Source organism: Pituophis catenifer, unplaced genomic scaffold (genome assembly GCF_029215685.1).
Source record: "Pituophis catenifer annectens isolate HBS135680 unplaced genomic scaffold, rPitCat1.0.hap2 SCAF_4, whole genome shotgun sequence".
In the NCBI taxonomy this organism is placed as follows: domain Eukaryota; kingdom Metazoa; phylum Chordata; class Lepidosauria; order Squamata; family Colubridae; genus Pituophis; species Pituophis catenifer.
Genome location: NW_027256884.1, coordinates 108,604,252 through 108,676,340, shown reverse-complemented (window position 1 = coordinate 108,676,340; position 72,089 = coordinate 108,604,252). Strand labels below are relative to the sequence as shown.

Sequence of the window (72,089 nt, the reverse complement as noted above, 5' to 3'; positions counted from 1 at the left end):
ATCCTAAGTGGCAGTAATTTAAGAGAATGTAGCAATCCAGATTTTATTCAGTACTAGGCCTTCCTTCCTTCCTTCCTTCCTTCCTCTCTATATTTTACAACCAAATGTGTTTGTGTGTATTCATTTTTAATATGTAAAAAACTTTGCTTTGGGCATCTCTACCGTTAGCTAGCATGATATACATACTTGTCAACACTTGCTGGACATTACAGAGATGTGCTAACGTGATGGAGAATAGCTCTGAGTGCAATCAGTTTTAGTCACTGAATGACAGCATTTTGCCTTTTGCCTTGAGTTACAGGTAGTTCTCTATCTAAAACTAATTGATCCCACAATTTCAGTTGTACACAGGGGTGAAATGCTCCCGGTTCAGACCGGATTGCCGGATTCGATATTGATGGAGGCGGGTGGTTTAGAGAACCGGTAGCAAAAATCCCTGCCCCCCCCCATGCCCAGCTGAGCCACGCGATCATCAGAGGCTTTTTTTTAAAAAAAAATTAAAGCATTTTTTCTACAACCTCTTCGGCAGAAAAAATGCTTTTAAAAGTTAAAAAAAAAGCCTCTGCTAATCGTGCGGCTCGGTTGGGATCATCAGAGGCTTTTAAAAGCATTTTTTAAATAACCTCTTTGACTGAAGAGGTTGTAGAAAAAATGTTTTTAAAAGAAAAAAACCTCTGCCGATCAGGCAACTCAGCTGGGATTGTCAGAGGCTTTTAAAAGCATTTTTTCTACAACCTCTTCAGCCGAAGAGGTTGTAGAAAAAATGCTTTTAAAAGCCTCTGACGATCCCAACTGAGCAGCACGATTATCAGAGGCTTTTGGCTGGCAGGGTGCTGCAGGAGGCATCCGTCCCACCCTTCCTGCCACACACACCCCACCGGCCCGCGGAAGAGAACTACAATGCTGATCCGGCCCTTGAAGAAATCCAGTTTGACACCCCTGCTCTAAAAGAATGCAAATGACCAGCTGTCTGCAAGGAATATAAATCTTTCCATTCCCCATCATCCAATCAGAGCTGAAGAAGCTTCTTAGATGAGAAGTAAAATGTCTTCAGAGAAAAACAAGAAAGTCCAGTTGCCTCTTGAAAAAGAACCTTTGGGACAAGTGAATTCACTGTTTGCTGGGAGGAGATTTTTGCAGGAAACTGGAAGTAAATGCCAGATTTTGGCAAAAACATTATAATTCACAGTCATGTGACAGTGGGGCATTACGAATAGCCATAAATGCAGGCCAGTTGCCAATCACCCAAAATACAGTCCTGTGACCACGGAGGAGCTGGCCATCAGAACTTCAAATCCTGGTCATAAGTCCCACTGTAGGAATCTGTTGCAACTTGAACTGGTTGCTAAGCAACCCATCATAAGCCGAAGGCTACTTGTGTTTTCTTCTAGTCTATCTGTCGATAATGGGGAGATTTAGTAACTGCGTTGCTTCTAGAATCTATATGTCCATTCTATCCATTCCCAAACCATAAAGAACTTGAAAGGCAGGATTAGCATCTTGAATTACACCCAGAAACAGCCTCGCTACCAATGAACTCATGTAGCAGCGGTGTGACATGGCAGGACCATGGTAGGCCAGTACATGGTTTGCTGCATACTTGAGCAGTTGAATGAATCAAAGACCTTCCTCGGCAAAATCTGGTTCCCAGACAGGTTTTAACTGGTGTCTCAAGTGAAGTGGGACCCAGGCATCCCCTGGCCTCGGCCTCCACCTGTTGCTTGAGCCAGAGCCCCGAATCCAAATAATCAATCTCTTCTTTGGAGGGGTATAGGGTACAATCCCATCAATAATCAAGGATGGTACAAAACTGAGTTCAGAATAATTTTTTAATACCCTGTTTTCCCCCAAAATAAGACATCCCCTGATAATAAGCCCAATTGGGCTTTTGAGCACATGGCAACAAGGCCAAGCGCTTATTTCAGGGTTCAAGAAAATATAAGACAGGGGAAACATGGTATATTAACAAATATTCCATCTTGCTGGAGTTTGAATTGAAGTTTGTTATTTCCCATCATGACCCAGACAGCTTCCAGGCATCAGAATTTCCATTGCATCTCCTATTGCAACCAAGCAGTGGTGGGATTCAAAAACTTTTACTACCGGTTCTGTGGACATGGCTTGGTGGGTGTGGCAGGGGAAGGTTAATGCAAAATCCTCATTTCCTCCTGATCAGCTGGGATTCGGGAGGTAGAGAATAGATGGGGGCGGGGCCAGTCAGAATTTTTACTACCGGTTCTCCGAACTACTCAAAATTTCCGCTACCAGTTCCCCAGAACCTGTCAGAACCTGCTAAAACCCACCTTTGCAACCAGGCAGGGATATATCAGATTGATGATACTTCACCACAAATCAACAGATGACTTCTCCAGTGGTGTCGTTTAGATATTAAACAGGATAAAGAAAAGGGGGAAAGCTCTAGCATATTTCATAACAGAGAATCCAAGGGCCGAACTTTTCTCCCTCTTTCTGCAATCATCATTCAGGAACCCTCCAGTCTCAACTATTAAGAGGGCTCACAAGGATACTACGGTCAACGGGATCGTTAGCCATTAGGAAAGCTAGGAAGAAAAATTAAGATTATGTTCCTTTCATTCCAGTTAGGCTGACTAATGCTATTTCCTTCTCATATCCAGGTCTGAAACCAGATTGCTATGTATTTATATAATCTGTTTCCTCCAGATTCCTCTCTGTCATTGCAGTCTCACCATTTGCTCAACTTTTTCCAAGAAGAGGAGGTTGTACATAGGATAATAGTTATTTGTATCTCTTGGTTCCTGGCCTGGTTTTTTGAGGACCGGGCAGCCTAGAATATTTTTTTAAGACTGCTAAGAAGTAATCAAAGAAACATTGATTATAGTCAGGACACAGTCCCTTCCCTAGCTTCCACCAGCCAGCTGGAGCAGGGATCCACTCCACAGGTGGCAAAGCTGTGATTACAGAGATCTCTGTCCATTTCCTCAAGATTCATGAGCAAAACAACAGCAGCAGCAGCCAGGGAAGTTCCCCAGGTCTCATCTTTGTCATCTCACTTCTAACTCAAAGCAAATGAAAACGATTTTATCCATGAGATGCTACATTTCAATCACAATTTACACTAACAGATTCTTCTTCAGCCTGTTTTTGGGACACCTTTCATAGTAAATCTGGTTGAGGTGCCTCAGATGCAATGAGGATGGATAAGTGATTCCACCAGCACTGTCCTGACCATCACAATATACACTTGAATTTGAGCTGGCATCAATGGCTGGTCGGTCACAGTTGCTTCTAATTTTTTTTTCAGCATTGATCTGGGCATCTGTTCACCTATTTCATTTTCAGGAATTCCTTGGAGTTCAAAGAGCTGCATAGGATCAGCGGGTGTGGAGAAATTGCTTAGAGGCAATTCTGCTCCGTGTCCTATTAGCTTCTGTGTTCCAGAAGTGTGCAAGGAAATCAACAGCACTACTCTCCAGATTGTTGAGGGAAATGTTTGAAAATTCTCCAGATGTATACAGTGCTTATGGTTTGGCCATTTAGCACAACTTCACAAGCATAGCCTTACATCTATTTACCTAAAGAATTGTGCTTTTCACAACAGCTGGGGTGGGTGTGGGTTTCATATCCTTGTTTAAATAGTAATATTAAAAATACAGGTAGACCTCAGCTTAACAACTACAATTGAGCCCAAAATTTATGTTGCTAAGTGAGAAATTTGTTAAGTGAATTTTGTTTGCCCCATTTGTTAAATGAATCACCGCAGTTGTTAAATTAGTAATATTTATTTATTTTATTTTATTTTATTTTGAATTTGTATACCGCCCTTCTCCCTGAGGACTCAGGGCGGTGAACAGCCAAGTAAAAACATCAAATACAAATATTAAAATACAGTTAAAATATACATATATAAATTTGGCCCTGTTAATTAAAAACAATAAACAAAACACTTAAAAACACTTAAAAAATTATGATTGTTTAAGTGAATCTGGTTTCCTCATTGACTTTGCTTGTGAGAAGGCCACGAAAAGACCGCAGGACACTGCAACTGTCATAAATGTGAGTAAGTTGTCAAGCATCCTAATGTAAATCTCACATGACCATGGGGATACTGCAATGGTCATAAGTGTGAAAAATGATCATACTCATAAGTCACTTTTTTCAGTGCAGTTGTAACTTTGAATGGTCACTAAATGAATTGTTGTAAGTCGAGGACTAACTGTAAGTACCCCCTGGTCATTTTTTCCCATTCTTCCTTTTAACAGTTATCAAAAGTACCGATAATTTCCTTCCTGCTCTTCCTCCCAAAGGCAAGGGTGCATTTTGGGTGGCCTAGCTCTTTCATAGAAGTCCCAATGTTTCTGAATGGCACTAAGATCAAATATCCTTGGATCCACCCCCCGGTCAACATCACACCCAGCATGAAACCAGGAACCAGTCAACATCTCACCCAGCATGAAACCAGAGCATTCCACATGAATCACTTAGTAAGACTGTGAAATGCAACAGCTCCAGCCAGCCAGACGTCTTTGTGTTAGATAAATATGTCATGGTGAGACAAAAGATCTGTGAAGACTCTAACTACCTTTCATCCTTACTGGAAGATGGTTTCATCATACAGAAACAGGAAGTGGGTGATCATCATGTCTTATCCAGGCGAGTAGCTTAGGGCCAAGTGTGACACTACTGTATTCGTTTTAATGAAAAATAGCAGAAGGAAGCTGCAAACATAAGAACATGAAAACATGCCTCCTTACAGCATGGGAGGCTATTTGTTCATCTAATTCATAGCTGTGCAATGAAATTTCATTTTAATGTATGCCAATTAGTGTACATTCAAAGTGACAATAAAGTGATTCTAAGTCTAAGGTAGGCAAAATCCATAGGCTGGAGGCAATGGTGGGATTCAAATAATTTAACAACCGGTTCTCTACCCTAATGATTGGCTGGGTGGGTGTGGCCAGGGGGTGTGACAGGCAGCATTCGGCCTCCGGCACCCCCTGGGAGCAAAAGCGGGCCATGGGGGTGCCCCCCTGTCCCTTTTGGGGCCTAGGAGGCCTCCCTGCACTTACCTGGGAGCCAAAATGGGCCGTGTGGGGACTCCTGGAAGGGGCGGGGTAGGAAGGGGTGGGGCCAGCAAGCAATTTAACTACCAATTCAGCCCGAACTGACTGAATCCCACCACTGGCTGGAGGCCACAATTTATTCCCTTGATTAGCTGAAAAGCTGTTTGGGTAATGTATGGACAAGAGTGGAGAATAGAATAGAATAGAATAGAATAGAATAGAATAGAATAGAATAGAATAGAATAGAATAGAATAGAATAGAATAGAATTTTTTATTGGCCAAGTGTGATTGGATACACAAGGAATTTGTCTTGGTGCATATGCTCTCAATGTACATACAAGAAAAGAATGAGGAAAAAAAGCTTCTAACAGGCAACTCAATTTTCACCCTTTAGAAAGACCTGAAAATGGACCAAAATTGGGTCACTGAAATTTATTAGCCAATTTGTCAACCTTGGATGGTGCAATTTTGGAAACTGGAATGGGGGAAAGGTTAAGAGTGGGAATGAAAATATTTCATCCTAGGTTTATCTTGAACAGTGAATGTTAATTGGGTCAAACCAAGCAGAATATGGAGTTGACAGTAGATGGATTCTACTCAAGCCTTGTGACCACATATATAATTTATGTTCTAGATATTGCACACATCTGCTTGAATCACTACATCTTTTTTTAAACGGATGGATAAAAAAGGTGAAGAAACACTGGTCTAAAAGGTTGTTAGAACATCAAAGCACTTAGATGTTCTAACAACCTTTTAGACACCTTGGCAATTTTTAAATATGTGGATTTCAGTTTCCAGAGTTCCTAACCAGACTTGAGCACTAGAGTGAAGGACAAAGAGGGGTCACATTTTAACTCTTTCTACATTCTCCTGCCTTCCGCATCCCGTTGTGGGATGGGGAAGAAGGTCATGGGATATTGAAGAGTTGGGTCATTAGATTTTCACTTCGAAGCAGAATAATATGCTTCTGCATATTATGGGAGGAATTTTAAGAGAAACATGTCACATTGAGGAAGAAAAGATACATACAGAATGTGTAAAGTCACAACATGTTAAGCTGTAAACCTGATGAAGAAAACACAATGGTTGTGTGGCCACATAACAGGACAGATCTTCCAAAATGAACTGTTTTACGGCTTACCATGATGACTTGGCACATGAAAAACAATGGCTGCATTCTCGCAGTTGATGTGAGCTACATACTACTCATCATTTCAGTTTTAGCCAAATGTTGTGAAAATTACAGTTCTAATAGCAATTTTGAATCATATTGTTCTTGGATCAAATCAGTTTATCTTTGTACATTGCCAGTGGCACAGTTACGGTAATTCAATCTTAACGAAGTGTCCTTTTATCGCAATGAAATTGTCCCCTCAGCTCAGCTCAACGTATCCTAAAAATCTATCTTCTTTTTGAAATGAAGTAGAACCTCTATCTGGACAACAATGCTGTCCAGACCACAACTTCTAAAATATGCTAGGACACATTGATTTGGACATACTATATCATTTTCACTTAAGTTGATTTAAGGAAATCAGATGTAATTCTTAGCATTATGAAATATGTCCACAATTGCCTGGATTTCTTAATCATTCATTTACTGATGATCCAAGCATGACAGTCATACTTCCTTTTCAAGTCACTGAGTTGGTGACCATCACTATCTCTTGTGGTAGAGAACATGATAATTAAATGCCATGTGCTCTATGAAAAATGGTTTCCTTTTATCCAAAGAATGACTCACTAGAATACAACAATAAAGAATTTAGAAGGGGAAACCCATAACACAACTTTCTATGAAGTAACTGTCAGTTGGCAAAACAATGAGTGACTTACCGGTATTTAAGATTAAATAAAGGCTCTAAAATAGTTCTAAAATTGCCAGTGTAGTATTTTACTCTTGGTGTAATTATGTGATTTTATAAAAAGAAAGGAAAAAAAGAAAAAAGAACAGGAAACAAGACTCTAGATATACAAAGTATGAGAAAATCAAGGTATTCAACGGCTGATTTTTGGAAATGGGGGAGGAGTAAGTAAAATCTTAGTCTAATACAAGGTGAGAATATATTTTCAGTGCAATGCTAGAAGCAAGTCTCTGTTCTCCAGATTTTTGCTACCATGTGCTCTATGCCTTTTTTGGCTTATTAAGTGACTTGTTTTACAACTTTCTGTGTGAAGTCATCTTAAAGTATACTGTAAGTATGATCCTCACTGCATCTCTTCACCAGTACAAGGCGTTTGTGGCAGGGCAAGGTAAGTAGAATAGGGACAATGTGCTATGGAAGGCGATGGCCCCATCCAACATATGGTTCAGTATTTGAAACAATTTGATGGATTGATATATTTAATTCATAGCAATGATTCTAATTCAATTGCAACCTCAAGAATTGTATTGCACTGTGAGCCATCCAGAATCAGTTTGGAATCAGGCAATGCCTAAATTGAATGAATGAATGAATGAATGAATGAAAATTATTGTTTATTGTTGTTGGGTTTGTTTCCCTGAATAATCTTGTTCATAACTCATTGCCTTTAATGGAGAAAAAAACAGAGAAAGAGACTCATTGATACAGGAAGCTCTGAGAAGGAAATAGGATGGGAAGCAGTGAAGCTCAAGTAAACATTTTTCCCTGAGCTTCTCATGTTTTACTCAAAAAAAGTCTTTTTGTTAAATGATGATGACGATGGTAGAGATGATGATAGTAATAGTAGTGGTGGTGAAGTAGTCATGAAAAGTTGTTGGTGATAAGACCGAATTAATATAAATAAGCAGGAAATAAAACAGTTCTCATGCACCATCACAGAGTGAAAGAAAGAAGCAACCCAATAGATTTATTAGAAGAGGCATGCTGCAGACCTTGTCAATCATGGAATTTTCGCTGCTGGGGTCCAGGAGAAAAGACTTTTCTGCTGTGGCTCCTGTCCTTTGGAACATTATGACTCCTGGGTTGAGATTTGTATTCACCTATGGATCTTCTGAAAGGGCTTGAATACATGGTTCTGCCTACTGTCTTGAGGCCCTAATGGGGGAATGGCATTCTGGCTAAGGAGTCTCCAACCTTGGCAACTTTAAGCATGGAGGACTTCAACTCCCAGAATTACCCAGCCAGCAAAGCTGGGTGTTGAAGTTCTCCAGGCTTAAAATTGCTAAGGTTGGAGACCCCTGGATTAGACAACATCCCAACTCCTCCCCATGCACACTTTGCTCCTGTCCTCCCATCTGGCCAGCTTAATTTTAGCTGAATTTTAAATTTAAGATGTATTTTGTAGCGTTTTAATGTTTTATATGGCTTTTTAAAAATCGAATGATTGTAAGCTGCCTAGAGTCACTTTTGGAAAAATGGATGGCATATAAATTTAATAAAGAAATAAAATGTGACTATGCCGTTGTACTTGGTTACCACAGTCTGGCAACAAAACCTAATTTATCTTCCAATGTAACCTTTCTCACCAGTGGTGGAATTCAAATTTTTTTACTGCCGGCTCTCTGGGCGTGGCTTGATGGGCATGGTGTGGCTTGGTGGGCATGACTTGGTGGGCATGGCAGGGGAAGGATACTGCAAAATCTCCATTCCCACTCCACTCCAGGGGAAGGATACTGCAAAATCTCCATTCCCACCCCACTCTGGGGCCAGCCAGAGGTGATATTTGCTGGTTCTCTGAACTACTCAAAATTTCCACTACCAGTTCTCCAGAACCTGTCTGAACCTGCTGAATAGCACCCTTGTTTCTCACCAATTCCCCTTTCAGTTGGCTTGCCCTTAAACAATCACACCTCCCCATAGTCAAAACTATCCCAGTGGTTGAAGGGTTATGGGTTTCCAATCTAAAAACATATGGAAGAGGACAGATTGAAGGAGGTTGCAGGGTAAACCTACTCCCACCCCAGCCTCAAAGATTAACAACACTTGCTTTCTGCACACTATATCATGAATGAATCTAAGGCAATTAGCAGCTTTCTACAGTTGCAGCTGTACAAGCCCCAGCTGGGATGATAAACTGCAGCTCCTTAGTTGATTTCCCAAACAAGCGATGGCGCACAGAGAGCATTTTGGGTGGTCATGGAGTTTATTCAAGCTGGGGGGGGGGAAGTGTGAGTGATATCAACTATGAGAAGAAAATAATGAGTGTAATTTTCAACTGACAGTTTCCTGATCTCTTTCTCTTAAAAAAAAAAATAGAAGCATACTGCGTTATTGCTGTGGAAGCTGGATAATCACAGGCAGTGTTATGGCATATATAAAAGATTACAACAAATAAAGTTAGGCTGATTGTAAACAAGTGGCTGCTTTATTAATCAAGGGGATTTTGGTAGGGGTAGAATAGCAGATTTGGAATTACTGCTTAATTGGAAGATGATGACAAACGCACTAAAATTTTAAAATGTGCAATTAACTGTGTGCTGTGGCTCTGCTTCTTCTTATTAAACATCATTAGTAATTTGCTTCATTCTTTGAGTGGAAGGATTTTTAATTATGTTTACAAAATCTCCTGGCTGTTCTATGGAAAGCTTTAAGATGACAATTTTAATTGATAGCAATTTGATTTCCCCTTTCATTCTTGACCTAGTATTTTCATTCTTCCTTTTCTCTGTGCTGATACAGTACTACAAATTTTGTTCAACTAACCAATTTTTTTAAAAAAACTCTCCATGTGGGTTTATATTTAACAAATTATTGACACTTTCTATGAAGTATTTCTAGGTTGCCTGGAGCAAAATCCATTTAAGGGAATCTCATTTTCAAATTCTTCCTGTAACCACCCTTATAGCATCTCAAGCCTTCCTCAAAACCCTTTCTAGACCATGGAAATTAATCTCTTGACTTCAGTAAGCTATGAGTCAGATCTCAATGGAAGGGGGAGGAATACATTGCCTTTACAATCTTGTTTCTGTTTTTTTTTTTACTTTTAGTTTTCTTAGAAATCATTCTGTCCTGTCCTGTCCTGTCCTGTCTGCTGCTTCTTTTTCACTGAAATAATTATTCAGATTTTTTTTTATTATTATTTAACTTGCTCTCAACCCAAACATTACTATATTTTTTCTCCCAACGAGGTTGAAAATTACTTTCTACTGCTTGCACAATTTTTAAACAATGGAAGAAACCATAATACAGGTAGTTCTCGACTTATGACCCCAATTGAGCCCAAAATTTCTGTTATTAAGTGAGATTTGCCCCATTTTACAACTTTTCTTGCCACAGTTGTTAAGTGAGTAACCCAGTTGTTAAGTGAATCCGGCTTCTCCATTGACTTTGCTTATCAGAAGGTCACAAAAGGGGATCACATGAAGCCTGGGACCAGTGGTGGGATTCAGCCAGTTCGCACCTATTCGGGAGAACCAGTTGTTGGAAGAAATCTTCTTTTGTTTTTTTTTTCACTTTACAGGGCTAATCCTGTATAGAAGGCAGGAAGGAAACATTCTCGTGTTGTTTCTAGCCTAATCTTAATTGCCCTGCTTACAGAAACTGCCTCCCTGGTTAACCCTTATTACATTGTAACAGCTAAGGTGAAGCGTCCATCGACGTGAGTGACGTTGAGTTGGGCATGCCCACACGGTCACATGACCGAGCCATGCTTATAAAACTGGTCATTAGGGCAGAGAACTGGTTGTTAAATTATTTGAATCCCACCACTGCCTGGGACACAGCAAAAGTCATAAATATGAACCAGTTGCCAAGCATCTGTATTTTGCTCACATGATCATGGGGATGCTGTAAAGGTTGTAACCAGTGGTGGGTTCCTCCCGGTTCGGTCCGGTTCGGCAGAGCCGGTAGCGGTGACGATATGACGTCACCGAACTGGTTCTCCCCCCCCGCCCTCCCACCCCCCCACCCCCCCACATTATTCTTACCTTTTATTTGGTTCCACCCCCAATCTATTGCTGCCTCCTGAGTCCCAGCTGATGACTAGAGGGAAAAAAACTGTTTAAATTCTTGCCACGGGGCTTCAAAGGGCCGTCCTACAGCTGATCAGTGTTAAAAGCAAACAAATGAGTCGGGTCGTAAGTGCGAGGACTGATCGTAAGTGCGAGGACTGGTCGTAAGTGCGAGGACCTTCCAGAAATGACTCTGACCAGCTAGCCACGCCCACCTAGTCACATGACCTCCAAGCCACACCCACAAAATAAGCCACACCCACAGAACCGGTAGTAAAAAAATTTAGAACCCACCCTTGGTTGTAACTATATAAAACGGTCATAAATCACATTTTAAAAATGCTATTATAACTTTGAATGGTCACTAAACAAACTGTTGTAAATCAAGGACTACCTGTATTCCTAAGAGAAGAATGATTGGGGAATAACCCATCTGTTTACCTTTCCAGACTTTTAAAAATAAACTTTTCCAAACTCCAAGCAGAGTCTCACTACTTTGAAAAAAAAAGAGTTTGACCTCTCTCACGTAATGTCACTTGCAAAAATGGCTTTAACACAATGCACAAACTGGTTGTTGCCCTACTGAAGTAATATGTTGTGCCAAATTGGGAAATGATATAGCCAATGTGTATGTTGTAGTCCAACACCTACAAATTCCCTGATTGGAAGGGAAGTGAGCCTACCACCCTTCCTAAAGCTAATGAGCCAAATGTCTCTGGGCAATTCACAAAAGGTGGCATTTTTCCTCTTGTGGTTCTCCACAATTGAAACTGGCAGACTGCTCCCTAATCTGTCACTTTCTTTAAGCCAAGGGTTGGACATAGCCAATTGGTGCAGGGGAAGAAAGTTACTCCAAAGTTTTAACTCTGATAGGTACCCAGACAAGTCCCGGCAGTTTTCTTGGTATTTTTTTTTCTTTTTTGAAGTAGTTTGCTATTTCCCGCTTCCTAGGGTTGAAATTGAGGGACTGGTCCAAGGCAGTGGTGGGTTTCAAAAAATTTTACTACCAGTTCTGTGGGTGTGGCTTGGTGAGCGTGGCTTGGTGGGCGTGGCAGGGGAAGGATACTGTAAACTCTCCATTCCCTCCCCACTCCAGGGGAAGGTTACTGCAAAATCCCCATTTCCTCCCGATTAGCTGGGACTTGGGAGGCAGAGAATAGATGGGGGTGGGGCCAGTCAGAGGTGGCATTTACCAGTTCTCCGAACTACTCAAAATTTCCGCTACGGGTTCTCCAGAACTGGTCAGAACCTGCTGAAACCCACCTCTGGTCCAAGGTCACCTAGCTGGCTTTGTGTCTAAAATCACCTTCTGGTTTATTTCTTTAACCACTGCACCAAATTGTCTCTCAATCTGATCTCTGCATTGTATTTTAATATTACTGGTCCTCCTGTCATTAACAATAAATATATAATTCACAGCAACTTTTGGAAGGGATCCGGAACCGTACTTAAGGCTGTACACGTCTGAGTTAGAGGCAGTGATGGGAGTCATCAACCAGGCATAGGGCCAGGAATCAAATGAAGCCATGCAATCCAGTATTAGAGGTATCTCACTAAATAAATCAGAAGCAACAATAAATATGGATTTAGGCTGGGGCTTACTGACCTAAAGCATTTGGTGAATTCATTGGCTTTGTTTGCACATTATATTAAATTAGGAACAAATTATTTATGACTTCCTAAAATGTTTGACTTCAACAGCTATCGTAAGGTATAATTGGCTTCAATTAGATAAGTCACATTTCCATAGTTAATGCCCTCTTTAAATGCTGCTGGTTTCCTGAAAGTGGGAAGATTAAATCTCTTTGCTCTGTTGGATGATTTGCCTCAAATGAATTGTAGTCCTTCAGCGGAGATGACCTATTTTGCTTCAGCTGCTTCATACAGAGTGGAAAAGAAAATTATCCAGATTCAATGTTTTTATTAAAATGCAAATTGACAGATTAAATCAAATTAGTTTTCCCGTATTTGATTTATGTTCTCATTTCCATAAACGATATAAAATGTGAATTGTGCATGCCCTCAGACCAACATTTGGCCTGGATACTGGATATTGGGAGTGTCCACAAGAAAGTAAAAAATAAAAAATAAAAAAATTCAACACTCTTTTTGCTGCTACCGGTTCTCCAGAACTGGTCAGAACCTGTAGAAACCCACCTCCGATGCTTGCACTGCATACCAGAAAATGCCAAGCACGGCAATATTTGGTCACTGTCTAGTGAAGAGAAGGACCAGGGGAGACATGATAGCAATGTTCCAATATTTGAGAGGCTGCCACAGAGAGAAAGGGGTCAAGCTATTTTCCAAAGCACCTGAAGGCCAGACAAGGAATAATGGATGGAAACTGACCAAGGAGAGATTCAACCTAGAAATGAGGAGGAACTTTCTGACAGTGAGAACAATCAACCAATGGAACAGAAGTTGCCTTCGGAAGTTGTGGGAGCTTCATCACTTGAGGCTTTCAAGAAAAGACTGGACTGCCATTTGTCAGAAATTGTGAAGGGTCTCCTGCTTGAGCGGCGGGAGGGGTTGGACTAGATGACCTATAAGGTCCCTTCCAACTCTGTTAATCTGTCTATCTGTTAGGTGGCTCCAGAAACTATAAAAGGATTGGTGGCCAGATGTTTCTAGAGTCTGAGGAGCACTTTGGCAGCTGTGCATTGGCTCTTTGCCTGACACACTGAGCTTGTCTATTTATTTATTAAATTTATATGCCATCCTGTTACACCTCTCTGAGTGGCTTACAGCATAATAAAAAGATAATGCAAAATAATTAAAAATGAGGGAAGATGAAATAAATATTATAAACCAAGAGAACAGATTACATGAGGTTGCAGATCTTCTCCGTACCCTGTCAGCCAATCCCAACATTGAGGGTCCCTTTTGGAGCCCAGGTTAGCTGTCAGAGCCAGGTTTTAAAGGCTCTTCTGGAAGGCCAGGAGTGTGGGAGACAACCTCACCTCCAAGGTGGGGGGAGAATATTCCAGAGGCTGGGGGCCAAAACAGAAAAGGTTCTATTCCTAGACCCTCTAGATCAGTGGTTCTCAACCTTTCACAGGGGTCGCCTAAGACCATCGGAAAACACATATTTTCAATGGTCTTTGGAATAATGTTATACATGAGGAACTGTATTAAAGAGTCACGACATTAGGAAGATTGAGACCCACTGCTCTAGCTGAAATTCTTTGGCAGACAGGATCTGAAGTAGACTTGTTCTAATGAAACAAGTGGGATAGGCCAATCCCTTTGGGGCCATTTTTTTTTTTTTTTTTGCCCTCATCTCTTTTTTACTTCCTCCCCAATCTGAGCTCCCTCCCCAATCTTCCTTCAGCCACATGCAAATTTTTCAGCAGGGAGGAAATCTTACCATAATCTATGTTTCTTTATCCAAACTAAGAAAAAATACTTGTAAATGAGAAAGAAGCCATGGCTAAGTCTTGGGTTTAAATTTAGCATGCAGCAAGTTAGACGAAATGTAGACCTTTTCTAAAAAGTCTGTTTTATAAACACTTCTGTCATGTTGTTTAGAAGATCGCTTTAAATCAAGTGTTGGGCAAAACTGCTGCTTATGATCATAAGAGTGAATAAGTTTGGCATTTTTCCATTTGGGAGAAAAATGAGTATGGCATCCAGACAAAAACTCGATTAAATTGTTTAGTCATCATTGCAAGTGTGAGGAGTCAACTCATCTCTGTAAATTGTTTGCTGTCTTTCTGGAAAATTCTTTGCACAGCATGGTGTCTGTTTTATCTAAATGATGTCTCAGCTCATGGCTTGCTTATATTATCAGAAGCAATTGAGCTTCTTTCATAGTTTACATTATAATGACATTGGCACGCACCAATAGATGTAACTCTCCAAAATATAGGCAGGAAGACTTGTGGGTGGTTATTGAAGGTCAAAGGACAGAGCTAATGTGTAATAATGTTACTGGAATGAGTTGAACTGAAAATTTCAGCTTGAAATTTTAGGAGCAAAGTAAAAAGTAGAAAGGTATTTTTACTGATGAGAATGGAGGCTCCATGAAAAATGGGGGTTGCCCACCCCTGTCCTGAATTTAGGTCGGGGTGAAATCCAGTAGGTTCTGACAGGTTCTGGGGAACCGGTAGCGGAAATTTTGAGTAGTTCGGAGAACCGAGAGCCGAGGTGGCGCAGTGGTTAGAGTGCAGTACTGCAGCTACTTCAGCTGACCCCTAGTTCAGCAGATCAGCGGATCAAATCTCACCAGCTCAAGGTTGAGTCAGCCTTCCATCCTTCCGAGGTGGGTAAAATGAGGACCCAGATTGTTAGGGGGCAATATGCTATTTAGTATATTGTCTTTGGTGTAAGCCGCCCAGAGTCCTCGGAGAGTGGGCGGCATAGAAATATGACTAATAAAATGAATAAAATAAAATAAACCGGCAAATACCACCTCTGGCTGGCCCTAGAGTGGGGTGGGAATGGAGATTTTGCAATATCCTTCCCCCAGGAGTGGGGTGGGAATGGAGATTTTGCAGTATCCTTCCCCTGCCATGCCCACCAAGCCACACCCACCAAGCCACACCATGCGCACCAAGCCACGCCCACAGAACCGGTAGTAAAAAAAAAATTGGATTTCACCACTGATTTAGGTAGTAGTACTTTGTCAGTCTGCTGAGCTACTGAGCTTCATTTTGGCTGGCAAAGTGCCAGCGAGGCCTGTGTAAGTCTAAACGGAGCTGCAGAGGGGCGCGTGTGGCTGAGAGGCTGGAGAGGAGACAGCTTGCTATATCTTCGCGTGGTAAGTGACCCGGTGCAGCAGGGGGGAAAACAATTATGGGGAGCATGACATATTTCATTGGGTCAGGAAGCCTTGTGTGGTCTTAAACAGGTGGCCTGTTCCATCACTAGGCCCCCCCATGGTCTTCGATTAGAATAGATGGAGGGAGACAGGTGGTCTTTCATTTGGAGAGGGAGAAAGAGAGAGAGAAAGAGAGAGAGAGAAAGAGAGCGAGAGCGAGAAAAGAATGGAGAGATTCACTGTAGATACTTATATGCATATTATACTGAAATGATGACAATAGTAATGTTCAATGAATGATAAAAATCAAAATGTTCTAAAGTTCAAAAATAAGCCAAAAATTAAAAACCAACATCAAGTGTATTTGATAACTGTATTTGGATTACTCCCACTGATCTTATTATTCAGCAGAAATTCTAATGCAAGTCTCAATCATTTTCTTGTATACTCGAAAGCATTTGTCCTTGTATTTTAAGATACGAGGAAACTTGGTTTGCTTAACTTTGACTTAACATGTTGTGTGATCCAGCCAATTGTGATCAAGCAAATGTGCAAGAGTGTTCTTATGAAATGCTCAACTACATTTAGTAAGACTGTGCAGCTCTTTAGATTCAAATGGTGGTGGTGATTCACAGAATGAATGGGTACATACGGTACATAACAGTTGTTAGGAATACCTTAACGAAAGGCATTTTTTCAGGGATTGCAACAGTACTGGTACAGATTGTCTTGGTTTAGCAACTGCCTCAGACGGCAACCATTTGCAGTTACAGTGGTGATGAAAATGTAAATTTACCACCAAGGCCCACATTTATGACCTTCGTAGCATCTCTTCCTGAGTCACATGTTCAACATTACAGTCAGTTGGTTCACATATTGCCCTATACCCCGTGGTTCCCCCCCCCCTCTTTTTCCTGTCAGGATGAAGAAATTGCTTAAACAAGGTATCACTTTGTGAGCTAAAGGCAATTTAATAAGCTCAGCTCAGTGACCTTAATTACAGTTTTTGATTAGAATCCTCCAGCCAGGTCCCAGGTGTTGCCTGAAATTGACAAGACCCTAAACAGTTTCATATTAAAAGTTTTTAATTATTCTTAAGCAGCTCATGAAGGTTCTACTAGGCAACCAGCTGATCCTAACGGATTTGATGTGTATCCAATGTGTATGTGGCTGCTACTAAACTCTTGCAATAATTTCTTCTCCAATAAATGTAACATCAATTCTCTTCTTGCTAAGTATTCCAAGGGACTGAGATTCCGAAGGGTAGGAGAGTGGGGAAGAAGGACTATAAGATTTGCTCTTTTAGCAGGTATCCTCATGAAACAAGTTCCAGAAACCTTCCCTGTTTGGAGTTAAATCCTCCTGATGCTGTAACGCAAGGGGAAGTAAAATCATATATAGTCATGTGATTTTTCACTTAGATATCACATATCATCAACAACCGAGTTGCTGGTTCCAATCCCTAATCAAGGATAGATGATTCTGCCTAACCCAAACAGATTCTTCCTGACCAATCCTAATGAACAGAGTGCCTCCTGGTTCCCACCTAATGAGAAGTATGGTAGGAGGGGACTTAAAAATAGGATCTACACCTCTCAGGTGAGGATAACTCCCATTTTAATGGCCATTCAGAAGCTAGTAAAGAAGCTAGTTGATTTTCCAAAGCACAAAGGGCATCATGGAGAAAGGATTTAAGGAGATTATGGAAAAAATGGAAAATACTATACAAGGGATGTTGAGTAAAGATGTAGATGCCCAGAAAAGGGAGGAGCCAACAGAAGGAATGGAGGAAAAGATAGAACCAAAGAACCAGCGAACAAAAGAAGAAGACAAGGAGGAGATAATAATAAAAATAACAGTGATTGATGAATTAAACCAGGGGAAAAATATTTTAAGAGAGTTGCAAAGAAAATTGGGAATACAGGAAGATACTCTTGAACGGGAGATAGGGGTTGGGTAGGTACTTTGGAAGCTAGGCAGTGGAAGAGGGTAGAAATGGGAGAATTACTTAAATTGTACAGTATAGTCAAGAAGTAGATGCAGACAGAGATAAAGATCCAAGAGAGGAATATGGGAGGCAAGTCAAAAAAGCATAGCAACTAAAGTATTGAAGTGGGCAAGAGACAATGGTTAGAAAGGAAAGGGTTTCTTTTTTCTTTGATGTTTTGATTTGCTTTTCCTTTTCTCTTTGTTTCCCTTCTTTTTTAGAATGGTGGCATGATTAGAAGTTAGGTAGAAATAAGAGAAGGGGGAAATATTTGTATATACATACCTTTATATGATGGAGTAAAAGTAACAATAAAATGGGAAAGCTAGAGATTGAATGATGGTATTAAGTATGTTTTAATAATATTGTGATTAGCATTGTAATAACATATTGAAACACTGAGCAATTAAATAAAGAATATACTTTAAACTATATGGATGTATGATGAATGTAATAATTGGAATATTTTTAATTAATGAAGGGGACTTTAATAACTGGAATATTCTTAATTACATATTTGGAATTTAAATAAGAAAAGAAAGTTGAAATGATATTGGATTATGAATTAATTAGATATAATTAACTGGTTTTTATAAAAATGTTGAAGTGTATTATTTGGAACAGTTGATAAAGAAAAAAATATTTGAGATTGGAACAAGAGATTCTAAGAAAATAATTAGGAATTGTATAATGTTGTTTGAGTTAAAATTTAGGGGTACAGGAGTTACATTGATACTTAATTGATTTTTTACTGAATATGTTTAACTAATTAGTGAAATTATGATAAATGGATTATTTTTAAAATAAGAAATAAGAATACAAATAATTGATGAAGTAATAGAATGGTAATAATGAATTATTTAAGTCAATATGAAGAAATGCCAAAATGTAGGGATGTTTAAGAATTGAAAATAAGACCCAGATATAAGAAGTTTAATATATTAAATTGTAGTAGTCGGTACATTTGGGTTAAGATATATATTTAATTGTATCATTTGGAATAGCTGATAAAAGAATCATTGGTGATTTTAAGAAAATAATTGGGGATTGTAATATTTATTTATTATTTATTTATTTATTAAATTTATATACCGCCCTATTCCTAAGGGACTCAGGGCGGTGAACAGCGAACGATAAAAATACATGTAATACAAACGTTAATAATAAAAAAAACCAATTAAAATATACTAAACATTCTGGTCCTAGATAATTCAAGACATCCCAGTTTAAAATAAAATCAAAAAGCAATATAAAGGGAAAGTTAGGCCAGGCCGGCCTGCTGAAACAGGAATGTTTTGAGGGCACGGCGGAAAGTGCGCAGATCCGGAATCTTCTGTATCTCTGGGGGGAGCTCGTTCCAGATGGTGGGTGCCCTCACAGAAAAGGCTCTCCCCCTGGGGGCCGCCAGTCGACATTGTTTGGCTGACGGCACCCTGAGAAGCCCCTCTCTATGGGAGCGTACTGGGCGGTGAGAGGCTATTGGTGGCAGAAGGCGGTCTCGTAAGTACCCCGGTCCTAAGCCATGGAGCGCTCTAAAGGTGGTAACTAAGACCTTGAAGCGCACCCGGAAGACCACAGGGAGCCAGTGCAGCTCGCGCAGGAGGGGAGCCACATGGGAGCGCCATGCTGCTCCCATAACTACCCGCGCGGCCGCATTCTGGACCAGCTGGAGCCTCCGGGTGCTCCTCAAGGGGAGCCCCATGTAGAGAGCATTACAGTAGTCCAGGCGTGAAGTGACGAGGGCATGAGTGACCGTTTTTAACGAGTCCCGATCCAGAAAGGGACGCAACTGGCGAATCAGGCGAACCTGATAAAAAGACCTCCCGGCCACAGCCGTCAAGTGTTCTTCTAAAGACAGCCGTGAGTCCAAGAGGACGCCTAAGTTGCGAACCCTCTCCGTGGGGGGCAATGACTCATCCCCAATAGTCAGTGATGGCACCAATTGACTATATCGGGACGTCGGAAACCACAGCCACTCGGTCTTGGATGGGTTGAGCCTGAGTCTGTTCCTCCCCATCCAGATGCGTACAGCCTCCAGGCACTGGGACATCACTTTAAGGGCATCATTGGGGTGGTCCGGGGTGGAGATGTATAGCTGAGTATCATCAGCATACTGATGATACTTCACCCCAAAACCATGGATGATCTCACCCAGCGGCTTCACATAAATGTTGAACAGAAGGGGTGAGAGAACCGACCCCTGCGGCACCCCACATACAAGGGGCCTCGGGGTCGACCTCTGCCCCCCTGTCAACACAGACTGCGACCGATCAGAGAGAAAGGAGGAGAACCACCGCAACACGGTGCCCCCCACCCCTAACTCTTCCAACCGGTGCAGCATGATACCATGGTCGATGGTATCAAAAGCTGCTGAGAGGTCTAATAGGACCAGGATAGAGGAGCAACCCCTGTCCCGGGCCCTCCAGAGATCATCTACCAATGCGACCAATGCCGTTTCCGTGCTGTATCCAGGCCTGAAGCCCGACTGGAACGGATCTAGATAAGCCGATTCATCCAAGTACTGAGGAAGCTGTCGCGCTACCACACTCTCAACAACCTTCGCAACGAAGCGAAGGTTGGAGACTGGACGGTAATTAGCCAACACTGCTGGGTCCAGGGAAGGCTTCTTGAGGAGAGGCCTCACCACCGCCTCCTTCAAGGCGGCAGGGAAGACACCCTCTCTCAAGGAAGCATTTATAATCCCCTGGAGCCAACCTCGTGTAACCTCCCGAGAGGCCAGCACCAGCCAGGAGGGACACGGGTCCAATAAACATGTGGCCGCGCTTAGTCTGCCCAGTATCTTGTCCACGTTTTCCGGAGTCACAGAATCAAACTCTTCCCAGGTAATATTCTCAAGAATATTATTATATGTTATTTTATATATAAAAATATGTTATGTGAATTTAAATTTAGGAGTTCAAATTTTAAGGAGGGAAAAGAAAAATTGAACTATAATAGGATGAGAAGTTAAGATGAAGGGTAATATTGGTTTCTTAAAATTAGAATAAATGCTATGAGAAAAATTGAACATATAAAATTGTGTTAAAGATGAACAAAAATCTGTATAAATTTAAGACTGGGCCAATATTCTGTTCAGAAAAGATGTATGTTTGTGTGTGTGTTTAAAAAAATAAAAAAAAAACTTTACAAAAAAAAAGAATATACTTTAATGTAAACATGTGTATTACTATCAGAATTATATAGATTTGATGATTGTAAAAATATGATTAGAATGATTTTGTATAATAATATTGGGATTGGGATTAGAATTATGTATTGAAATATAAAATTATGAATGATTGAATCTTAATACAAAGAGTGAAATATGGGAGGTAAGTTAAAAATTAACAGGATTCAAAGCACCAAAGTGGGCAAGAGATGTTGGATAGAAAGAAAACACCTTTTAATAAAAGGGTGACATGATTAGAAGTTAGAAGATAGAAATAAGAGAAAGGGGGAATAGTAGTGTATACATTTTTCCATAATAAAATAAAAGCAATAACAAGACGGAAGCTTAGAAATTGAATGGCATTATTATGATGTATGATCAAATGATATGGTGAGTGGCATTAGATCAATATATAAAAACATGGAATAATTAATGATAAACTACAGCTTAATATAAATGTGTATTATTAGAAATAAATTGGTTTAATGTAATAACTATGATTAATTTTACTAGTTTTATTTGTATTAGAATATATGATAACCAGGTGCCACAGTTCACGCATTGATATGTATATGTAAAAAAAAAAAAAGAAGCTAGTAAATCATGGCTATTCTAAAACTTAATGGCCTTAATTAGAAGGAAATAATTGATGCCTAGATGAGTAAATATTGTCAATTATATTTCTATAAATTTATTATCGCATTGGATTGTTGCTATTGCCCTTTTGAATGGCACAGAATCTTTTAAGGCATGGGTGTCAAACTTGTCGTGTCACATGACATTTCACATTTTTCCCCATTCATGGAGCTGGGGTGGACGTGGCCTGCATGTGACACATCTGGCCTGTGACTGCGTTTGAACCCCGCTTTAAGGCAATGTAAACATTTCACATGTAAATTATGAATAAATAAAAGGCATCTATTTTAAGGTATGTCTGTTAAAGTCCTACATGGGTGTCAGTGTTCCAAATGTTTCCATTTGAATGTGACATACTACAGAGTTTTATAATTTAAAATTACTTGGACAAACTGTAGCAGACCTTCATCTTGAATTCTCTATGGATTGAGCAGAAACTCCTACTTTCATTTTAGATTAACCATCAAGGTATCTAATATCAAAAAAATACATGTAACTAATTTTAAACATGTCTGATGAAACTTGTGTGAGTCACACACAGCATTTTAAACTGAAATTGTTGAATCATTCCAAAATTAGTTAACCATCTTCTGATTTCCAGCAAGGAAACAGCTGAGCATATTGTTAAGAGATAAGCAATTTGTGTGATATTTAGGATAAAAAAAGAGCCAGTTTGGTGCAGGGATTAAGGCTAGAAACTGGTAGACTCTGAGTTATAGTCCTGCCTAGGGCATGAGACTAGCTGGGTGATCTTGGGCCAGTCTCTCTCTCTCTCTCTCTCTCTGCCTTAGATAGAAGACAATGAAAACCACTTCTGAAATCTTGCCTAGGAAACTCACCAGGAGTCAAGACAACCCTCAAGAGGCGCAGTGGCTCAGTGGTTTAATGACAGTGGAGATGACCTCAGTTCTGATGGCAGAGTGTCACAGCTTCTGTATATCTAACAGTTCAAAAGCATGTTCTTCTATGCAAGTAGATAGATAGGTACCACATTGGTGGGGAGATGAGCTGGTGCTCTGTGCAGGCAATCAGATTCCTAGCAGCTCTGAACCTTCCCAGTTGCAATGCCCATGTGTGAGGCAGTTCTGAGAGGGAAGGGGGCTTTGGGTGATGCTGCAGAAAGAGCCGCTGGACTTTCTCTCCGGTGCAAAGCCAGCTCGCCCTCCTGTGGCGCACCTTGGGAAGCATGCAAACGTGTCCTATAACAGGGCTGGTGCTTTGGCAAGCCAAACTACTACTCTGCAACAGCATTATGGTCTCCCGACTATTGTAACAATGCCATATGCTAACCACGACAACACAAGTCCACAGCATGGCCAATATTTAGGGATTATGGTTGTTATATTCCAAAATGTGTAGAAAGCAATAAATTATACTGTTTCCAACCAGACAAAGACAGTAACCCCGAATTCAAGTTTTATGCAGTCATAACATCCATAAATAATCCAAACAATATGTACTTTTATATAAATTCCTTTTAAAAATGAATATTCATTCTCCTCAAGAGTTCTTACAGAAGTCTTTGTAATAGTGGAATTCCCCCCAGCAAGATGATAGAATAAATGAAACAAAGCTTTACATGTTTTAATAAAAAAATCTTTACAATTTAACATGATTTTTTTCACATTAGTTAAATAAGACAACCTACATTAAAAATCTGTTCAGTTTGATGATGTTAAATTCCTGAGCTAAATTGTATAGGTAAACTGAATGCATTAATTATAGCAGCAGACAAAAACAGTTTCATACTAACACTGCCAGCAAAACAAAACTATGATGAAAAGGAAGGAGTGCCAAAATATGAAGGCACAATTGATCTAACTGGAAATATGCATTTAGCTTTATTTCATCAAATTACATTCAGCCACTGTCACTCAGACAACATAACAATGATGTAGTGATCCCTTGCTTTCAGGATCAAAATAACCAAATTTAGAATATTATTTTTCTTAATTTTAAAATTTTAGTGGGTAAAACCTTCACAAGACTTTTGGGAGTTTTCAACTATCCATACCCATTGCATTCACAGAAACTGAGATATCCTGAAGCTATTTTACATTTTAATTAACCCTACAATGAAGACCAAAATTACATATTTGCCCTCCTGGTTCTATTCAGCATGGGCAATCCTGGCCTATATTGCAGTCAGAGTGTTTAAAAGAAAAGAAAAACTGGTACAGTGGGCTACCTATACCATCTTAGCAATGATAAAACAGAAAATCTGTTTTTATACCATCAGAGACACTTCAAATTCTTTAAATAACACACATGAAACATATAGCAAAAGACATTGGCTCCTTATTAAAGAAGCAAATTCCATACTTTCCCCTGGTTAGTTTAGGTTTTGAAAGTATATTTTCTGAGAAATTTTGTAGATGAACAATGTAAAAGAGTATTTAAATCCAATAAAATCTAATATACAAATCTAGGTTCCAAAAATTGTGGAAATATAAAACACAGAAACTCTAGAAGTTGCAGTAACACATAAATAAAAATAAAATTATAATTATAAATCAAGTTCTTCCCCCATAGAAAGTTTAAAACTCAAAACTGTTCCCATAAAGGTACTTATTACTGTAATGTAAGCTTCTTACAAGAAGCAAAACACATTTGACTTCTTGGTTCCAGTCACAAAACCATATGCTAAAATTTATTCTGGCCAAGAAAGCAACTGTTAGGCTAATTCTCTATTTATGTGTGCAAAAAAATCTAGAAACTGAATATAGGTAAAATCAAGATCAAGAATCATGTGCATTTTTAGTAATACCAAATAAATTAATGTGCCAAATTTATATTGCTTTGTTGCACTTGCATTCGATGCAACACTGACAAGAAATCAAAGATGCCAAAGATTATGAAAATATATCCACAAAATTGGACTTTTGATCACGTCTGTTAGATACAATTTGCTTGATGGGAAATTCTTACAAGAGTAGCTGATCTGTTTCTCCAGTGGATTTGTGATGCATCAGCCTTGTCCTTATGACCCCTGAGCAAATTCATGGAGCACAATATGAAGATTTTTGAAAGCCTCTCTGAATAACTGGGTTTGTCGCAGCGCAAACCGCATTATTGTTCTTTTGTCTCTGCTTTTACTGTCTTCTAATGAAGCCGTTTTCATGTTATTCAGAAAAGTGAGGCAGGAAGTAACTTTTTGCCTAGATACATTCAGTCCCGGGACTGATAGAAGAGAATATAACCAGATTCTGAGTTTTTTGAAATGTCTGATGTCAACCCGTAGAAATCTTCAATAGCTTGGGCATCTATTTTCTGAAACAAAATAGAGGTGTATACATTTCTCAAAAACAATAATGTGTAATTTTGTAGCAAAACTATGACTCTAGCACCAGCATATTAAAAATAATTTGTCACTTGCAGCAACAGAAATATTTATTGAGAAAAACATGCATAATTATCAATTTTTTTAAGTAAATAACAGATCTATATCAAGAGCAACAAATTAAGTTGCTCCCAAATATTTCTAGTTTTGATTATCTAAAACCAAACAGCAAAAACATACAGCCAACACATTATGCAAGCAATGAACCATAACAATTCTTACCTCTACAATGTCATCATCAAAGAGCAGCCAAAAATCATGACTCTTTACAATAGCAATATAGTGTCCTCTGTTAGGTCCACTGTGAAAAGAAAGCAATTAATGCTATGTCATCTTCAAATTCAATATTATGTGGGTGAGGGGTTACATAAAATGATACTACAGAGAATCTTTGGTTAGCTATACAGCTTTTTTCTTAAAAAAACCAATATAACCTTTTTTGAAGATTTTTCTAAAGAAAAAAATGTGGCTCCATCCTGCTGGAATATTCTATCACTGGAGATAAAAATGGTTCTCACCCATTTAGACTTCTGGAAGGGTATCAAAACTTGCCTTTACTGGTTGGCCCGGACCCCCAAGGGGGACGCTCACTACTGGAGATGGCTGACAGGGTAAGAATATCTTATCCCCGTCCATCTCTTGATTCTGGTTCCAGTATGGTTTGAAAATCATAATCTGTGTAATTTTAATGTTTTAATATCTTAATTATTATTTTTTTTACTTATCTTGTAATTTATAAGCTACCCAAAATTACCGTATAGGTTAGATGGGCTGCATTCCTTGTGTGTCCAATCACACTTGGCCAATAAAGAATTCTAATCTAATCTAATCTAAAAAATGGGCTGCATAAAAATTTAATGAATAAATAAAGAAGTAACAACAAATATTTTTCTTGTTATGGAAGGTATAGAAAATTATACATCCAAACAATGACAGTTAATATCTTTTAAAATGCAACTTTCAGACAAAAAGTGATACTCAAATGAAGGCAATTAAAAGGGTCACTCATAAAAGCCCTTGAAATAATGAGAATTAAAATTATCTATTAATATTTAGATTATTAAAAAATGAAAAATACAACTTTTGTCCTGCAATGTCACTCGTATGTTAAGAGGTTATAAGGCTGTTAAAAGTAACATTTAGTGTAGTTTCAGTCATTATAGTTGTGATCATTAGACCAGGATTCAACATCATTAGATAAGAAACTCATGCTTCTCTTGCCCTGCTACACTCACCTCCATTTTAACTTCCCCTACCCATTTATCACCCTCCCCATGTCCGTCCTCTGGGCCATCCTGCACTCTACCACCTCCAGTTGACCATCACCTTCTCTTTTCTTCAGTTGCCAAGTTGCATCAGGCCTGGCTTTTTGCAAGGTGGCTGCAGGCCATGCAAGGCCTCGGAAAGGCCCTACGCAGCTGTCTTGCTCATGACAGGCCAGGCTGAATGCATCTCATTAGCAATAGGAGAAAGAACCCAATGAAGGTCAGCTGGGGGAAGGAGAGGCCACAGATACAGGGAGAGGTGGGTAGCAGGGGGAGTATTGCACAGAGTGGCATGCGCAGCAGTGTATGAGGTGGCAGAGTGCAAGATGATGAGGGTGCAAGGAGAACCAAAGAGCGATGAGGGTGGCAGGGGTATTGTAATCCAGGACAGTGACGGCAGAGAACATAGGGCACTAGGGCAGCTCAGAGCAGGACAGCCAAAAGGGCAGAGATGGGGAGGGGAGATGTGTGTTGTTAAGTGAGGACTATTGTATAAAAGGGGAGGGACACGGTGGCTCATTGGTTAAAATGCTGAGCTTGTCGATCGAAAGGTCGGCAGTTTAGCGGTTCAAATCCCTAGTGCCGCGTAACAGGGTGAGCTCCCATTACTTGTCCCAGCTTCTGCCAACTTAGCAGTTCGAAAGCACATAAAAAATGCAAGTAGAAAAATAGGGACCACCTTTGGTGGGAAGGTAACAGCGTTCTGTGCGCCTTTGGCGTTTAGTCATGCCGGCCACATTACCACAGAGACGTCTTCAGAAAGCACTGGTACTTTGGCTTTGAAACGGAGATGAGCACCATCCCCTAGAGTCGGGAACGACTAGCACGTATGTGCGAGGGGAACCTTTACCTTTTATTATATAAAAATGCTGCTCTACTCTACCTTAACAGCATGAATACTGCTTACTATTACTTTGAAGAGAAAATTTTTGAAGAAGAAATACAATTGGTTGCTATATCATAGGCAACCACCTATTACCATTCCATATTACCCAGACATACGGTAAATAAATCTGTATCACTCAGATAAGAATAAGGCGTGAGTTAAAAGGATAGAGTTACATGGATGCATTTCCTTATCTCATTTATACACCTAGCACTAATGTCACTTTACATATGTAATAAATTTCAAACTTTTAAGTTTAGGACTTTTAGCATATATACATACATAGCACTATTTTCCAATAAGTCAACAAAAACAGATTGTAATATATTTTATTACCTTCCACAGTGAACTACCACTGCCACAAGATCATACATTCTGTCAGGATTTGTGGCATCACCAGACGTATTAAACAGCCGAAGTTCTAAAGGAAATACTACCCTATAGGAGAGTTTTGTATATCGATGTAGCTGGTCCATGTATTTAAATCTTTTCAGATGGAGAGCAAGAATCATGGGCAGCTTTTTTACTTTCATTCTGAAACAAAATTAAACTGATCACCATATTTAATTAGATTTCAAAATCTATTTTGCTACCTGTCTGCAAAGTCACAAAAAATTAATAGAATTGTTATCAATTTATCTCAATATTACCAGTTGCTGAAAGTTTAAACAAGGCAATTACATAATGCAAAAACTCAAAATATGCAGTTAATTTATATTCCTATATATTGGTAATATTCAAAATAAATGCATATGGTACCTTTTGTGTGCTTCCTGTTTACTGCGACATTCTTCACAATAATATTTATATTCACTGCACAAGGTTTCTGTATTGCTAAAACCCCTAAAATGGGAATTTTAAAAAAAATGAATAATTTTTGAATAAATTATATTTAAAGTCCAACTACTATTACTCACTGAAATATTTTTCATACTGAAATGTATATGGCATATTTGAAACATATGCACTAAGTAGATAAGTGTTCAAGTTCAATTAAGGAAGAATATAAAAAGTGTTATGAAGTCTATTAATCTAAAACTGGTTTAATAAAACCATTTTACTTAATCTTAAATTTATATGCTTATGAGGACAGAATCAGAGATAAGTTATTGCTCATACCTTAAACAATGTGTGATTGAAGTGTTTTGTTCCACATCAACAGAAAGATCTAAAAAATCTTCATCTTTGCTGCTTATCTGCATGTTAAAAATAATTGTATAATTATCCATTTATATATATTTTTGAAAGACCTTAAAACTACAAATAGATGAACTAGCTTAAAGCAATAATGGTAATTAATAATGGTAATGAAACTTTTAACAAAATTCACTCTTCTTAGAGAAAGAATGCTATTATTTTCATCTCTCCATTTGTTAATATTCCACTACTGAAAGCACAGTAAATGCCATATAATTTCAGGGATTTTCTCTTGATTTATCCTTTTACACTGAAAGAAACCGATTCACTTCTCTTGGCAATTCAGTGGTATCTCAGTACTTATCGGTTCTGGGAGGCACAATAAGTACCAAAAACAATGAGTGCCAAACAATTTTTTCCCATAAGGAATAATATTTCCATACTCACTTTTTCTATATGTCATGTTACCTAACTTTTTTTATATTAAAAATTTAGATTACGTTACTATAAAAAAATCTTTGCACACAAATAAACATCTGTGGTACCATTCTATTAAGTCAGGCTATGAAAAAAAGTTTATTGAAATCACACACAACTCAAATTCGTATCAATATTTTATACTCAGCTTTTGATCCACGGCCAAAACCAATATTTTGTTTTTATATATTATTCGATCAGGCAGGGAAGGTATAATGTGGACTCTCTCAGCCAAAGAATTCTGACTGGCAGGATCCAGGAAGAGAGACTTGTCTCCTGTTGCCTTTGGGCAGACATTCTCCCTGCCCAGAGGTCAGGTGGGCCTCCTCTCTCTTGGCCTTTTAGAAGGTTGTGAAAACATGGCTCTGAGGCCTTGCTTTGGGCGCACAGAGGAATACATAACCATGGGGCTGGTTAGCATCCCGAAAGCCCTCTCCCCCTTTTAATTAAATTTTAACTTTGAATTTTAATCAGTCTTGGCTCTTTCTAAATTTATATACTGTTTTAATATTTTATTTGTACATCACCCAGAGTCCGTCTGCAAGGGAGATGGCCAGTTTCAAAATTTGATGAATAAATATTGAAAATTAAGACAGATTTGTAGAAGATGCTTACAGTTTCACAGGTGAGACACCTTGTTTCATTGGTTAATGTTCCCTGGAAGATTTCATGAACCCATGTTGGATCTGGGGAATTATTGTTTTCGCTGTCGATGCTGCCATTAGGTAGACGACCATTCTGTTTCTCCTGTTTTTTCTCCTCTTGCAAAATATCTGCCACTGTATTCAGCAAATAGTTCAAAAATTCATGTGCATCTTGCTGCATATAATTGTCAAACAGCTCTATAAAAAAAATTGATACGTTTAATCTACTTCTTGGATAGATACTGTAAGTACATTTAAAAAGCAATTGCTGGGAACAATGTCAGAAAGCTTTACACACATCCTGCCAAACCAACTTTCTATACCATAGAGCTCTCATATAAAGCAGAATGTTGAGCTATCTAAGCTTTGAGATTGAATTTTGTTCAATATTCCAACCAAAATCTCCCAACTTTACTTCATACATTTAGTGTGATCCAAAACACCCTAAAACCAACTGCAACAGGATGGAACGTATATTCTAGACTCCAATACTTTATATTATTTCAGGCGTGTTATTGGAACTTGGTTCTATATATACTTAAACTTTCAAAAATGGGAGAGGGGTGTTCCTTTTTATCCCTGGCGTCTTTCTAGGAGCATACTGAAGAAGACTGAGAATATTTTTCAAACAACAGAAAAGGATCTCTGCCGTACACAAGCCTTCCACCCAATAGTAGATATGATCTATTATTTAATATGATGCTGGGAAAAGATGTAGCTGCTTTAAAGAGCTACAGATAGATGCTTTCTTGGATTGAGTGCTCAAAGGACTTGCTAGAAGCCAATCCAAAACAATGCACAGCTCCAATGCCTATGAGAATAGTAATTTTTTCAGCAATTGCCTGATGTTTTGCTCCTCACAACTGCTTAATAATTACACCTGTAATTCACCTATGGGCTTGTCTTAACTAAGTAGACATTGAATCAAATTAATAAAATGGTATCCTTTAGGAATAAACAGGTGGTGTACCCCAAGATATAAATGATTTGTTCAAAGGTTGGTCAAATGAAATAGTCATGAGTTCCTTATTCCATGCAAAACATCTTCACAATGCAATTGTATTTGAGGAGCAACAATAAACCAAAGAGACAAATAGGTCTCCAACTGGTCGCTTGTAAAAAAAAAAGTTTGCATCCTAACAGAACTGAAGAATTTCACTAAAGGAGAAAGTTGCAAATGTATAAAATAAATAAGCATGGTATCTTTCTGAATCAGTTTAACAAATGTTCAATTCCAGTTGTACAGTTATTTTTAGAAGTTGGAGAATTTATGCTTCTGTTATTGGCAATATATTGTTTCATTTTCTCCCTCCTTGTTAATAATATTTGTGTGAAGCTGAGGGAAAGGTCATCTGAAGATCGGCAAGCTAAAAACACAGTTTCACTTCATTTTCATTTCAGTTAGAATAAACTGAATAAGTGCCTGGAATTAGTAGATAACAGAAGTTCTTTGAATGAATTATCCCATTGTTGTGAATGATAATGTCTCACTTGTATTGGATAGAGTACCTAGTCTAGTGTGCTAGCTGTGCATTCTTGAGTAAGGGAGAGAGCAACCTATATCTGTGAGCAATTATTTTCAATAAGTTATTCAGAGGCCTATTGTGATTGCTTTTTACTAATAGGAAAAATCTTCAGTATCTACAAATCCATTTCTAAACTCTATTCAAAACACTGGTGTTTACAGTAAATCATAACAACTTTAGCTTCCTTAGGGATTTTCAACGTCATCTTCTGTGTTACCATTTAGACACCAAGTTAAGACTGGTTTTGTTTACCAGAATGTTTTTATTATATTAGTTGTGCTAATCAAATTCAATTATTTTGTAGTCTTATCAAAATTTTACTGACTGCTATTTTACTAAAACTGTGTCTTCAGGCATTTTCAACCTTTCTTCAATCAGATGCTATCAAGCATTATCTTATTTGTTTAAAATAAATGTGTTGTAAGGAAGATTGGATTTAGAAAGAAAAGTATAGGACTTTTATGACAAAACTTTAAAGGTTTGGATTATGAAGATAAGTCCAAGTAAGAATACTGGGAACAAATCAATGAATAATGGAGAGAAAATGCCCATTTTATGGTTAAATTAGTTAAAGGCAAAGTCTTCACAATGACAAAATAAAACTTTACCATTCTCTTTTCGTAGTCTTGTTATGAACTTTTTAGGAGGTATCACTCCAACTTTCTTCTTCTGGGTGGCTATACTGTGGAAGAGATCAGCTAAGCAGGTGAGAAGACTCTCTTTTTTTCTGGGCTGACTCTTGTATGCCAAGACTTTCTCTCGAAATGGTCGACAAAAATAAAGTGCCTGAAGAACTGAATTACAGTAGCATGTATTTCCAAACTAGAAAACAAATTGTCAATTAAGTTAGACTAAGTAAGCAAATGGCATGCAGACAGAAATTTGTTAAAGCATATTATGAATTTTTACTTTCCTTAAGGATTCTCCAATTGACTTAATAGAAATTATACTGTTCTGAAAAGCATTACCTTAGCATATAAATTAGAGTTACAGTTATGGATAATTTGTGACCTGTATCAAGATTAAATACATTAAGCATTGTTCATTACATTGAATTCATTAAAATTAATTTTAAAACATTATAGTCACTTTTATTATTATTTTCTCAAAACTATCAATCTCTAATGTACTGGCAAACCATTTTTCAACAACTTTCTTATTTTACATTATTAATTCCACTTTTTTCTAAGCAAGCAAAACATGAAACTTACATTTACTAAACCAAAATAATGTTCATTGACTGGGAATTGTTCTGGACCAATTTCTTTCTCTAAGGCTGAGGCATTAGCGCCCTAAGAGGAAAAAAATAGTATTTAGGAGCAATTGTTAAATTATTTTCTGGCACAGTTTGATTATATAAGTTAAGTAGTTTATTGAAGAAAGAACTAAATAAATTGTGGGAAGCAATAATAATGGTATAATTTGTAACATTTTGTAAGATATAAAATTTCAAGCAAATTTGATTAATAAATAATAGAGTTCATGGTATACCAAAAAGGAAATTAGACTGGCGTGGCCATTGTTCCCAGCTTAACTTTTCCTATAATACTAATACAAACACATAAATTGTTAATATTAGTTATAGTATAAAGAATATTTATCCATGTAATTAGCTTTTGTGTGTATATAGGTAGATGAATCTTCTACCAGGCATCTATAATTATGGTTAATGTTACTATTGTAAACTGATTATTTTTCCAATCAGCTATATACCTAACATTAATAGACTACATGCTTTTCTAAAATTAAAAAAAAACCAAAATATATTATAGAGCTGAAAGATAAAAATCAGAACCCAAAGGTAACAAACACTAGAAAAAATTTTTGGAACTATATTTAGTACATAATGGAACTGATATGGATAACATAATTTATACCACAAGGTATTTTCACTTATACATGTATAAAGAAAAATGAAAATACAAATTGTCAATTAATATGAATTTTTAGATTAAATAAATAAGAATCCAAAAGGTAATGTTTACATTAATAAAAATATTTCAAATTGTTATGTTTTGAACTCCCCCCCCCTAATAACGTGTGTTTGCACACATGTATCATTCTTGCACTAATGTTTCTGGATAGAACGTATGATATCAGGCTATCTCTAAAAAAGAAATATTTTTCTAAAGTTATTTCTGAAATTTCTTGCCGCAGTTGTTAAGTGAATGACTGCAGTTGTTTCTTTAGTAACATGGTTCTTAAGTGACTCCTGCTTCCCCATTGACTTTGTTTGTCAGAAGGCTACAAAAGGTGATCACACCAGGGCACTGCAATCATCATAAATATGAGTAAATTGCCAAGCGTCTCAATTTTGATGACATGACCATGGGGATGCTCGAGTATGAAACACAATCATAAGTGACTTTTTTTCAGTGCTGTTGTAACTTTCACTAAATTTAAGTCGAGGACTACTTGTATTAGAAGAATAAAGACAAGATTTGTAAAAAGGCAAGTGAGTAGTTTTAGCAAAACACTCAACGAAGTCTCACATGATATTCTACTAGAGAAGGTGACAAATGTGGATTGGGCTTTACTATCATTAAATGGATACAGAACTGGATGTACAATCATATTCAATGAGTGTACAACAATACCCTACTTCAAACTGAAGGGAAACATCATGGGAAATATCAGAACTTGTAGGACCTGAATGAATGAGGAGTCATAAAATATGATAATAAATTCTGCAGATAGGAGGAGGAGAGTAGCTAACATTTTAGAGGACAGCATTAATAAGTTGTAACACTAGACAAAAACCTGAATTTTAACAGCAACAAATGCGAAGTTCTTCATCTGGGTAGGACAAATCAAAGACATAAGTACAGGATGAGAAGGGCACATCTGAAGTGTATATGCAGAAAAAAATCTGGGCACCTTAGTGGATCACAACCTGAACGTGAACCAACAATATGATTCAGATGTAAAATAAGCAAAATCCTCGGCTGCATCAACAGTGGTACCAAATCAAGACCAATAGAAGTCATTCCTTTTCTTCATTTTGCATTAGTCAGACCGCTCCTAGAATATTGGATTCAATACTGGATTCAATTCCAGGCACTATATTTTCAGAAGGACATCAATAACCTAGATTATGTCTAGATGAGACATGGTAAGGGACTAGAAAGAAAAACTGTTAAAGGTATTGGGTGTGTTTAGCCTGAAGAAGAGGAGAGGAAGGAGAAATATGATAAGGGCAGCCCTTGTTCAGTGACCACTTTTCTAGCTACCATTTGGAGTAATGACAGTGCTGAACTTACAATGTTTCTCATAGTTGCAGCTATCACAGCATCCCCATGGTAACGTGACTGCAATTTGGGCACTTGGCAACCAGCTTGCAATTACAACAGCCAGAGAATTCTGCAGTCAAGTGATCACCATTTGCAACCTTCACTGCTGGCTTCTAACAAGCAAAGCCAATGGGGAAGCCAAGAGGAGATGGAAAATGGCAATCATGTGACTACAGGATGCTGTAACAGTGTAGGATTTGCTTAATGGCGGCAACTGGAACCCTAACCCTTACTCCAAGTGACGCACATAATTTGGAAATTATTCTTCTATTAACCCAGGCTAGAAGTACATTTTTTTTTGCAGTCCATCACATTATTAGCATATATTTGGCTCACAATCAACTACTTAATGTTATTACTAAGTCAACTACTCCATCCTATACTTCATTTTGTTTCCTACTTGAAAAAGTTGTAAAGATATGGTAAATTTCATTATGTTACTTCAATCCATTTCTTTAACCTGCTAAGATCATTTTGAGGTTTGTCTTCTAAGTTATTAACTCTCATTCAGTTTTGTACCATTTGCAACTTAGTAAGCATTCCTTTCATCCAATTATTAACACAATTGTTGATGAAGTACACTCAAAATGTATCTTTGTGAAACCCAATTAATATAATTTTATTTTTATTAAACTTATGTAACCATATTGACGTGTTCTATTGTCCTCCATTTTTCCTAATTGGAATTCTTGGCAATTGTGTGCTATTGGTCATAACTGCATATCCATATACATTCATCTTTACCAATTTTTGGGCCACCCCAATAGGAAGGCTTTTATTGTTTCTTATTCCATTTACAGGTTCTTATTTTAACCAAAAATGTCTAACTCTATGTAGAAAGAAATCTTCTTAGGGATTTCCTACCTAAACTTTTTCACCAATCTGCTGTTATTCACTGTTTTCTCATTAAGTGATCTCATTCTCTGGAACCTGTCTATTTAAATCATTATTAGTCTTTGCTTATTAAACAGGAAACAATAATTCCATTCCTATTTGGCAATCAGCAGCTCTCAGGACACTGTACTTTCAATCCACAGCTACTCAAGAAAATCACAGTTCCTCACAGCTCAGCACATAATCTATCAGAGAATATAGTAGCTTTCTGCAGTCCCTATCTTCTCTTTTTCTTGTTACTTCACTTGAAAAGCACCTGTTACGGTAGTTATCCTTGTCTTCCTGGTTACTTACCAAGCATTTTTGGTATTATATTTTATTGAATAACTAGTCAGAATCCCTTCTTGTTGACTGTTATTGTGAAGATTATATATAGCTGCAGAAAACTGATAATTCAATATAATAATTTACAAGCCACTTTGATCTGGGTAGCTGTCTTGAGAATACCGATTTTCATACAATATTGCTAACTAATCTGAGAAAGTTAATACTAACAAAAATGATTGTTTCATTTATGATTTGGAAAAAGTAATCTAAATGAAAGGCACAACCTACAATCTTTATGCAACCCATTTATGCTTCTTGGAATCACTCTAGAGTATGGGATTTGTTTAAAGGGCAGAATGAACAAAAGAAAGTAATTTGTCTGAGAAATAGGGGACTGTGTAAGGTAAATGTATTATGAATCAACTAGACCTAGATAATAATTTACAAACATCTGTAAAATAATAACTATTTTGCTTCCTGAGGAAAAGGAGCTTTTAACTGCTTCACAAAGAACTTTTTGCATTACATTGAAAGAAACAACAGTATAATCGCTCTAAACATCTCCATACTTATTTTAAACTATACTGCCAAAGAGTAAAGGATGAAATAAAAAAACACAATCAGCACACCCAAAGGTGTATATAATACCTATTCCTCTTCTAAATCATATTTCATAAGAAGGTCTGCTACTAAGAGACTTTGACGTGATTAGGAAGATACTTTTAAAAAATTGCAGACTGGTTAAAAATCCAGAAATGCCGTATATATATAAACATAAAAACACTTCACTGTTCTGCTGCACTACTGAACCATTTTCAACAAGTTGGGACAGATCCCATCATCCTTCTTGTTTAAAACTCCATATTGCAACACAACCCCTCTACTACTACATGTGCCAAATTTGTCCTACCTAAACTTCTCCTTTCACCACCACACCCACCTCCAAAATTCTTCTCCTTTCCTCAAGTTTTCCTGTTTTTCTGTCATTCCTGCCTCTTCACCGTCTCCAGAGCTTTGAGCAAAATTGAGCAACATCTCCTGGGAAATGCTCTTGATAATTTGCAAGGCATCAACAAGTTATTTTTTTTCCCCCCACCAAATTTCAATACGAAGTTATTCCTCTTCCCCCTTCCCCCCCACACCTTTAATTTGGCTAAAACTGAATTCCTAGAGACGACTTTGATGAGGAAATCTCACAAGATCCGCTCCATACCAAATTGCAGGGTTGGATTTCTTTAGGTACGAGCCTTTTGCCCCAAGATCAAGGTATTGCATCCCATCAGGTATCATTGCACACCTGTTTCGAGATCGCCTTCTATTAAGTCTAAAGTGCCCTTTTTGACAGGTATGTAAGACTGGTCTGATTCCATGGGCTTTTTACTTGGGAGTAAATTTGTAGGAGGAGGACGCAAGTCTCCAGTTTCTGGTGCCTGGAAGAAACCCTTCTCAGGGAAAAGGGGACCCCCAACGTCCCCCCCCCACATCCCCTTGACACACACACCCCGCCCTTCTCAATGGAGCGTAAGGCAGGCACACCTTCGCCCGAGCTCCGCCCAGATTCCCCCACCCGCCGGCCCGCCTCTCACCCCGCCGCGGCGCCTGGGCCCCAAAGGGCGAGCGAACGGGGGAGGGGGGGGCGCCACCTCCCCTCGCACTCACCATGGTACAGATGGAGGCTATTTTGGAGACTGTCATTAGGATTTCCATCCGCGCAGCGCCATCTTCTCCCACCCAATCACAACGTCGAGGCCGGCCGGGGGAGTCCCGCCTGAGGAGGAAGGAAGAGGGCAGCCCGGCGGCGGCGGCGCCACCCTCAAAAGCAGCTTAGAGCGGAACCCACCAAGGGCTCCGCCCGCCTGAACGAAACGGCCCCGTCACCGATCCGACCGTCGAAAGGCGAGCGGCACGCGCTGCTCGACGACTTCCCCGTCCTGCCCTCGGGACCAACCGTCCCCTCCCCGCTTTCGCTTCTGGCAGGATCCGCGCGCGCACACTCACACGCACACACGCGCCCGCGCGCGCGCCACTGCGCGGACCGGCCCTTCTTCCGCCCACACATGCGCGCGCGCCTGGTCGTCTCTGCGGGCTGCACCCTGGATTTCGCCCCGGCCCTCGAACTCAACCAATCGGGTTTGGCTATACCAGCGCTCTCCCTGTCCGGCCTTGCTATTCTAGGTCTTAGAGATACCCGGTTCCAAGCTGCTGGGTCTTGTTTTAATGGCAACGGGGGTGCCGAAACACCTGGGATCGCGCCTCAAGCCGTGCTCAAATTTGCTTGGGTACTAACGTGGGTTGTATAAGCCATGATTTATGGCTTAATAGGCTATGGGATAATCGTCCAGTTGGCGTGTTATCTGACCATTGGCTTAGCATGATGAAATATCACAGCCAATAAAATCCTCACAAGGATTCACTTCTATCAGCCGAAGGTTTATTTATTTATTTATTTATTTTAATTTGATTTATATGCCGCCCTTCTCCGGAGACTCAGGGCGGCTTACAATGTGTTAAGCAATAGCCTTCATACTTTTGTATATTTATACAAAGTCAATTTATTGCCCCCACAAACTGGGTCCTCAATTTACCTACCTTAGAAAGGATGGAAGGCTGAGTCAACCTTGAGCCTGGGGAGATTCGAACATGCAGTAATTGCAGGCAGCTGGATGTTAACAGGCTATTAGTCTGCTGCGCTACCAGGCTCCTCAAATTTATCCGCTTAGCTTTGACTATAAGGGGATATAATATATAATATGTTATATAATATATGGAGATGTGGTGACTCAGTGGGTAAGATGCTGAGCTTGTCGATCGAAAGGTCGGCAGTTCAGTGGTTTGAATCCCTAGTGCGTAATGGGGTGAGCTCCCGTTACTTATCCCAGCTTCTGCCAACCTAGCAGTTCGAAAGCACGTAAAAAATGCAAGTAGAAAAATAGGGACCACTTTTGGTGGGAAGGTAACAATGTTCATGCCGGCCTCATGACCACCGAAACGTTTTCGGACAGCGCTGGCTCTTCGGCTTTGAAACGGAGATGAGCACCGCCCTCTAGAGTCAGGAACAACTAGCGCATATGTGCGAGGGGAACCTTTACTTTTACCTATAGTCCTCTCCATGTGTGGGATTTCTTGCAATAGGTTTGCACTCTTGAAATATAATTGCAAGTAGTTTAAGTTACAGCTTAATCATGGTTTTATACAAACTGGCACAATATATTCCACCGGTTTCATCAAATCTACTGATTAATTAAACAGGATAACCTGTATCAATATATGCATATTTGTACAGAAGGAAGATTTTGGGGTGACAGGGATGATAGCCTCAGGTACTCCAAAGTCTAGCAATATGAAAGGATTTAAATGACATTTATACCACCTGTGTTTATACCTACTGTAGAAAGTTAGCATCCACCCCTCTCCTAGAAGAATGAAATATTCTAGGAAATATTAAAAAGGCAGAATATTATATTTTCCCTAAAGGAGAAACATGTTTCTAAAGACAAACTCAGAGCCTCAGCTCTCTGCACCCCCCCCCCCCCACAGATATTTTGGTGCCAGCCTATCTACAAGACAAAGGCTGGGCCAGCTTATCTACAAAACAAAAGACATGGTCCTTAGGACATGATAGGATTAGCCCTCACTCAAGATCCAAACCAGGACAAAACCATTAAGCCATAATAGGAATTGCCCAAAGCCTCTTCATTACATCATCACCCAGCAAGATTCAACCAATCCTGGGACTCAAGACAACCTACAAAGTTACCGCTGCATGGCTCCATGGGAGTCTGACAACCAGTCAGGATACCTGCCCTTACACAGGAACAGGAAGCTCTAAGGCCCAAGAGAGGGTATAAATATAAATATCTTCCATGTACTCGATTGCCCAGGACCTCAAATCATGTAAACCATTTAATATGTGGGAATAAAGACAGCCTGGGAGGATTCCACCATAAGAAAATGGCCTATCCAAAGCCCTGTACAGTTCTCAATAAATTGCAGCTAAATTAATAAATAAATCAGCTCAGCTGCCATAGACATTAACATGGGATCAGATGGGTAGGATTTATTTATATTTCATGTTACTTAAGGACCCATCTCCCTCTTAATTCAGGAGCACTATAAACACTGCATGGGGAGATTTGGTTTACTTGGTTTGATTAATGAATTGTGATTAGGCCTCAAATGAGAAAGTGTCAGGTACAGATATCCACTAAACTGTTTAAACTTGCAAAAAAGAAATAAATTTCTTTACCAACAAATATATTTTTGTTGATTTAAAGGACATATTTGTTCCTTATAATGCAGAAAATGCAGGATATCCTAAAGAGAGTATTTCCCCAAATAAAAATGAAGTACTGAATGTATAAATCAAATAATTATTGTAAGTTATTACAATAATTTCTCTTGAATAGAATTTCAGAGGAAGGAAAGTTTTCTTTAAGATCTTGTGAATAAATATAAATGCATATATGGAGAGAGGAATGTGAAGTGAACAGATTTCCAAAGAAGACAGAACTGAAATCTGATAATGAGCAGACCCTGTAACATATATTATAGAATATAATATATTCTATAATACTAATATGAATAGAATAGTGACAATGTTTAAAGACACCTTGAAATATACAGATGGTAGCATTTGTGAGCAAAGAGTAAATATTTTAGATAGCTCACAATGAAAGTGAAAATGTTAATATTAAAGACATGGCAAAAACAGATATTGTCATCCCAAGTGGTTAGTGAATCTATAGAGGATAGCAATAATTTTGGTTTTGAGGCTTAAGAATATAAAGCTGAACAATGTGCTGAAGAAATAAAAATGATTAGAGGAGAAAGTACAGGTAGTCCTCGACTAAACGACCACATTTGAGCCTAAAATTTCTGTTGCTAAGTGAGGCAGTTGTTAAATGAATCTTGCCCCATTTTACCACCTTCCTTGCAACAGTTGTAAGTGAATCACTGCAGATGTTAAATTAGTAACACGATTATTAAGTGAATCTGGTTTCCCCATTGACTGCATCTCAGAAGGTTCCAAAGGTGATCATATGACCCTGGGACTATCATAAATATGAACCAGTTGCTGAGCAGCTGAATTTTAATTACATGACCATGGGGATGCTACAACAATCATAAGTGTGAAAAACGGTCACTTTTTCCAGTGCTGTTGTAAGTTCAAACCATCACTAAATGAACTGTTGTAAGTCGAGGTCTACCTGTAATGATAATTTCAGACAAGATCATGAATAATAGGGGCATTTCGATGACAACTACCATCCAGTTGTTTTTCCAGGGTTAATATATAATTGTGAATATTGCTGACTGAAAACAGCAAGACAAAGGAGATACTTTGGTTGAGTGATAAGATGGACAACAGATTCAAAAGTTTGCTTAAATGTCTTTGGAAAAACTAACAAGGACAGAGGTTATTTGCCCATACAATCATCAGGTGTCAACTCAAATTGATAGCACCTAATTAATTTAAAGCACCAGGGATTATTTAAATTTATTTGGAAGTGTCAGTAATTGAATATAACTATTGGAACTAATATTAATTTAATTTATATTGTTCCTTACATCCTAGATGTCCTCTAAGCAAAATATGTACTGAATTATATGGTCATGTATTTTTCCTTATATGTTATTTTAATTTCTTTGGAATATACATAGGATTATGCTATATATTCAGTAAAATTTCCTACTTGGATACAATGCTGATGTTTGGCGTAATTTTTCCTGTAACACAAAACATGTTAATTAGAAGGAGTTTGTTCTTTGCTGATTGTTCAGCCATTATTATGTTTATGCTATAATAAATGTTTAAGCAATGCTGTCTTCCTTATCAAGAAAAGTGGAAGACTGTAATTTTGATTGATTATACTATACTATTTCCTCTCAAAAAATCTGCTGTACTTTTTTTCCTAATTACTTGCAGATGGTCAGCTAATTTAAACTTCCCATCTGGCTATATTCAAGGATAAAAATCTCTATTGGTTATGAATACACCCTGATGAACAGATTCTATCTGTTTGAGTTTTCTTTACATATCTGTATCAGAAATGCTACTGTTAAACTAAATGAAAGACCATCAAAACACTGATTGGAAGGAGTCAAGTATTGCTTGTGCAAATTCTTATTTATACCAAATAGCTCTCTAAAATATTGGAATGTTGTTAACATGTTTTTTCTAGCATTTTAAGGATTTTTGGAATTGACTGAAAGACATTATGCAAAAAAAAATGCAGTCTTTTTTGGCTTTTAATATACAATGCTTGAATGAAGTAATAAGTTATCCTTCCTAAATAACATGTAATGCAAATATGGATAAATAAATGTATTTTATTTTTCTACAGAATGGAAACCATTGACAAAATTGGGATGTTATTCAATTGTACAAGCAATTCATAAGAGCATTTTAATCAAATTCCACCCCCATTAAAGATATGCTCATGAACTTGCTATAAAATTAATTTGAATTTTCCAAAATCATATGAACATTGAGAGTTTAGTCAGATGAAGCTGTTAAAATTTTTTAAATACCTTAATATTGGACATGGAAAGACTAGGCTATATATTCCCATGTACAATGAACTGGGAGAAAGCTTCATTGGATAATATATCCTTTTGCTTAGCTATATAAAGAGAATAAAGACAGATGTACAATTTTAAAAAGTCAATATTTCAAGGCAGTGAGTGATTTGTAGGCTGCTATAGCATGGTCTGTTTTGTTTCAGCTTCCTATGTGTTGTGAATTCTGTTTGCATTTTTTAACATGGTCTATAATTTGGCATTATATACAGTATGAATGTGCGTAATAGCTTTCACTAATAAGATGAGAAATGGATGCAATGAAATGAATAAAATCTTAATAAGTTACTTAGATTTATAAGTTTGTAAAATGCCATGTTGTTGTTAGAGTTCCTTTTTTTTTTTTTTTAACGTGTGAAACATTTGTGAAACATTGTGTAATTATGACAGGCATTTACAAATACAAATCTGAAATATTGTCCTCTGCTTAATTTTGAAAGGAGAATTCTCCCGACAATATTTTTCAACTAGAAGTCCACTCAGAATATCAAATTATTTGAAATTATTTAGCATCTACCTAAACACTATACCTAATGCTAAATCGTAATTGAATTTCTGCCCAACCTTGCTGTAAAATCTACACGGGATTCAAATCACTCTAACCCATTGTTTTGTCAATGAAGACGTAGACGTCTGATTCAATGTAATCTGAAGCCATGGTTTACAAATTAGTGGTTAGTTTATGCTAAGCCAAAAATAAACCTACATTAAAACCTCGTTTATTGAGGAAACCTCCAACTTTCAATCCCTAAAAGCCCATACTATATTGTATTAAGCTGGATTCACTTATCAAGAGTGAACCATAGCATATTGGCATAGCATATTGCATGAATCTTAACCATTGCGATTTGCATGCCATGACTTAAAACTATTCCAAAGGTGCTTTTCAAAAGGCAACTGGACTGGTTTTTTTCTTGAAGATGTTTTCCTTTCTCATCCAAGAAGCTTCTACAGTTCTGATTGAATGGGTGGGGGTGGAGCGGAAGGCTTTATATTTTTTGCAATCATCTTGTTAGATCTCTTGAGAGTCGTTGAGGCCACTTGGCCTCTATATTTGTATTTATCTGTATTTGCACTCTGATTCAGGTGACCCTGAGAGTACAGATAAACCCAAGTGGTTTCAACGACTCTCAGAGAGCTAACAATGAGATGATTGCAAAAAATATAAAAATCTTTCCATTCCCCCCATTCAGTCAGAACTGTTCTTGGATAAGAAGTGAAACGTCTTCAAAAGAAAAACCAGAAAGTCCAGCTGCCTTTTGAAAAGCATCTTTGAGACAATCATGACCTGGATCGGGGCTCCAACCTTGGTAGCTTTAAGACTTGTGGACTTCAACTCCCAGAGTTGCTGGCTGAGGAACTCTGGGAGTTGAAGTCCACAAGTCTTAAAGCCACCAAGGTTGGAGACCCCTGACCTGGATGGATTGAGAATCTCCATAGGCATTGGTTTTGAGCTAATTTATTCAAGTGCTGGCTTATTTAACCCTGTCTGAGAGATCTTCAACCTTACTCCACTAAGCAAGAAACAGGACCGCAGAACTGCTCCCTATCGCACCCCATCCCACCTTACCCGCCAACAGTACAAACACCCCGCTTTTTCTTTCTTAGCCTCGCAGAAAGCTGTCTAAAACAGTGCCTGCTCCGCTTCAGTATCGTAACTTCTAAGGAAACCCCAGAACATTTATTTTGCGGCGACTTAACTGTTTGACTCCTTCCTATTTTCTTTAACTTGCTGCGCGAATATAGTCAGTTTTCGGGGTTTTTTTCTTTCTTTCTCCCAAACCAGGTACTTCCGCCAACCGCTGACCCGTTTTTCAATCAGGCGCTTTGTAGGACAAGCGCGGATCAAGTCAGGCCTCCCCTTCACGCGCTAAACCGGAAGGAAGGCGCGGAGACCCGGCGAAGCCCCGCCTTCTTTCTTTTTGGCCTGTGGACGCCATCTTGCAGGTACCCGCGGCGGTTCGGCTGCTCCTCTTTTTTGCCGTCGGGCCCGGTATGCGGAGGGTGGCGGGAAGGGAACGGTACCTTTGAGGCCGGCCGGAGAAACGGGTGAAAGAAAACTCGGCTCGCTGGAATCCGGGAAGCCGGCCTGGGCGGTGTTGAGAACGTGGGGTCGGGGCGGCGCGGAGAGATCAAGGCCGGGCAAGGAGCGTGGGGAGAACCTGAGGGAAGCGAGGGAGAGGAGAGGAGAGGAGCGGGTGGGGGAGGCTAGAAAGGCAGAAGAGCGAGAGAAAGGGGTGAGTTCGATCCGAGCCAAAAGCGAAGTACGGGGGCCGAGAGCGGCGGGAGAGGGATGGCATCCAGGCGCACGTGGCCAAGGCAAAAGCCGTGCTGGCGGCAGGGCTGCTGTTCCTCTTCCTCCCCCTCTGGTAGCCCAGCGCTTGGGAAGACTATTCTTCTTCTTCTTGTGCCAAACTGGCGATCATGTTGGCAATCCTCTTTTTGTCAACAGCCGTATGAAAAAGGACTGCTGTGTTTTCTCCAAACCAGTCCCTTAGGGCCTGGGCCTCGTTTTGCCTTCAATTTTTCCCTGGAGGATTAAGTGAAAAGATGCTGTATTTTTCTAGGTGTTGCATCACATGTCCAAAATAAATACACTTTCGCTTTTTTAATGGCTTTGATTATTTCCCTTGGCTTTCCCAGGCGGCTTATTTATTTATTGTTTATTTATTTATTGGTTCGATTTGTATGCCACCCTTCTCCAGAGAGTCAGGGCGGCTTACAATTCGTTAAGCAATAGCTTTCATACTTTTGTATATACCTGCTTAGTAGGGCTTTCGTCCCCCCCCCCCCCAAGCAGTGTTCTTTTTTATACAAAGTCAGTTTATTGCCCCCACAATCCGGATCCTCATTTTACCTACCTCGAAAGGATGGAAGGCTGAGTCAACCTTGAGCCTGGTGAGATTTGAACTTGCAGTAATTGCAGGCAGCTGATGTTACTTAACAGCACTTTAGTCTGTTGCGCCATCAAGGCTCTTATCACCACCTCATTCGTGATTTTGTTAACTTATACTCAGACTTTGTTAGCTTATACTCAGAAGGTAGAAAAATGGCCTATTGTAAAGACAGGCTTGCACTCTGACTTATTCAGCTAAGATGGATACACTATACACATGGGATTTGCGTGTGACAGCCAACACTAGATCAACCTTTCCCTATTCAATACCCTGGACATTTGTTGTCCTACATCACCTACCATACCTAGCAGCCAGGATGGAGTAACCTATCTGTAAATCCACATTTCAAATGCTTCTAGTTTCTTCAAGTGGTTTTCTGTCAGAGACCAGCTCTCTACTCCGTAGAGCAGGATAGAAGGAAGAGTATAGCTTTATATTTACATTTAATAAATGTAACGGCTTTATCTGACTAAAGCTTAGTAGTTTGAAGCAGGTAGTTTGAATGCAGGGGACCCTGTAGCATGGGGGGGAGAAGGGGGAAGGGATGTCCCCTCCAGCCTCGAAAGCTAGAAATCACAAAAATCAGAGCCTTGCACAAACACGATCCGTCCATCATGAGTCAATCTGCTATCTTGGCATGGCAGAGTGCCGTGTATTCCCCCCCCCCCCCCCCAAGAAGTTAAAAGCACTCGATGTAGGTTTCTGTAACCTGGTGCCTGCCATCAGATACCGTGTTTCCCCGAAAATAAGACCCTGTCGTATATATTTTTTTGAACCCCTAAAATAAGCGCTTGGCCTTATTGCCATGCGCTCAAAAGCCCGATTGGGCTTATTATCAGAGGATGTCTTATTTTGGGGAAAAACAGGGTAGGTTGGGATGTGGCTTGTTTGGGAGGCCATCCACTGGGAGAATATTCCTGCTCGAGGTGCAAAGGACATGATCATAGGTCTTGGGAAGTGATCCATCGCATCGGTTGAACTTTAAAAAAAAAAAAGACTTAAAAAATATGGATGTCCTTTATGCTTCAATCCGCGATCTTTTGCTTTGCTTGAAGTTTAGTTAAGTTCTTTTGCTAATAGAAAAAGCCATTTGTTTTCTTCTGGATTGCATTGCAGTAAGTGTGGGGAGAGGTTACAAGAGGAAATTTACATAGGTTGTAGCAAGGGTCTCCAACCTTGCCAACTTTTAAGACTTGTGGACTTCAACTCCCAGAGTTCCTCAGCCAGCAAAGTAATCTGGCTGAGGAACTCTGGGAGTTGAAGTCCACAAGTCTTAAAAGTTGTCAAGGTTGGAGACCCTTGGGTTATAGCATTCAGAAAAGACAAAGCTCCGATCTCTAATGTTTTTTTCCTAGGCGATAAAGGCTCCCTCTCCTTAAGTGAGAGGCTACATTTGCAATCCTTTGCTTGTTAGTCTGATGTGATTGGATCAGAATGGACATTGCTCTTTTTAATTTAAGAAATACTTGTTGCATTCAGTTGAGTCCTAATTATTGCTACAATTCTGGTGTACATCAAAGTAAGTACAATTAGATTACTAAAGCAAAAACTTTGTTTTTCTGTACTTGCATTTTATTAAGCTTTGTCCGCTTTCAAATTATTCAGTTGGATATTTTGGGATGGAGAGAATTAAATTTTGAACAGTGTATCTTGAACAGATTAACATTTGAGACACTTGATTTGTATACTAGGTTACTCCATCCTGGCTACTGGGTATGGTAGGTGATGTAGGACAACAAATGTCCAGGGTATTGAATAGGGAAAGGTTGATCTAGTGTTGGCTGTCACAGGCAAATCCCATGTGTATAGTATATCCATCTTAGCTGAATAAGTCAGAGTGTAAGTCTGTCTTTACAATAGGCCATCTTTCTACCTTCTGAGAAAGCCATAAAAAATTGCCCAATCATACTTGGGGGACCTGATAAGAATTTGACACTTAAAGGATTTTATTTATTGTTTATTTATTTATTTATTGGTTTGATTTTATGCCACCCTTCTCCAGAGAGTCAGGGCAGCTTACAATGCGTTAAGCAACAGCCTTCATACTTTTGTATATACCTGTTTATTAGGGCTTTCGGCTCCCCCTAAGCAGTGTTCTTTTTTATACAAAGTCAGCTTATTGCCCCCACAATCCGGGTCCTCATTTTATCTACCTCGAAAGGATGGAAGGCTGAGTCAACCTTGAGCCTGGTGAGATTTGAAATTGCAGTAATTGCAGGCAGCTGGTGCTACTTAACAGCACTTTAGTCTGCGGCGCCACCAAGGCTCTTTTGTGTGGAAGTTGTATTTGGCAGGGCTTGCTTATTTCATATACCATACTCAATCTAATTTAACAAGATTTTGAGAGCTGAAAATGTTTTTTTCTGACATAAATTCTCTTGATTATAGTCATGTCTTCAATAACAAGGAAGCATCACTATCTTTATATTTCTTTTTTCTTGACTTGTTGTAAATTGTTTACTCTTACAGTGATCTGTCAAGATGACAAACACAAAGGGAAAGAGGAGAGGGACACGTTATATGTTCTCAAGACCCTTTCGCAAACATGGTAAGTAAAATGTATTGAGCCAGTTAAATTTAATAAAATGATGGAAATAATGTTGGTTGAATCCCTACCTGTGTGAATTATATAACCTGCACTATAGTTAAAGGAATACCAATATCACATAATTTAAAGTTCACCGTTAAGCTTGCCTAATGCCTACTGTTGATCATTATTGGGGGAAATAATTTAATTCTATTTTTAATTTTAATCCTTATACGGGAGTGGGATATTAAAGTGCATGAAATTAAAATTATATTAACTAAAATATAAAATAATTGTTGCATTTTTTAAAAAGGTGTTGTCCCTCTTGCTACCTATATGCGAATCTATAAGAAGGGTGACATTGTTGATATTAAGGTATGTTTCTTTAAAAATTATTTTCCTGAAACAAATGTTACTCAGCTCTTATTACCTTATTAAAATAAAAGTGTAGAGCACCATAATATAAAAGGATAAACAGTTGCCTTGAAATTATATTGCTGAGCTTCGTGAGTGCTTGGGTATTTAATATTTAATTTGTTGTATTAATATTTATTTAAAAAATATGAAAAATATACATTTTTGAAAAAGTAAAATTTGTGGTTGTAATAGAGCATCCGTAATCAGATGTGCAGTACTTCACTTGAGATTGGATATAGTTTTGGTTCTTGAAAAACACTAGTGATATTTTTTCTAACGTATACGTTTAATCAAATGATCTGTGTTAAAATTTTGCTGAACTCTTAGTACAAAGTCTAATTTGGCTGTCTGATTTTGTAAGGCTGCATTACATTATTTTAATGCTCTGGTGCTTGATGATGACTCTCTCCTATGATTGCTTTGTAATAACTAAAGCAAACTGAGCAAAACATTTCACCGGCACTGAAAGCAAACCAGAGACATTATCTAGCTCTCCAGGAAACTTAGGCCCTCAGACAAAATAATAAAATTATGATAGGGGGTTATGCTGATTTATAATGTAATAAAGATTTGATGTGATTAGTAAGCCATGTGTGATTCATTGGGCTCATAAATTATGCCCATACCATTCATAATTTGGTGGCTGATTAATAAAATTACTGGAAGACTGGAGTTCAGTTAAAACGGAAAATAGTCTAAGCATTCTTGAGTAGCTGACTTAGAGAGTAAGCTTGTTCTGGTTTGACTGGAAAAGCTTATATTGTGGGCAGAGCAGCAATTATATTCATGAATTTAAGAACACGGGCATTCAGTTGTAAATAATTCATTGATGTCCTTTTCCAAGGTTTTTTTCAATAAACATTCCCAGGCATTTTTATTTATAGCTATTAATGGTGTAACTTTCTGTACTAACAGGGCACAGGAACAGTTCAAAAAGGCATGCCCCACAAATGTTACCATGGCAAGACTGGAAGAGTATATAACATTACTCAGCATGCTGTGGGCATTATTGTGAACAAGAAGGTTAAGTAAGTACATTCCTTATTTTCGACTTTATTCCTTATTACTGAATGTTATGTTAAAATATGTCTGTTTCCCCCTTCACTTTACCAATTAGACATTTCTTGTCTTAATTGGTCATTCAGGGGGGGTTACAGCAACTATCCTTTTAAAACCCAGCCAGATTACATTTAACTGGCTTGGATCCTGTCAGAGGAAACAGATGCTGAGTCTCTTCTGCAACAATATATAGTTATATATAGAATATAGTTATATAGAATGTCAGTCAATAGAACTTTGCTAACTTGATCTCGGTGATGTAGTTCTTAGTTATTAAAAAAAGAAAATGCTAAACCTCTGACTGTGCCCATATCTTTTTTTCCCTAGAGGCAAAATCCTTGCTAAGAGAATCAACGTGCGCATTGAACACATTAAGCATTCAAAGAGCAGAGACAGTTTTTTGCAGCGTGTGAAGGAAAATGAAAGGAAGAAAAAGGAAGCAAAGGAAAAGGGCACTTGGTTTGAGTTAAAACGCCAGGTAACATTGAGAATATATCTCCAGTAGTTGGTACTAAAAGAAATCTAAAGTTACTTTGAGAAACACCTTGTGTGTAACTGGGCAAAAAGGTTGAAAATTGTTTAAATTTGTAGCAAGACAAAAATGTTACATTATCTGATGTCATATATATTATCCCTGTCAGATCTCACGCAAGGGAGAGCTTGTTGACATACAGGTAGTCTTCAATTTGCGATCATAATTGAGCTTGGAAGTGCAGTCATGAGTCAAATAACCAGACCTGATTTTTAAGTAAATTGCATGGTTAAGCAAATATCATAATTGTTAAGCAAATCAGTTTTCCCCAATGGGCATTTTTTGCTGGAAACCAGTGAAAAATGTAGCAGTTTGTGGTTAGGTGACTATGGGATGCTATAAATGGCCATTAACTATGAAACAGTTAACAACTGTCCAAAGTGCAATTGTGAACGGGATGTGTGATCATCATAGTTTCAAAAGCAGGTCATAAGTATCCCTGGGGAGGATTCTGTTGTAGCTTTGAATGATCATTAAGTGCCTGGTTGTAAGTTGGGAACTACCTGTAAATAAAATATTCTGTCTTTAATTTATATAGTGTTTAAATGTTACTGCATGACTTTATTGTCTACTATCATAGCAAGCTAAATCAGAAAACAAAGCTGCATGAAGAGTCAAAAAATAGATTTTAGAGTGGTCAGTCGACTACCTTACTAAAAGAACTAGTTTAATCTATCAAATGTAAAAGACAATATAAGTTTTTTGTTTTTGCTCTTAAGATACGTTCCTAATTTTGAGGAAAGACAAGTGACCTAATTAAGTGTGTAGTGGTAGAAAACACTCCAAAACAGTTTTTTTAAAATATATCTTGCACTGTTATAACTCACACTTCTTTTGTATTCTTGTTTACAGCCTGCACCTCCAAGAGAAGCTCACTTTGTTAGAACCAATGGCAAAGAGCCAGAGTTGCTGGAACCAATTCCTTATGAATTTATGGCATAGTGTGTATGAACAAAATAAAATACCTTTGAAGTATTTGTTTGTGTATTCAAAGTTATTATTTCTGAATTGAAAGTTCTGTATTCCTATTTATTATATATGTTATAATTCAGTGTACAATTAATAATGGGCAGAAACTAGCATCTAAGAGGCAGCTATGTTTCTGTGAACTATGAATTAGTTGTCTGTTAGTAGCCTGCAACTAGTTTTTATATATAAACAGGAATATTCTTACAATTAATCCCCAGTATCTTCTGAATGAAAAATATGTTACAGATAAAATACTGGAATTATAATTCTAAAGAATGAGGTTTGTAAAAAAAAAATGCTTCTATTTCAATTGTTTCTGGCAAAAGTAGCACGTTTCTCAAATTCTTTTCTTGGTTTTCTAATAAGATACTCTCCATTTTTGATGATTTGGCACTATAGCTTTCTGTTATTTCCATGAACTACTAAATATCTCCCCTCTGTGTTCCTCACCCACCAATGTCAGGGAATCCTAGTAGTATGAATTAGTCTGAAATTGACCCTGAAATTCAGATCACAAGTATTTGTAAAAATCTGACTTGAGAACTACTAAATGAATATTGTCCACTTGAATTCTGTACTCAAAAATGTTTTCCCATTTAAAAGCTTCATACCCCACATTGATGAACATGAAAAACTCAAAAATAGCTCTAGGTTTTTTTTCTTTTTTTTTAAGTTTTAATAGGAATGAGTGACAGGTAGAAGCAAACCCTGAGAAGATGCATTAATTTTCTAATTTAAGAAAAAATATGGAAAAGATGTGTTGTTATAAGTTAGCAAGTCTGATAAAGTGTTACTAATCAAAGAATAGATCATGTACATCTATTATGCTTGATATCAAATATGACAGCATTGTTTGATAGTCCATCTGGGGACAAGATTCCTTTCCTTTGTGGTAACATTCAGACAAATTTAAGCCAAGCCAAAAGTGGCAGCACATATTAACTTACCTCAAAGTTAACTCGGGTTAGTACTTTAATGGGAGACTCCCAGGAAATGTTACGGTGGGGACTAGACTAGAAAGCCAAAAAAATATTCCAGATGAAAGCAATGGCAAAGAGAATCCCCAACTCTATTACATCTGACAAGACAAGACATTTTCATAAAGTTGAACTCAACTGGAATCTACCATTAAACTGCATGTTTGGCCTGATTAATGCATATATAATGTGTAAACCTGATTATACTTTAGTGATGTGCATATAAAATAGGTATTCTGACTGGTTACTGTACATAAGGCAATCTTCTTCACACAAATTTCAACTTTTCTACTGTGGGAGACCTAGGAAAGGTTTCTGATCTTGAAACTTTGAAATTAGGCAAGCTTCATAAAACTACAATGTTTGATTCCCAGCAAAATAAATGCAGGTGTTTGTGCTTTGTGCCTTTAAATGGTGGGACTTCAACCGCCTTTACAAACTACTTGACAGAACAAGTTTTGGAACAAGCTTTTTAGACTTCGACAGTTTGCTTAGCTGATTTGGGGGTTTTGAGCAATTAAGAGCATGTCAGAACAGTATAGAAATTATATAATCCCACAATATTTCAAACATTTAATTGCAGAGAAAAATGGAATGGGTTTTTATCCTCATTCCTCAAATATGTATTTAGACAATATATGCATATGCTGACTCTAAACCACTTAGGACTGTAAAGTACTATTGCTATCATAGTTGGGTCAGGAAACAAAAAAAATGAAAGGTTTGGACAGTTGCAAAAAGTAACATATTAGTCAATGGGCAATCAAGTCACAAAAAATGAAATTTTAAGAGTGATAGTAAATGTTCATGATACAGTTGTGCATAATATTTTAACCTTGCAAGTAATGCTTGACTTACAACTGGTTGTTTAGCAACTTTTTTTTCCCAAATATAACTTGAAAAAGATAGTTTATGACCCGGATTTGAAGTTCTGGCATTTGACACGTGAACACACATACACATCACATGACCACTTTGGGGGCACTTGGCAATCCACCCACGTTTACAGCTGTTTGCAGTGCCCCATGCTCACCTGATGGAAACCCATGTTTACTTCTCATTTATAGCAAAAACCACCCTATAGCAAACGACCTGCTTAATGACCATGGCACTTGCTTAATAACTGCCACAAAACCGGTTGTAAAATCTGTGTCTTTTCTATTGTCACTACTTGGAATCAATTGTGGGCTTAATTACAGTCATAAATTGAAGACTTCATGGTTTATGGAGTATGGTACAATTCATTCAATACAAAGGCATAAACTGATTCATAAATCATAATGATTGGATTCAAAAGTTTTAAGCCTAAATCCAGCAAACAATTTCCTATATTGTGTGAATCAGGACACTGCCATTCTTATCCCTAACCAAGATCACAGAGGCCTGCATTTAGTTCATTTCAGATGAATTCTTGTTTCGGTTAGAACTGATTTAAGATTTACCTTTGATGCACACCTTAATTTAGATATATGGCCTCTAAGGAATTTCTGTCCATTGTTGCCAAGTAGTAACAAAATATTACTGCATTGAGTTATGGCTAGAATGGTTGAAGCGTTCATTCTTGAGCCACAGATCTTTCAAGATATTGTTACACCTTTCCCAACAATAGCATTTTTTTTAAAGAAATGCTGATCTGGTTGGAATTGGAATATCAGAGAAGGCTCCAAAAGTTGCTTGATATTTCCTCCCCCCCCCCAGTGATGGTATTCAGCAGTTTCTGACCAGTTCTGGAGAACTGGTAGCGGAAATTTTGAGTAGTTCCGAGAACTGGTAAATATCACCTCTGACTGACCCCGCTCCCATCTATTCTCTGCCTCCGAGTCCCAGCTGATCGGGAGGAAATGGGGATTTTGCAGTAACCTTCCCCTGGAGTGGGGAGGGAATGGAGATTTTACAGTATCCTTTCCCTGTCATGCCCATCAAGCCATGCCCACAGAACCGATAGTAAAAAAATTGAATCCCACTACTGCTTTCCCCCATTACTAAAAGCCATACATATATTAGTCCCAATTGGCATGAATCATTAGTGAAAATTAGGGAGTGGGGAGTGGTGATTGCAAAAAAGCTGTATAGGAAGCTTGCAGGAGAGCTTAATTTGTAATGATTAGTCACTGAACTTCTGATGTCATGTTTTGTAACGTTGAGAGTGTACACTGTCACCTGTAGGCTTTTGTCTCTGTGAATCTATCTTTTGTATTCTTCACTGAACTTCACATTTTCAAGTCTTCTTTAATGTATCTGAATCTTCACAGGCTCCTGCTTATTTGTTCCTATTGTATCTTTCATCTCATTTTGTATCAGTTCTTTCTCTCACTCCCACATCTGTCACTTAACCTTCTTTTCTGAACTTGAGTCATTGTTCTTTCTCACACAACAGATAGCTAATTTTGTTAGTGCGAAACAGCAATAAAAGAAAAGGCAGTTTTTCCTGGCCTATGCATGTTTCAAGAACATCTACCTACAAAGGCAGCTGTTGAGATCGAGTAGGGCAGGCTAAGCCAAAGGCATTTGTAAAGGGGAAGAGCTTTTCTTGGGGAAAAACAAGATTTCAGACTCTAAAGTGTGAAGAATTGGCTTCCTCCTTGGATACATTATTAGGTGACTGTTACAGCAGCATTAACTGGGCGTTTGCAATGCTAGTATGATGCACATCTGGTCCATGCAAAGCCTGTATTCATACAGCACACTAAGTCTGCTTGCTTAACCAGAGTTCACTAAATAAACCATGATTTACTGAGCTTACTAAACATACACTAAGCAATACCTAAACAAACCAAATCAAATCATAGCTTATGTTATGCATGCTCCTATGTTTATGTTTTAAGTCATGTTTATGTTTTAAGTCATGTATTTCCATGTACCTGGAAATTTCCTGTTATAAAATATTCCAAAACAGTCATTTGACTTGAATCTTTGATAACAAGCTATATTGAATCTGCTTGTGGAGAGAAGCAAGTGGATGCTAATTATAAACTAAAAAAAAGATGATAATACCCATTTGTGTGTTCATCTAATTTCACACAGCTAGAGTACTTTGGGAAAAAGAGTGAGGTAATAATTTTTTCAGCTGCGATTGATGGATGAAAACAACAGGATATATTTTCGCTTTTTTGTACAGCTTTTTGAATTGTTTTGCTGTTTTAAATGGTTTGTGAGCCATCCAGAGTTATATATTTGGGCAGCTACATTAATTGATATGATGTAATAAACACTATGAAAACTATATACAAAATCAGTTTGCAGTATATGCCATGGAAACTACCTGACTCTGATTTTTCTGCCATGGTACAGGGTTGGAGACAACGTTCTGTGATTGGACAATTAAAATGCATTTTGGAATTCTGATCAAAATTCTTTTTTCTTTTGCTATAAAAATTATTTGGGGGCGGAAAGGTTGGAGGCTTTACAACATCTTCCCTCTACAATATGGTTATTTCTCTCCTGATTTTGACGTTAGTAGTATTAATACTACTGCTAGGAGCAATAACAAAATAGTAATGTAATTCTGATCAACCATAAAAAGTAGATTACATAGAGAGCAACTAATGGCTTTGTATAAGTCATATTCATGTTATCTGAAGGCTTTCTCCCCTACTGATTATGTTTTAATGTGTTAGTTTTTATATGGTATACAGTACACAGTCCTCTCTCTTGTATTTTTACTTAAATAACTTACTAATTTATATAACCTGGTAAAATTAGTAAATAAGTCGATTTCTAGTTAGTTTCTATGGTCAACACCTAAGTATTTTATTGGCCTTCAATCTGATAAAAGCCTGTCTTATATTTTTTTTTGCCACCAAAAAAGGCACCAGGTCTTATTTTCAGGGGAGGGGGGAATGTCGTCCACTGATTCACCTCACTTGCGTGTGTTGCCCTCAGCCTCCTTTTTGCTTTAGGAACTTCTTCGGCCAGCAAGGCTTTCCTGAAGGTCTCTGCAGCCGATAACAGATCTCTGGATCGATCCGGAGCACTGTTATTGGCTACAGAGGCCTTCAGGAAAGCCAGCTGCAGAAGAAATGGGCTGGCAAGGCAGGTGTCGGGGTATGCGAGGCCTGGCTGCAACTGTCCGAAGGTAAGTAGTAGGGCAAGTCCATCCCCACCCTAGCTTAATTTTTACCTGTGCACCTTGGAGTGGGTGGGGTCTTAATTAGGGCTTATTTTGGGGGTAGGGCTTATATTGGGCGCACATGTAAAAATCAAGCTAAGACTTACTTTCAGAGTAGGTCATATTTTCGGGGAAACACGGTAGATGTCCATAAAATGTTGGGTGTACAGTAATCTTTATCACCAATCACATTTTGCAAAATGTGGCCCTTAGGCTGAAAAAGGTTGATATACTTCTGATTTAGCCCTATTAAAATTGAGAATGCTTAGTGGCCATGAAATACTAATTGCTGGAGAGCAAACCAGAGACAGGAAAATAGCTCTAGAAGTGCCCGGGAAGAGGACTTAGATGACTCATTAGAATCGGGAATGTGAACATTTCATACTGCATTCTGTTGAAGAGTTTCTTCTTTATCTCTAGAGATTTCTCCCCCTCCTCCATTTCTTTGGCAACTGCTAGTACATCCCACATTTGTAGCCTACTATCATGATTTCCATAGCCAAACACTGAGTTCATACTGAAACAATTTAGAATGGGAACTGATCAATTATTAGGCTGCCTCTCAGAATATGAGTCTCTGTGGATTATGATGTTTGATGTGGATTGATATTATGATAGCTCCATCCATTTTAGATCAACATTTCCTGAAAATTTCAGTGAAACTTGCTGCCATGAAGTGTGCTTCTCTGGAGGGCTATAGCCTCATTTATTATGATTGGATGTGTGCTTATTATCTTCATTCATAGGAGAAAATGTGATTCGTAATTTTAATCCTTCAGCAAAATTTTTTAGCTTGGGCAGTGATACTTAGTCATGCGATGTATCTCTTGTGATACAGGTTTATTATAAAATGAAAGCAATAGGATTATGGGTTATCAAGTTGTTCATTTTTAGGAACCACACATTTAAATTTTCTATATAACAAACTGATCCTAGCTGGATCTGGTCCTTCAGATCTTCCAACAATATACCGGTAGTCCTTGACTATTTTTATTCTAATGAACCTCTTTCAGATTTGCCCCTTTCAAGTTTATCCTTTTTTTCCCCTAAGAAAATATGGTCATCATACCTATAAATTAAATAATTTAATTTGTAAAATAATTTATAGATAGTCCCATCCCAATATACATGATTCCTTTTGGAATCCATTTGATAAGGTTTTGCTAGTAGGTGCTAGAAAAATGCTTTTGTGAATGACCTTCAGTTTTTGTCTCTGTAGTAAGATTCTCCTTGCATGAATGCATTACTATGCTTTTAATTCGCATACAAATGGTATTCTGAGTAACCTCTCTTTCCTTCACACATACACACCCCCAGGCCTTTTAAAGCTATGCCTACTATTGTTTCCATGGCAATTACACTATTTGCAATGTTGATGTACAACTGCAAAGCAATGTAAGCTTCCCAAGGACATTGCCTTTATTCAGACTCTCAGGGAAATTAGATAAAAGATGGAAATGAAATGTTTTGAAGATTACCTGTGTGACACATCTCTGCACCTGACAAGACACTCCTCTTATAAAACACAGAAGAGTCGTCCTAAAGTAAGCTATACCTTCTCTCCTTTTTAAAAAAATAAAAATCAGATGAAATCAATGACAGTAATCACATTACCAATGATGTCCCCACAGATAAGCAACAAAACACGTGAACAAAACGGGGCTAATTTCACACCCGAAGCTTCATTCATTCGTTTCATGTGAACTGGGGAGCGAGCGATGCTTACTACACGGGAGAACCTAAATAGAATAGAATTCTTTATTGGCCAAGTATGATTGGACACACAAGGAATTTGTCTTGGGTGTCTATGCTCTCAGTGTACATAAGGAGAATAAAATAAATAAAATAAAATTCACCAAGAATAAAAAGATAGAACATTTAGTGATAGTCAAGGTTACTAATAAGCTATGAAATTGTACTAGGAAACAAATAAAAACAATATAAATGGAAAGATACAAGCAACATGGCTATAGTGATAAGTGGGAAGAGATAGATACTAGTAAGAAAGAGAAGAATAATAGTAATACAGTCTTAGTAAATTATTTGACAGCGTTGTGGGAATCAGTTGTTAAGCAGAGTGATGGCATTCGGAGGGAAAAAAACTGTCCTTGTCTCTAGTTGTTCTGGTGTGCAGTGCCCTATAGCGTCTTTTTGAGGGTAGAAGTTGAAACGATTTATGCCCAGGATGTGAGGGGTCTGTACTGTAGATATCTGTATCTACATTACATACTGCGTATACAGAGCCGGATTTAGATGAAAAGAGGCCCTAGACTATTCCACTTATGAGGCCCTTTCACCTATAGTGAAAGTGTAATTTTAATTTTGCTAACAATTTGAACGTAGGCCCCTCTTGATCTTGAGGCCCTAGGCTGAAGCCTAGTTAGCCTATAGGAAAACCCGGCCCTGTGCGTATACATTATATTATCTGTAGAGAACGGGCCAAGGATGCGTTCCCGCCCATTTCACACGAATGGAGAAGGGGAAATTCATTTGTGGTTTTTTTCCCACCGGAAGCCAGCCCAAATACCGTAAAATAAAACCCGGCTTTTACGATACACGGGTGAAATCCTTGGGCAGGTAGCTGTCCCCATAAGCTCGCCCGCTTGCTATCTCTTGACCATCGCCAGCTATTTCTATTGTCTAGGGCTGCGGGGCGTGCGTACAGCTCACCGCCCTTGTGCGTACTCAGGGCCGGCCCTTCCCAAAAGAGGGGCGGAGGATGGAGGCGGCGCTTTTGTCGCACTTGGGCTTGACTTTAAAAGCGCCGCGCGATCCGCGGGTCCCCGGCAGCTGCTACAGGGCTTCGCTTGGATGCTGTGCTGGTTCTTCGCCTCCGCGCTCTGAATGCATTTGGGGCAAACGCCGCCACCGATCCCGTATTTCTCTTTCTGGGGCTGGAGGGCTGGCTTTTCCCATGCGGTTCTCCTCGATCATGTCCCAAAATTATCTTTTAGCGCCCATCCAAGAATGCCCGTCCGAGTTCCTCGTCAAGGAGGTGAAACTGGCGGTGCTCGGAACAGGGGGCGTGGGGAAGAGCGGTAAGTGCCGAGGAAGCGAGGTTCGGTTCGGCTGCTTGGGGGATCTGGGTGGGCGAAGGGGAAAGGGTGGATCCCGCGCGGGGATCGAGATCGGGGCACGCGGGCAGAGGAGAGAAGATGAAAAATGGGGGTCTGGAAATAATAAAATAAGGATGCTCTGTGTGGAAGCCGGGAAAAGGTGGGAATGTCGAGGGGGAAAAAACCCTGATAGGTGAAGTCCTGTCTACTGTTCCCATCCCAATGCCGTCCAGATATGCAGGAATGCAACGCCCATCAGCCGGTGAATGAAAACCCAGCTGTCTGGAAGGACTTCGGGATGGGCAAGCGGTGAACTGGTTGGGTGGGTTAAACCGTCCCTTTTCAAGCAGAACATGAATTACTCTTGAGTTAAGCAGAAAATTCCTCCATCATGCTTCCACAGGCATCCAAAGCTCTTCATTAGGTTTCCTAAATCCAGATGCCGCAGCCCAAGTCGCCTCTTGGGAAGCCATGCTGCTTGCTACAAATGGTTAAGATTGGTCTTTTCTCCAGCTGTTTTCATTTAACAAACAAAAAATTCTCTCTTTTTTTTTTTCCAGCCATGATTGTCCGGTTCCTCACCAAAAGGTTTATTGGAGACTATGAACCCAACACTGGTGAGTTTTATTCTTTTTTTCTTTTTCTTTTTTTTGGTAATATTTTTTTTACTATTATTATTTTTAATTATACATTTATATTGTGTGTGAAGAGAATTGGTTCTGGGTATCATTCATATTAATCCAATTCACAATAACAATATTAGTAATCTCTATCACATTTCTCAAATTTAAGTAATCCTCATTATATTGTTCAAACATACATATTCAAAAAATGCCTAACTCCTCATCTTGATCTCTACCTTCATCTATATCTTTCTTGTTCTATCTAAATATTTATTTATTTATTTATTTATTTAGTTAGTTATTTAGTTAGTTTAGTTAGTTAGTTAGTTAGTTAGTTAGTTAGTTAGTCCAATTTATATGCCGCCCTTGTCCGTAGACTCAGGGTGGCTTACAATGCATTATAGCAATAGCCTGCATACTTTTTTGTATATACCTGCTTATTAGGGCTTTCGCCCCCCCACTAAGCGGTGTTGTTCTATACAAAGTCGGCTTATTGCCCCCACAATCTGGGTCCTCAATTTACCTACCTCGAAAGGATGGAAGGTTGAGTCAACCTTGAGCCTGGTGAGATTCGAACTTGCACTAATTGCAGGCAGCTGGCAGCTAAGTGCTAGCACTTAACAGCACTTTAGTCCGCTGCACCACCGAGGCTCATAATTTATAATTTATAATATAATTTCTCTATTATATAAACATTTCTCTATTATATATGAACAAATTTAACTAAGTTTCATTTATATTAATCCAATTCATGCTAACATTGTTATGGTGAGTTTTATTCTTAAGGATTCTTCCTTCCCACAAGCCAGCTGTGAGGTCTGAGTGAGGGTAGCATCCATGCCATAAGGAATCTGTTTTGGCCCCCTTCCGTTAGGGACTTCTAGAAAGCTTAGGAGTGCAGATGTTTTCCTACCTAGCCATCCTAGAAAAGAGGAGAAAAAAGAAATCAGACTCTGAAAACTGCTTACTAAAGCGCCAGAATCCCATTCTGAAGCTTAGTCTTAACATTACACCGCATTGATTTTTCTGCATAAATTGGGAAGCAGGTTTATGGTGGCTGGGGGGGGGGCTGTACTTAATGTTTGGGGGGGTGTACAAGAGCTGCAGCAGATAGGATAGTGATCTGAAGTAAGCGAGGGGAGGATTTTCCTTCCCCTCCCCCAAGATTTGGGAGGAATTTAAGAAATCTTGGTCAGATGTTTCGTGTCTAAGGTTTACACCAGTTTTCAGACAACTCAAAATGGGGAGCAATTAAACCAGTATAATTGTTGGCAGTCATATTCTTAGGTGGGCTTAACCCAATCAGTATTGGGTTTCTGGGCTTCCCACTTCTGGGGTGTCGTGGGCCAATATGAAGGAGACCAGTAGTTGTCCTGTTTCTCTAGGTTATTTCTTGCCAAATATAAGTACAAGTTTGTCATTTGCTTATTTCATGTTCATTTTTCCAGGGAATCTATATTCAAGACTTGTTCATATAGAAGGTGACCAAATGTTTCTGCAGATCCAAGATACACCGGGATGCCCTGAGGTACAAAATAATCTTAAAATATGTTGGTTCTGATGGCCAAGTGGGATTTGCTTCTCTCTATGTTGCAGAAACACAGTGGGCTCTTTATGGCATTGTATTTGCATATTTATTCATTTTATTTTTATTTGCTCATTGCTTCAAATTACTTTTTATGAAGGGGAAACAAATATAGGAAAAGCTAATTAGGCTTTTATTATGCAGTCATCCTGCCTCATTTCTTCAATATTTCTTGTTGCTTAAAGCAGTATTCCATTGTTAAAGAGTCTCCAACTGATAGGAACTGAACTATGCAATTATGGTCATAAGTTCTGACACTAGTAAAGCTGGTCATCATGTGACCAGACCCGATTTTATGACTTTTTTTTGCAATGGTCATTAGATGAACACATTGGTTGTTAAATGAATGCTGTGATCATTAAGCAAATCCATATTTGCTATGGGGTGTTTTCTTGTGGAAACAAAACATACCAGTTTCCAGAAAAAACGTGGTAAATTGTGGTCAGATGACCATAGAGCAAATGTGGGCTGGTTGCCGGGTGCCCAAAATTTATGTTACGTGACACTGGGGGGCACTGGACATTGTAACTTTAGAACTGGGATGAAGTAGCTTTTTTTTTGGGGGGGGGAAACTGTTGTAACTTGGACTGGTTGCTAAGTGACTAGTCGTAAGTAGAGGATTACCTATAAAGCTATAATTCTTACTCCATTAACAAAGAGCCAGGAAGTCGAATATTGTCACTGCCAATAGTTTTACCTGTTCTCAGAACTTTCAATCTGAAGTATCCCATAATAATAATTGGGATTTCCAATTAAATTAGGATGTAATTTGCAGATACACATTCTAGATATATTAGAAATAAATCCCACATAATCAAAGTGTCCCAGATCAATTTTCCTAGGACTGCAATTCCTGGAACATCTTACCATCTCTTGGGTTATTTAAAATGTGTGCCTTAATATGTACAAAGCTCCTGGGCTCGATTCAAGAAATACTTGCTTTTCATTACAGCATTAATAGGAATTATAGTTATGTGTCGTTCTGGGTAATGCTGGAAGAAATGCATCTGACCTTTAAATGATCCATTTGGGATTAAATGTGAACACTCCCAAGAGCATTATTTCTTTTGATGCTTCAAGGCTGTGCCATCCAGGCATCCAACTGCATTGTATTATGATGATCAAGGTTGAACACTGAATAGTTCAACTGTGAGATGAGCTTCTTTATTGAAACTATGTCTGCAACTGAAACCTTTTCTCTTCTTTATAAATGTATGAAAATAATCATTCCTTCTTTTCAGATCCAAGAAGATTTACCGCAAGTGCTGGATTCGGTTTCTGGTTGTCTCAAGTGGGCAGATGGTTTTCTCTTGGTCTACTCAATTACCGACCGTCATAGCTACCAGTTCATTCGGCCACTTTTTCTACACATCCAGAAGATTCGCCCTGACTCAAAAATCCCAGTCATCATTGTAGGAAACAAAGGGGATTTGATGCATTCCCGACAGGTTGCAGCCAATGATGGCCTACAGTTGGCCAATGAACTGGGTGTTGTGTTTCTGGAAGTCTCGACGAGTGATAATTATCAAGGTGTATGCGATGTCTTTCAATACCTTTGTAAAGAAGTTAGTAAACAGCACAGTTATGGCAGCCGAGACAAAAGAAGGTCATCCATCATCCCGCGTCCCAAATCTCCAAATGTGCAAGACCTCAAGAGACGTTTTAAACAGGCTCTTTCATCCAAAGTGAAATAGACTTGAAATGACCTTTGCTCAAAACTGTTTTATTGATTACACCTTTATAAGAAGATTTTTATTTTTGTACTGATGCTGTTGTTATCTATCTAGATAAAAATATACAACGTCCTTGGAATTACTTTCATATGAATTTTTCTTCCTCCCCTACCTATTGGAACAAAATAAAATAAAAAAATGATTGAATGATTGAAAGCTGTATTTCTGTTCCATAGAGATTTACTGTTTAAATAAGGGAAGGGAACTATTTATTTACCAGATTTATACCCCAACTTTTCTCCAGGAGCTCAAAGCACTCTCTTTCAATAATAACCAATAGGTCACTCAAAGAGTTTCCATTAAAGGAGAATATTTGTAGCTCAGGTGTGAAATGAGTTGTCGGTGCTCTCTGAGCTTGCTTGTTTTCTTGCAGACTTTATTACCCAAACTAGCACTGATGATGTTACCTAGTTTGGTAATGAAACATCTGGAAGAAAACAAGCAAGCTCAGAGAGTTTCCATGGTTGACAGTGATTAAAATTTGGGTCTTCCTCTTTCTTCAATGCTTTAACTGCTACAATTATACAATTATAACTTGTCAAATTCTGATAATTCCAAAATGTAGGATCTAGTATTTCAGTTTCCTTGGATAGCCAATAGGATTAAATTCTTTCTCTCTCTATAAAATACATTTATGACTTGTTTATTTTGATTGATTATACTTTAAGCTGGTTCCTCCCTATGTAGAAAGAAATGGCAACAGGCTTTGTTTTGCAAAATGCTCTAAAAGGGCCACTGAATTCAACCTCCAGCTGATTTGGGGAGGTTGTGAGAAAGCTAACCAAGATTGTACTTGCATAATAGTTGGACAGAAAATAGGCAAGATAATCCAGGGCTGTGTATGAATCTGGGGAATTAATGGGATACTATAGTAGTATTTCTTATCTTGTTGATTTATCTTATCTTGTTGATTTAGCTGATTTCAAAGTGTTTTCCAGCTTCCAGCATTTGTTCTTAAAAGGGAAAAAGTCTGGAATTGAGTAATGTGCCTGAGTAATGATTTTAGATACTAGATTAAGACTTCAATTCATATGTGCACTTACTTGAGGCAAAGGCCAATGGACTTCCAAGATGAAATAGGGATTAAATTCTTAGTCACTGACCTATGATGTGTATTTTACAGTTTATTCAAACAGCTGTATGGTATCTATCGGTTTCATTTATAGGGCAATTTTGTCATATTTGTACAGTAGCTCAGGCTTCTCTAAACTAAAGGGAAAATTTAAAAGGTTATTTTTTATTTTTTTATGCGCCCCATGACAATGGAACTAACATCCAAACAAAGTCAGTGGACAGATGAGTGTGCAAAATTTCTAGATGTAAATATATTACCCAGGAATAAATTCCATGAATCAGTAGTATTTTTAGTAGATTTGTAGAGTATTCTGAATATTACTCCCATAGTTGCTGATTGATTTCAGTTGAAATCTGCAATGCCTTATCAAACTCAGGAGAAAGCTGTACTATTTTAAACACCCATGTTCATCCATCAGGTTCTCTAGATAGCCTTTGCAAAGACTTTATCCTTAAATCTAATCTTATCAGGAATATAAGAAGCTGTCTGGTGCTAACCCATACTTCTTTTTAACCATGATTTGATGGAGTCATTATTATAACTCAGTATGCACTTACAATAATATTAAAACCATAAACCATAGCACATAAATATCCTGCTTCAAAAAAAATCACTCTGAATATTTTGTTTTGCCTCAATATGTTGGAATATTCATCTTGCCAAACCATTGTTGTTTCTAAACCACAATGTTATAGATTGTCATTATCTGTTATCCAGTCAGTGCTTTCTTCAGGGAATACTGAATCAGTCCCTTATTTTTCTAGCTCAGCACTTTCCAACATCTGCTCTTGCAGCTAGTATCTATAATTTCCAGATATGTTGGAATGCCCATTTTCCCTAGACAACGTGCTGCCTGGGATAATAGGAATTAATCTAATATGGCTGGCTTAGAAGACATCTAGATAGACAAACTGGCTCCATATGCTGCTCAATTATATTCTTAGAATCCTTAGGAGACATGGCCAATTATTGCTGTTTGGAATTATGGAAATTATAGTCTAATATATTTGGATGCTGATGATGGGAACTTTAATTCAGCAACATCTGGAATGCCATAAGTTGCCTACATCGGACTATACTAAAAAGCAGAATCTGTTCAAAGTATCAGATAAGAATGAGTCTGTAGAAGGTGAATAGGCTGAGCCCGAGGGTAGGGGTCAAATGCATCATTAGTTTGGAGTTGCTATGCTTCTACAAGAGACCCAAGTGCAACACCCTATGAATTCCATTAACCCTTATTTAGTGCCAGTTTGGTTTGACCATTACTAGATCAGATTCTTGTGTATAAATTGCATATAATAAACTTTTAGTGCTCTGAACTCAACTTCTGTTCTAGGTTACCTGTTGGGTCATTGTTTCAACAATATTTCCTTATCTAAACAGAAAAGAATGACAACAGGTGGGCAAAAAAAGAAGGGGGAGTGGGAGCGACTTCCAACTTCTTGCTGGCCTGCACATTGAGTTGCCTGGTGAGAAGTTGGCAGGGATCATTAAAAAAATCTTTCCTTCCTTCCTTGGGGCAGTGTGAGTCAAGAAGAATGCATGGGGGTCACAACGGTGTGTATGTGAAAGGTGTGCTGGGGCCTGGTGTGGTTTGAGTACACAAGAGGTGCTATGCAGGTCAGGAAATGCATGGAGGAGGGGTAGTCAAGAAAGGTGTGGGTGCATAAGAAGTAGGCATAGGTTAGTGAAGGTGCGTGGTAGGAGTAAGGATTTGGGAGTGGTGTGCAAGATGTATGGCATGGATCACTTGGGTACTACATGGATCAGGGATAGTGCTCGGGGGATGGCATGGGTCAGGGAAGGTGCATGGAGGTACCCAAAAGGTGCTGCATGGATCAGGGAAGGCATTCAGGTGGGTGGGATAGATCAGGGAAGGAACTTGGGTGATGGCACAAGTCTGGGAGTGCATGTGGAAGTTGGCACGGATTCCCTTCCCTTTCCTTCCCTTCCCTTTCCCACAGACAGGTAAGCAGTTGCTGCCTGGCGGGGGAAGGAAGTGAGGGATTGCAAGATTGGCTGGGAAACTGTCACAGAATGTTGAAAATGAAAATCACATGACTGCCCCAGCAGCCAGCAGCATAGCAACAGCCAGTAGCACTGAAGTTGCCACTACTTCCCCAAATTTCATTCCCTTGGGAGTCATGGATCCCAGATAACTAACATTCTATAAGTTATCCCATTCGTAATAATTTAAAATTTGTTGCCCTGTGATACATCATTTTGCCCAGTTAAAGGTCATGACAATTAGATTTTCAATAGCATATAAATGTCCAAGATTAAATATAAATCTATTTGCATTGTCACAAAGCTGCAAAATCTTAACGAAGTTGATGTATGTAATTAGCAATTTTTATAGGAGTTGATATTTAACAATAGTATATTGTTATGTATATATATATATATATATATATATATATATATATATATATATATATATATATGTAGTCAAATGGCATTATTAAATTCCCAATCTAATCCTTGGTTTTGTTTGTTGTTGTGTGAATCATTCAGCTGAATGATAAACTCAGAGAATTAACAGTCATTCCTGTCATGGTTTCTTAAAGCTAGTCTATTGCAATGTATTTATATAGGGCTGCTTTTAAAAATAATTTGGAAATACCATTGATACCGTCTTCTCTCTTACTGGTAAGGGATTTCATCCGACCAACTTTTCCAGTAAATTTTTAGTTTTCAGATCCAAGTGCTGATTTTAATCTCTAGAACCCTTCATGGTGTGATTCTCAACAATCATCAAGACTGCCTCTTTCAAGTAGAACTAGCCTGCTCCATGTGGTTAACTCAGAAAGCAAAGCTTAAAATCTTACCATACAGGGAGGCTCTGGAAGCAGTCCCCCCCACCCCTGTAGCCCTTTCCCTTTGGCACCCCTATCTTGGAAAGACTGTAAAAACAAGAATGTTTTGGGCAGTGGTGGAATTCAAACTTTTTTACTACCGGTTCTGTGGGCGTGGCTTGGTGGGCATGGTGTGGCTTGGTGGGCATGCAGGGGAAGGATACTGCAAAATCTCCATTCCCACTCCACTCCAGGGGAAGGATACTGCAAAATCCCCATTCCCACCTCACTCTGGGGCCAGCCAGAGGTGGTATTTGCCGGTTCTGTGAACTACTCAAAATTTCCAGTACCAGTTCTCCAGAACCTTCAGAACCTGCTGAATTTCACCCCTTGTTCTGGGGAACATTTGAGAGTTAACTGACAATATTGGGACTGAGCACCATTATTTAATTTGCTGTTTTTAATAGCTCTTACCAATTGGCTATTTGATTGTTTTTAATCATTGGAAATCATATAGGCCCCATGGCAGTAGCCTATGTCAATAATTTATAGTTTTCCTATTTTCTTGATCTGATCTCTCTCTCATAAGGTGATCAAGTAGATCAAGTATGTATTAAAAAAACAAAATCACAGAAATGTATGCCTCTCTATGTTTATAAGTGTATAAAACCATGTGTGTGGAGGTGCGGTCCTATGTCATGCCCACCATGGCCACGCCCACCATGGCCACATCCCCACACCCTGGCCACATGCCTCCCCCCCAGTCCTCCAAGGTCAAACACAACTCTGATGTGGCCCTCAATGAAATCAAGTTTGACACCCCTGTGGTATATAAATGTTGTAAATACAGGTAGTCCTCAACTTATAACAGTTCATTCAGTGGCCATTCAAAGTTACAATGGCACTGAAAAACAGCTGTTTTTCACACTTATTTTTTATTTATTTATTTATTTATTATTAAAATTTTTATACCGCCCCCTCTCCCGAAGGACTCGGGGCGGTGAACAGCCAAAATTAAAAACACCCAATACAAATATTAAAATACATTAATGACTTAATTATTAAGTTAATTAATTAACTTATGACTATTGCAGCATTCCCATAGTCACGTGATCAGAATTCGGATGCTTGACAGCTGGTTCATATTTATGACGGTTGCAGCATCCTCTGATCATGGGAACACCTTCTGATCAGCAAAGTCAATGGGAAAGTCAGATTCACTTAACAACCATGTTACTAACTTAACAATTGCAGTGATTCCCTTAACAATTGTGGCAAGAAAGGTTGTAAAATGGGGCAAAATTCACTTAACAAATGTCTCACTTAGCAGCATAAATTTTGGGTTCAGTTGTGGTTGCAGGTTGAGGATTACCTATATCAAATCAATGCATACCATGAATACATACCTTATATACAATAAGATTTCAGTATTGTGGTTATTTTCTAACCCATTGCATTTTACACAGCATGAACTAAGGAGAATGCATTGTTTGGCCTTCTCATCTTTTCATCAAGCACTGTTCAAGACTTGAATAGCTGATTGCCAATCAAATCTCAAGAGATGAAAACATTTTCTAATTTGGGATATGCTGTAGGGTAAAAAAAGACCTATTCATTTCTGTGTCTTATGTAAAAATAAAGAGCACTGCCTTAACACACCTCTAAAAAGGCAAGTTAGTTATGAAGCAATTAATCTGCTTAAAGAGGGGGCTGACTCAGAGGCTTCATTGTCTGGCTTCAGAAAAGGACAAACTAATACTGAATAGAAGGAAATGATGCCACTGTTTAAAATCCCCCCCCCATCATACCAAATAGTTGCCTGAGTGTCAGGGTTCTAAGTAACACCCCCAACGAAAGAAGACTCCAAGGCTTGAATTTCCTCAAAGTTCCTTTTTATTGAAGATGTCTTATTGGCACATCTGGGAAAACCCGAATCTGGAAGTTTCCAGGTTTTCCTCACCCAAGTGAAAGTTCAAGTCCCTGCCCAGCACCCACATCCATCACACGGTCCAATCATCCACCACCCAAATGGGAGAACCTCCCAGTCATCCGACTCCAGATGCCAGGGCAATACTTCCTTGACTCTCTGAGAAAGGAATGTTGTTTTGACTACATATTACCCATACTCTATGCAATCACCCCTCCCATTTTACCATAGAAGAAAATGTGGCAGGCCTGAAGGCCCAAATGTAAAAGATGGCTTCCAGGTCTGACACTGAGAAGATAAAATGCTCAGATTTCTAGCAGCCATTTGACCTCCATGATTAGGTCTTGCATTAGGATTGGGTCCATAGCATTAAAAGCTTGGTGGTCCATAGAGAAAAACAGTCAGAAATCCAGTATGAATAGATTTACAGAAAATAATTGCAGAGTACAGGAAGCATTTGCATTTCGTCTGAGTTGCAAACAAGACAGACTCATCCCTAACACCCTATGTCTATGTTCAACAGTGAACACAGGGCAGAAAACATCCTGCAGAAAGCACAGCTCCACAACTCAGTCCTTTCAGCAGTTCCAAGAAGGCTCCACACCAGTGGTGGGTTTCTACTGGTTCGCCCCAGTTTGGGCAAACCAGTAGTGGTGGTGGCAGGAGGCTCTGCCCACCCATCCAGATGTCATCAAGGACACTCCATGATTCCAAACCGGTAGTGAAGGTAAAAGGAACCCACTACTGCTCCACACCTATTTGCACCACTGAGGACATCGGCAAACTTCCAAGTGGCCTCAACGACACTCTAAAAAGAATGCAAATGACCAGCTCTCTGCAAAGAATATAAATCAATCCATTCCCCACCACCCAGTCAGAGCTGAAGAAGCTTCTTGGATGAGAAGTGAAATGTCTTCAAAGAAAAACAAGAAAGTCCAATGGCCTCTTGAAAAAGCACCTTTGGGACAAATCCAGAATCCCTTTGTTACCCAAAAGTGTTCAATAAGAGTGTGAAATTCTTCAGAATTTCTCTCCACAATGTCTCAAAAGAAAAATATGAAGAGGCAAAAATGAAGTCTGCAGTGTTATAATCTGTTTCAAGATGGAGACTGTAGAATAAATGTGTTAATCAGCAAGAGACATTGCCACTGTCAGGCTTCCTTCGGAGATAAGAAATACCTGCCAATTTCTTTGCCTTGCTATTACAACAGATCCTTTGTATGTACATAAGCTCTCCGTGCAACAAAAATCCTGCTTGTTGCAATATAGTGAAGGGAACGAACATGGGTGATGAAACCTAGGCTGCCAAGTAACACCTGTTCAAATGCTTTCCCTCTGCAGAAAAATAAAGAGTGAAGGAAGCCTGACCTGGTTTGGTTTAGATTGAGTAAGGAATAGAGAGACAGCAAAGGAGTGCAGATTTTTTTTGCTGGAGGATGGGAGGGGACATGGCCATTCCCCAAGTTCTAGTGCTTTTCCTAAAAGCTGTGGTGGATAGTAGTTAAGAAGGCAAACTAAAAAGGTAAAGGTTTCCCTCACACATATGTGTTAGTCGTTCCCAACTCTAGGGGGCGGTGCTCTCTCTGTTTCAAAGCCGAAGAGCTAGCACTGTCCTAAGACGTCTCCGTGGTCATGTGGCCGGCACGACTAAATGCCAAAGGCACATGGAACGCTGTTACCTTCCCACCAAAGGTGGACCCTATTTTTCTACTTGCATTTTTTACGTGCTTTCGAACTGCTAGGTTGGCAGAAACTGGGACAAGTAACGGGAGCTCACCCCGTTACGCGGCACTAGGGATTCGAATCCCTGAACTGCCAACCTTTCGATCGACAAGTTCAGCGTCTTAGCCACTGAGCCACCACATCCCTTAAGGCAAACTAGGGCAGGAAAATAATATGGGGAAAGGCCACAGGGATAGTGATGGGGGGGGGGGAACCCTTTTATTCAGAAATGTATTAATTTTCATTTTTTAAAAAAAGGGAATCGAAACATCATTATCATTTGTATGCATAGGGTTGATTGTCCTTTCTAACCTTGTTTGAAACTTCTGTGAAGTGTTTAGAGGCAATTCTGAGAAGAATAAACACCAGGAGGAATTGAGTGGGATATAATCATAGCTTTAACAGCAGGTTGTATTGTGTGAAGTCCTTGACAGAAAAAGTGTTCTCCCGCTTTCTTCCTGTCACTGAAATGGAGTTCTTATTATTGAAGAGGGATGAGAGAATGAAACAGGTGTATTCTGTCTTCAATAACAGAAGAGCATGAGGTAACAGCTTTACACTCGTGATACCTTATTGCCATCTTTTACTGTAAATAATTATACTTTTTGCATGTCTTATTTCAACTCAGATGTGGGCATAGTTGCTTTGGCTGTTCCCCAATGGGAAATATAACTTAGCAGGCAGATCAGACTTGGATTTTTTTCTTTGGAAAATAGAAAATGATTTAGGAAAGAGGTATGGCTGATGAGTCTGTGAAGACATGCTTCGTTTATTCCCTTTACTAAACTCTTGCCAAAAATGAAGCTGGGTGGATTTCAACCAGGGGTGAAATTCAGCAGGTTCTGGAGAACCAGTAGCGGAAATTTTGAATAGTTCGGAGAACCGGCAAATACCACCTCTGGCTGGCCCCAGAGTGTGGTGGAAATGGAGATTTTGCAATATCCTTCCCCCAGGAGTGGGGAGGGAATGGAGATTTTGCGATATCCTTCCTCCAGGAGTGGGGAAGGAATGGAGATTTTGCAGTATCTGTCCCCTACCACCTCGAGCAAGCCACGCCCACAGAACCGGTAGTAAAAAAAATTGGATTTCACCACTGACTTCAACTCTGGCTGGGGAATTCTGGGAGTTGAAGTCCACACTGTCAACCCTGAAACTGGCCTGGCTGAAACCATCTTGGAGGAGCTTCTAGTGTTGCCAGGTGTCCACTATTTGAGCGGACAGTCCACTTTTTTCACATTATGTTCACTATTTTTTTTCACAAAATAGTGGACTTTTTTTTATTCAAAAGCTTTATGATGAAATTAAAATGTAATTTAATATTTTACATATTATTATAATATATTTGATGTTTTGAATTTTAAGTAAAGTTTTGAAGTGATTATTTTAATACGTGTTAAAATCTTTGTAAGAAAATATATAATTTAATTGTAAATTTTTTTTTATTTTTTTACTACTTAAACACCCCCCCCCCCCCGCTTGTCCGCTATTTTTTGGAAGCAGACCTGGCAACCCTAGGAGCTTCAGTGCTGCCACACTGGAGCTGAGGGATAGGGAGGCAGGATTAGAGATACCTGGGGTTGTGTAAATAAAATACTTTCTCTTGGGAACCAAGGATAATCGCACACCTGATTGGAAGAAGGAGGAGTGATGTCACCAGACTACTAGACAGCCCGATTGGACCATGTGACTGATTGTTTGGGGTTGAGAGGAAAATGTCTACTTTTAATTAGGTGAAAAACTGTGGGGACCTTTCAGAGTCGGTTTTCACCAGATATGTGCCAATATGTTCTTTCCAATAAAGCTATTCGTTGAGGAATCTACTTGCCTTGGAGTTTTGCTTGATACGGATCTATTACTTGGAACCCTGACACACACATTTTAAAGTTGGCAAGATTGGGAAACACTGTTCTGTTCAAATGATATTGGTCTGATGTTGAAAAATTACCAGGAATGGGTACAATTCTTGTGTTAGCTGGATACCTTGTGTAAGTCACAGTGGAAAATTAAACAGCTTATAGCCCAGGGGTCTGCAACCTTAAACACTCAAAGAGCCATTTCCCACAGAAAAGAAAACACCGGGAGCCACAAAACCCTTCCTGTGCCTGACTATTTCTTGAGTGGCCGCAAAACTAGCAAATGTAGTTGAATTAAACATTCTGTTTTCTTCTGAAACTTTTTTTTTTTATTTATTTATCCATGGTTGGCCTACCGGGAGTTGAAAAGCTCAATAAATCGCGTGTTGGCAGGTGTCGCACATTGGCGGTTGTGACACATATTTTGAGTGACAGGGAGCCACAGCAGAGGGGTGAA

At 38.8% G+C, this 72,089-nt stretch overlaps 3 protein-coding genes and 2 non-coding genes across 6 annotated transcripts; 4 read left to right on the top strand and 1 right to left on the bottom strand.

The window, feature by feature from the left end:
• Positions 1–23,018: 23,018 nt before the first annotated feature.
• On the bottom strand, positions 23,019–37,121 carry USP12 (ubiquitin specific peptidase 12). The gene is made up of 9 exons (XM_070943886.1): positions 36,858–37,121; positions 31,959–32,039; positions 31,356–31,569; positions 29,193–29,419; positions 28,083–28,159; positions 27,723–27,806; positions 27,300–27,497; positions 25,035–25,113; positions 23,019–24,742 (listed from the first exon to the last, which is right to left on the bottom strand). The coding sequence occupies exons 1-9, from the start codon at positions 36,903–36,905 to the stop codon at positions 24,641–24,643; spliced, it is 1,110 nt and encodes a 369-aa protein (XP_070799987.1). The 5' UTR covers positions 36,906–37,121; the 3' UTR covers positions 23,019–24,640.
• Positions 37,122–43,684: 6,563 nt separating this feature from the next.
• On the top strand, positions 43,685–50,184 carry RPL21 (ribosomal protein L21). Of its 2 annotated transcripts, none has more exons than XM_070943884.1 (6): positions 43,685–43,724; positions 47,144–47,222; positions 47,515–47,576; positions 48,534–48,646; positions 49,005–49,155; positions 50,062–50,184. In XM_070943884.1, exons 2-6 carry the CDS (start codon positions 47,156–47,158, stop codon positions 50,149–50,151), a joined length of 483 nt encoding a protein of 160 aa, XP_070799985.1. In that variant the 5' UTR covers positions 43,685–43,724; positions 47,144–47,155; the 3' UTR covers positions 50,152–50,184. The 2 variants fall into 2 exon arrangements, with proteins under 2 accessions (XP_070799985.1, XP_070799986.1); XM_070943885.1 differs by having other exon boundaries at positions 43,712–43,770.
• On the top strand, positions 48,008–48,089 carry LOC139317305 (small nucleolar RNA SNORD102). Its single transcript, XR_011600438.1, has one exon. It is a non-coding gene; the product is annotated as a small nucleolar RNA SNORD102 (small nucleolar RNA).
• Positions 48,710–48,842, top strand: LOC139317314 (small nucleolar RNA SNORA27). The gene has a single exon (XR_011600446.1). It is a non-coding gene; the product is annotated as a small nucleolar RNA SNORA27 (small nucleolar RNA).
• Positions 50,185–58,177: 7,993 nt separating the features above from the next.
• Positions 58,178–62,221, top strand: RASL11A (RAS like family 11 member A). The gene is made up of 4 exons (XM_070943883.1): positions 58,178–58,301; positions 58,880–58,936; positions 60,391–60,470; positions 61,769–62,221. Exons 1-4 carry the CDS (start codon positions 58,178–58,180, stop codon positions 62,219–62,221), a joined length of 714 nt encoding a protein of 237 aa, XP_070799984.1.
• The last annotated feature ends 9,868 nt before the right edge of the window (positions 62,222–72,089 follow it).

Coding starts and splice junctions, on each gene's coding strand:
- USP12 (XM_070943886.1), bottom strand. CDS start 36,905: ATGGAAATCCTAATGACAGTCTCCAAAATAGCCTCCATCTGTACCATG. Junction 27,498..27,722: donor AAACAGGAAGCACACAAAAG/GTACCATATGCA, acceptor ATTTTGTTTCAG/AATGAAAGTAAAAAAGCTGC. Junction 24,743..25,034: donor TTGATGATGACATTGTAGAG/GTAAGAATTGTT, acceptor ATTTTGTTTCAG/AAAATAGATGCCCAAGCTAT.
- RPL21 (XM_070943884.1), top strand. CDS start 47,156: ATGACAAACACAAAGGGAAAGAGGAGAGGGACACGTTATATGTTCTCA. Junction 47,223..47,514: donor AAGACCCTTTCGCAAACATG/GTAAGTAAAATG, acceptor TTTTTTAAAAAG/GTGTTGTCCCTCTTGCTACC. Junction 48,647..49,004: donor ATTGTGAACAAGAAGGTTAA/GTAAGTACATTC, acceptor TTTTTTCCCTAG/AGGCAAAATCCTTGCTAAGA.
- RASL11A (XM_070943883.1), top strand. CDS start 58,178: ATGCGGTTCTCCTCGATCATGTCCCAAAATTATCTTTTAGCGCCCATC. Junction 58,302..58,879: donor AGGGGGCGTGGGGAAGAGCG/GTAAGTGCCGAG, acceptor TTTTTTTTCCAG/CCATGATTGTCCGGTTCCTC. Junction 58,937..60,390: donor AGACTATGAACCCAACACTG/GTGAGTTTTATT, acceptor TCATTTTTCCAG/GGAATCTATATTCAAGACTT.